Below are 72089 nucleotides of genomic sequence, written 5' to 3'. Positions count from 1 at the left end.
CACTACCATGGCTGTTTAGGTGAAATGGAATGTAATATAAAATTTGAGTAGATGTTTGACCCTTATGTCTTAAGCTTAAAAGGATCACTCTGTGTACTCTCCTGAGAATAAACCTGGAACAGCTTTGGTGAAGATGGTTCAGACCAGGGTGGTGGTGGTAGAAGTGATATGAAGTGGTTAGATTTGAAATACATTTCTCTCATGCCCCATAGTAAAGCCTTTAAACTCATCTGTCAATTCTGTATTAAATTATATCCAGAGTGTGTTTTTTTTTTCTTTCTTTCTTTTTTTCATTTTCTCCCACCTTCTTCATCAAGGATCATGTTTAGCCTGTGCCTCCTACATGGCTCTAGTCCTTCCCACACACCCTTCACTGCCGTCACCATGTAAAAATTACAATGATTCCTTAACATGCAAGTTGGTTATGGCTTCTTTCCAAAATTTCCAGGAGCTTTCCACTATATTTAGAATAAAAGCTGAAATACATAAAATACTCAAGAAAAACATATTTAGGCTTAACCATAATACCTCCTTTGTCTCTTTGTTTCTCTCCCAATTGTTTCAACTTTATTCTTCTCTAGGACGGAGGAGCCTGGTAGGCTGTAGTCCATGGGGTCGCTATGAGTCAGACATGACTGAGCAACTTCACTTTCACTTTTCACTTTCACACATTGGAGAAGGAAATGGCAACCCACTTCAGTGTTCTTACCTGGAGAATCCCAGGGATGGGGGAGCCTGGTGGGCTGCCGTCTATGGGGTCACATAGAGTCGGACACGACTGAAGTGACTTAGCAGCAGCAGCCCACTCTAGGATATGCATACTCACTAATCCTTCTGCTTAGGTATGTCATCCATAGATGTCTGTATGGCCAAATTCTTCCCATGTTCCCCTTTATTTTTGTTCCGATATCATCTTTTCAGAGATTTTAAAAATAATTTAAAAGAAAGGAAGAAAGGGAGAAGGAAGGAAGCAGGAAGAGGGGGAGAAAGAAAAGAGGGAGAAGGAGAAAAAGAGAGGAAGGAAAAAAGGGAAGAAGGAAAAACAAAAGAATAAAAGGCACACTTCTTTATTAAGGGAATTTGAACTAAATTACTACAAACTTTATGAAAAGTGAGATTTACTGAAATGTTGTCTACATATTAAAAGCAAGATTTACTGCTGAAGTCTTCTAGATGTCAGGTAAGTGTATTCTCCTCGGTTCTGTCTCATCACAAAAAACATTTGGAGTGACGGACATTAAAGCCCTCAGCACATCACAGATCTTGGGTCTTGGACAGACCGTGTTATAGCTCTTAGACAAATCAGTGTTACAGCTCCGTGTTACAGCTCTACTTTATAGAATCCATCCTCGTGGCATGAGGGCATGCCGACCTAAAGTCACAAAGAGAAGAGAGTGGGGAAGCATGCCAGCACGCAGGAGAGAGAGAGAGAACCCTTTGGCTCCTCTTTTTATAAGATTTTTTTCCTCCATTTGGGCCTGCCCTATGTAAATTGGGCTAGCCAGGAGTGCTGTTTTTTCTACCTGAGGCCCTCACTCCGGTCCTTGGATCTTCCTTTGTTTTCTATTTTCACGGGCTTTTCCCTTTCTTGTCTTTTAGCCACCGCCATTCTGGACTCCTGTGTTCTATTCTAACTACCTAACATAGATATTAATGGATATGTGCATCATAATAATATGTGGTATTTATAAATGACTCAGTGTCTTCGGAGACCTCCATGCAGTTATGAGTAACTCATTTCCCTGAGTCAACACCTAATATTTTTGTTCTTTGGATTATAAAATTTAATAGCACCTTAATTAATTAAAAATGCACAAGTATAACAATATACAAGCTATTAAAGAATAAAAACCACTACAATATTGTAAAGTAATTAGCCTCCAGTTAAAATAAATAAATTTAAAAAATTTAAAAAAGACACCCAGTCCTTCAAAAAATAAAATAAAATAGCTATACTTTGATTTATTGCCACAAACAGAAATAAACTTTCTTCTAAAATATAATTTTCCTATTTTAAATTGTATTACTTTCATTAGAAGACAAGTAAAAATATATTTTTCACATACTTACTGCAGGATCAATATAATAGAATGATTAGTGCTGAATTCAGTAATTTTAAAATATAAAGAGAAAAGTAAAGCAAGTATTCAAACAGCACTGCAAGTTCAGATACTCTAATGCAACTTTGAAACAATTCCAAAGCATCCAGTATTTCCTGTTCTTTCTGTAAACTCACAGAGGTGAGATTCCATTTATTCTGCCTTACAAGGATATAAATTCCTTGAGGTCTTCTTTATTATAGTTCCATAATTCTTCTTTAGAAAGAGACAGGGTCTGCATTGCTTCTTTTATAAAGATCATTGGAGAATCAATAAGTAACATTCTAAATTCATTCTTTGCATCATCAGGCTCCCTTTCTCTTCTCTTGTCCTGACAGACTTTGCTGTACAACACCACCTGAGGTTGTCACTAAACCTTCATCGTCGGGTTTCCCTAGCAATGCAAGACATTTTTCTTTCTCTCACTGTCTATATGTGAATTAAGAAAAAAATTCAATTTGTAATAATCTTTAAAAACACAAGAAAGCATTCAGTCAGATATATGAAGTCTGCAATGAAAGTGGTGAGTTACAAATGCAATAAGAAATAATTAAATTGCAGAGGAATATTTTGCTTACGGATTTACAGAAAGTTCCAGATGGTGGCTTTCTGTATTTATCTTCAGATTAGTTAAATAAAGGCCAAGTCTTACGTCAAACTGCACATGGCTTTAATGAGTTTACCCTTATACTGCTATAGTATAGAGCTTTTAGTGCTCCAGTTTGGAAGCCACATATAGAAACCTTATTTGATTAGGTTTCTGAGAAACAAAGTGATACAACCTAGGCATGTGCAGACATTAACGGTAATCAGAAGCATCCCAGGGTGGCAAGCTTCCTTTGTTAATCGTTGAAGATCAAGTGTAAGTTGTATTTGAGTCCACCTAGACATTACTATCCTATTACAAGATAACAAAACTGCTTAGCTAAATAGAACCAGAAAGATGTTTAATAGTCATTAAAGTTTTTCCTTAAACCAACTATTTTCACCTGTTATCTACAAAATCTTTTTGTAAAATCTACTTTGTCGTATGCTTAAGGATATTCATTCTATATAAGTACAGAAAAAATAAATAGCTTTGTATTCTTTAAATCTGAAAACAGTGTAATTCTCATTTCCTCTGAGGAATGGAATCTGGGGAATTGCCAGAGAGTCTTTAAAGTGCTTATGATTTCTTGAATTTTTAAAAGATTTCTCTCATTGTCTACCAGAGTTCATTGTACTGTAAAATGTCAATTGCAAAATAAATTGTATAGTTTTCAGACCTTGTTTACTATGTTAATCATAAATCTTGAAATACTTAAAAACCACTGTTTAGTAAGTGCTTTTTATTCTCATGTTAACACTGTCTAGTTTTCCTTCCTTGATAATCCTCTAGAGATTTTCTTTTTTATGCTGTTATTAATTAAACTTTCCATAAAGGATCAGATATTTATTTTTAAAAAGAAAATGCAAAAACATATCAAATATCAAAAAATCTTACTTTATCAATACTCTACTGATCACATTTTATTATTTAACTGATTTGAGGTTCAATAGCCACTCCAATACTCTTGCCTAGAAAATCGCATGGACAGAGGAGCCTGGTGGGCTGCAGTACATGGGGTCGCTACTAGTCAGACGTGACTGAACGACTTCACTTTCACTTTCCACTTTCATACCTTGGAGAAGGAAATGGCAACCCATTCCAGTGTTCTTCCCTGGAGAATCCCAGGGACAACGGAGCCTGGTCGGCTGCCCTCTATGGGGTCGCACAGAGTCAGACACGACTGAAGCGACTTAGCAGCAGCAGCAGCAGCAGCAGCAGCAGCAGGAATCATGAGCACTAATAAACATAAGAATTTAGTTAACTTAAAATGTTTATTTAATACTTGAAACATTCAAGAAATCATATATTTTGAACGATTAATAATGACAGTTTATGATATTAAAATAGCATCACTGTTTCTTAAAAAAAGTCTGAATTTTATTTTCAAATTAATAGAATTAAAAATATTGTCACAGGGATGCATATAAGTATCGTCTATTATTCTGCCTAAAATTGACTATATGTTGAATTTCATCAAATATCAGTTCCGTTCAGTTCAGTCACTCAGTCATGTCCGACTCTTTGAGACTCCATGAATCGCAGCACGCCAGTCCTCCCTGTCCATCACCAACTCCCGGAGTTCACTCAAACTCATGTCCATCGAATCGGTGATGCCATCCAGACAGTTCATTCTCTGTCGTCCCCTTCTCCTCCTGCTCCCAATCCCTCCTAGCATGAGAATCTTTTCCAGCGAGTCTTCACATGAGGTGGTCAAAGTATTGGAGTTTCAGGTTAGCATCAGTCCTTCCAATGTACACCCAGGATTGATCTCCTTTAGAATGGACTGGTTGGATCTCCTTGCAGTACAAGGGACTCTCAAGAGTCTTCTCCAACACCACAGTTCAAAAGCATCAAATCTTCGGTGCTCAGCTTTCTTCACAGTCCAACTCTCACATCCATATATGACCACTGGAAAAACCATAGCCTTGACTAGACGGACCTTGGTTGGCAAAGTAATGTCTCTGCTTTTTAATGTACTATCTAGGTTGGTCATAACTTTCCTTCCAAGGAGTAAGTGTCTTTTTATTTTATGGCTGCAATCACCATCTGCAGTGATTTTGGAGCCCCCAAAAATAAGGTCTGACACGGTTTCCACAGTTTCCCCGTCTATTTCCCATGAAGTGATGGGACTAGATGGCATGATCTTAGTTTTCTGAATGTTGAGCTTTAAGCCAACTTTTTCACTCTCCTATCTCACTTTCATCAAGAGGTCTTTTAGTTCCTCTTCACTTTCTGCCATAAGGGTGATGTCATCTGCATATCTGAGGTTATTGATATTTCTCCCGGCAATCTTGATTCCATCTTGTGCTTCTTGCAGCCCAGCATTCCTCATGATGTACTCTGCATATACTTTAAATAAGCAGGGTGACAATATACAGCCTTGACGCACTCCTTTTCCTATTTGGAACCAGTCTGTTGTTCCATGTCCAGTTCGAATTGTTGCTGCCTGACCTGCATATAGGTTTCTCAAGAGGCAGGTCAGGTGGTCAAGTATTCCCATCTCTTTCATAAAATATTCATGATGCTAAATACTTATATATGCATATAAATCTTATAATTCAGTGCTATTCTATGTTATTATCTCTAACAGATATTATTTAACATTAAATATTCAGGTAATGATATTATCACTTTATATTATTAATAAGATTCAGGTAATAAAATATTGTTAGTGGATTAAGTATGTTTTTGTTTTCAAGAACAAAAAATTGGCTGTTAATAATACAGATTTTTGGAAATTATTAACAGATTATTCCAGTCTTTATCTTTCTGGGATGTGAATTTACAGTTATAATTCTAATTGGTTTAAAATACACCTTACCAAAGAACATTCAAACAACACACAATTGCACAAATTTCACACACTAGCAAAGTAATGCTCAAAATTCTCCAAGACAGGCTTCAACAGCATGTGAACCATGAACTTCTAGATATTCAAGATGGATTTAGAAAAGGCAGAGGAACCAGAGATTAAATTGTCAACATCCGTCGGATCATCGAAAAAGCAAGAGAGTTCCAGAAAAAAGTCTATTTCTGTTTATTGACTACGTCAGAGCCTTTGACTGTGACTCACAACAAACTGTGGAAAATTCTTAGGGAGATGGTAATACCGGAGCACCTTAACTGCCTCCTAAGAAATCTGTATGCAGGTCAAGAAGCAACAGTGAGAACTGGACATGAAACAAGAGACTGGTTCCAAATTGGGAAAGGAGTACATCAAGGCTGTATATTCTCACCCTGTTTAATTAACTTATATGCAGAGTACACCATGTGAAATGCTGGACTAGATGAAACACAAGCTGGAATCAAGGTTTCAGGGAGAAATATCAATAACTTCAGATACGCAGATGACACTACCCTTATGGCAGAAAGTGAAGAGGAATTCAAAAGCCTCTTGATGAAAGTGAAAGAAGAGAGTGAAAAAGTTGGCTTAAAGGTCAACATTCATAAAACTAAGATCATGGCATCTGGTCCCATCACTTCATGGGAAATAGATGGGGAAACAGTGGAAACAGTGTCAGACTTTATTTTGGGGGGCTCCAAAATCGCTGCAGATGATGATTGCAGCCATGAAATTAAAAGACACTTACTCCTTGGAAGGAAAGTTATGACCAACCTTGATAGTATATTAAAAAGCAGAGACACTACTTTGCCAACCAAGGTCCGTCTAGTCCAGGCTATGGTTTTTCCAGTGGTCATGTATGGATGTGAGAGTTGGACTGTGAAGAAAGCTGAGCACCGAAGATTTGATGCTTTTGAACTGTGGTGTTGGAGAAGACTCTTGAGAGTCCCTTGGACTGCAAGGAGATCCCACCAGTCCACTCTAAAGGAGATCAATCTTGGGTGTTCATTGGAAGGACTGATGCTAAAGCTGAAACTCCAATACTTTGGCTACCTCATGTGACATTTGACTCGCTGGAAAAGACTCTGATGCTGGGAGGGATTGGGGGTGGGAGGAGAAGGGGACGACAGAGAATGAGCTGTCTGGATGGCATCACCGATTCGATGGACATGAGTTTGAGTGACCTCCGGGAGTTGGTGTTGGACAGGGAGGCCTGGGGTGCTGTGATTCATGGGGTCGCAAGGAGTTGGACATGACTGAGCGATGGAACTGAACTGAACTGAACTGAATGAAAGTGAAAAAGAATAGTGAAAAATTTGGCTTAATACTCAACATTTAGAAACCTAAGATCATGGCATCTGGTCCCATCACTTCATGGCAAATAGGTGGGGAAACAATGGAAACAGTGAGAGATTTTATTTTTGTGGGGCTCCAAAGCAGATTATGACTGCAGCCATGAAATTAAAAACATTTCTTCCACTTGCTCCTTGGAAGAAATGTTATGACCAACCTAGACAGCATATTAAAAAGCAGAGACGTTACTTTGCTAAGAATGGTCCACATATTAAACCCTATGATTTTCCCAGTAGTCATGTGTGATTGTGAGAGTTAGACTCTAAAGAAAGCTGAGCACCAAAAATTTGATGTTTTTGAACTGAGGTGTTGGAGAAGACTCTTGAGAGTCCCGTGGACTGCAAGGAAATCCAACCAGTCCATCCTAAAGGAAATCAGTCCTGAATGTTCTTTGGAAGGACTGATGTTGAAGCTGAAACTCCAGTATTTTCACCACCTGATGTGAAGAAATGACTCATTTGAAAAGATCCTGATGCTGGGAAAGATGGAAGGCAGGAGAAGGGGAAGGGAGAGTATGAAATGATTTGATGGCATCACCAACTCGATGCACGTGAGTTTGAGCAAGCCCTGGGAGTTGATGATGGACAGGGAAGCCTGGTGTGCTGCAGTCCATGGGGTCACCAAGAGTCGGTCTCAGCTGAGCAAATGAACTGAGCTAAACTAGAAACTAAAGAGATCACTTTATGTCTGCTTAGAAATGAAAAAGTCACAATCTTGATATAATTTTCAGTGAAGCTATAATTATTAATAATAAATTTTACTCAGTGTTTAAGATCTCAAACACTCAAATGAGGAAACTTCTATGTTGTAGCAGCAAAAACAAACAAACAACCAAATAACAAAAGCGAAAATTTGTAAGATTTTGTGCATTATAGCCAACTGGATAATAATGTTTGTGAGGCCAAGTTCAGTTCAGTTCAGTTCAGTTGCTCAGTCATGTCTGACTCTTTGTGACCCCATGAATCACAGCATGCCAGGCCTCCCTGTCCATCACCAACTCCTGGAGTTCACTCAAACTCATGTCCATTGAGTCGGTAATGCCATCCAGCAATCTCATTCTCTGTCATCCCCGTCTCCTCCCACCCCCAATCCCTCCTAGCATGAGAATCTTTTCCAGTGCGTCAACTCGGTGCATGAGGTGGTCAAAGTATTGGAGTTTCAGTTTAGCATCAGTCCTTCCAATGTACACCCAGGATTGATCTCGTTTAGAATGGACTGGTTGGATCTCCTTGCAGTACAAGGGACTCTCAAGAGTCTTCTCCAACACCACGGTTCAAAAGCATCAATTCTTCAGCGCTCAGCTTTCTTCACAGTCCAACTCTCACATCCATACATGACCACTGGAAAAACCATAGCCTTGACTAGATGGACATTGTTTGGCAAAATAATGTCTCTGCTTTTTAATATGCCAAGGAACAACCGTAACTCCCCTGTTATCAGTGAAAACTCAAAACTTAACACCAAAACTGTCATTTGGAGGGATTTAAGAAACATTGAGTTATCATGTTAAAAGAAAAAAAAACTGTATTGAGAAACTCGGTTCCAATTTCGACTTCTACTGCTGTCTTAAAACAATAGTAAGTTTATCTTAAGACATTGAATATAGTTCCCTATACTATTCAGTTATGACTCTGTGGTATATTCAATTTATATATATGATAGTTTGCATCTGATATTCCCAAACTCACAATCCTTCCCTCCCCTGCCTCCCCTATCCCCTCCCTCAGCAACCCCAAGTCAGCTGTCTCTGTCTGTGAGTCTGTTTCTACTTCATAGATAAGTTCATTTATGTCATGATTTTGATTCCACATCTAAATGATTTTATATGTCACTTGCCTTTCTCTTTATGGCTTATTTCACTTAGAATCTAAGAATGATATTCTGTGGTGCATCTATGTTGCTGCAAATGACATTATTTCATTCTTTTATATATTTCAATTTTAAAAAGTACTGAGTTAATTAGGCAAAGAAAAAAGAGAGAGAAAAAATAAATACATCAACAAAGGTAGGGAAACATTCCTGGGGGAGAGTCCCATAGAAGTATTGAGCATGTTAGGCCTCAGTCATTTCAGGCTTACATTTTCACCTTATGTGACCCACGTCCTTAGATTTCTGTCAGGTTCTTGATCTAAAATTCAGCATGCAAAGTGTTCATTGCTCTCCATGTGTCGTCTAAGTTGGTGGGAAGCTAATCACTTAATAATTTCAATAAAGAGCATGTACACTTCTTGGAGTATATGGGATTTTCATTGGTGTCCATAAATCCTTGGAAAAGGCAATTTAATCAAATTTAAATCTTTTGGCTACTTTCTTTCCCAACTGATAAAAGTACATGTGCTATTTAAATTATATCTCTATATAATGAGATTCAAAAATTGTAAATAATAAAATATCATTTCACAAAAAATTTGTGTTCCCAAAGGAATTTCTTAAAACGTAATAAAAACATTTGTGAAGGTTCTTCTTGAAAATAATGCTGAAGAAACAATCCTTATCTTTGAATAAACAAAAGAAAAAGGGATTATTTAATTACGACTCAGGCGATAATATTGGGTTTGGCTTAAAGAAACCTTAGATGGCATCATCATCTCGAAGATTTGAACATCTTCTTTGTGTTCCCACAAAACTGATTTGAATTCATACCATGGTGGGTCCCATTTTCTAGGTCACACTCATTCTAACCAAGTACATTTTCTGATATGAAGGATTAGAGAGGTACTTACTAAATTTGTGATAAAGAATCACATTGTGTCTATCTTTTCACTTTACACTTAATCTATTCTGGAAAGTTGTCCAGAAATCAAATATAATTGAAGATTAAATTATAGATTTGTGTCATCTTCCTATTTAACAAAAGAAATAGAATGGCATCATCATATAACACACATACTCTTCCTGTGAAAAAGAAATGTAAACCTGAATTACGATCATAACTGTACTTATTTAATTTAGAATGCAAAAAAAGGAAATATTAATTTACCGTGTAGTTGAGCATGTTCTCTGAAGTCAGACACAACTGGATGGAAACTCTTACTTCATCACTCATTAGCTTTGCAATTTTAAACAAATTACTTTTCGCCTTCCTGGCTTCTTTTCCGCTTCCTTCTCAAGGATCCCAGTTTCTACTCCACTCAGTCTTTCTCCAGGTGCGATCACTTTGACCTTATGAAATTAAAGCTGGATCAGACAGTCTAGGAAGGCATCTTTAAAGTGACCCCATAGCTCCATACTAACCTAGAACATGATACATTTATACTAACTGGTAAGAAGGCAATTCCTTTGGTTTTCCCCAAACCTTGGGTAGAACATCATTTACACTTTCCACGTATCAATAATGTACTTTACTCATGATAATGCCAGTTCACAATTTTATATCATCACATTTATCAGCTCTCAAAGAACTTTCTTTCATTACTTTCAAAGTAATAATTTGAGATCCCTAGCATTATAAGTTAAATATAATGTATTCAATAAATGGATCATTTTCATATTTTTAAATATGAATAGCAACTCAATTTTTATTTGGAGAAAATAAATAGATATGAAATCAATACATTTTGCTTTTTCAAAGTGTTGAATAGGGTATATTTGTAGTGTAAATTTAATATTACTATAACTTCTTTAAATGTTAGTAGAGAGTATTAAATAGTATTAAAACAATTATTAATAGTATTAAAACAATTTATGAAATGTTTCATTCAAACTTTAGGATATAAATTTTGATGTCATCTCATATAATTTAATTTGGTCAAAATCTCCACAAGTAAATAATAAAATAATATAATAATAATTATATATATAAATATTTACATATGGGCTTTCCTAGTGGCTCAGATGGTAAAGAATATGCCTACAATTCAGGAGGAGACCCAGATTCAATTCCTGGGTTGGGAAGACCCCTTGGAGAAGCAAATGGTTACCCAGTCTAGTATACTTGCTTGGAGAATTCCATGGACAGAGGAGCCTGAGGAACTACAGTCCATGGAATCACAGAGGCAGACACGACTGAGCAACTAACACTTTAACATATGTATGCATATATATATGTGTGTGTGTATGCATGTATATCTTGATCAGTATATAGCTGGCTGCACTATAGCTGGCTGGAGCTGTATGGGACAAGTAATGAGGGAGCTCTGAGTCTTCAAGCAGTATGAATGCAGGATTTCTCCTTCTGTGAGGCATCTCAAGATTTTCTCTTAAGGCCTTTAAATAATTGTGTGTGACCCATCAACATTAGGCAGGGATAAAGCACTTTATTCAGAATCCATGGATTTAAATGTAGTCACACCTAAAATATGTCTTCCAACAAAAGAGACCCAAGTATAAAGAACAGACTTTTGGACTCTTTGGGAGAAGGCCAAGGAGGGATCATTTGCAAGAATAGCATTGAAACATGTTTATTACCATATGTGAAATTGATGACCAGTCCAAGTTTGATGCATGAAACAGGTCACTCAAATCTGGTGAAATGGGACAACATGGAGGGATGGGATGGAGAGGGAGGTGGGAGGGGTGTTTGGAATGAGGAGACACATGTACGCTCATGGCTGATTCATGTCAATGTATGGCAAAAACCACCACAATATTGTAAACTAATTAGCCTCCAATTAAAATAAATAAATTAAAAATAAATAAATAAGAAAAGAAAACTAAAAGTCTCTATAATGTCGTCTACCAGAAAAATAAATAAATAAAATAACCAACATGCAGATTGGTGTTTGCCTCAAAACAGGATACCATGATTTAGCCAAATTAACACAAAACTAAAATACACACATATGCATATATGTATGTAGAAGTACCCATTGCCTCCTGAGTGATAAGCTAATTTGTCTGTTTGGTATTATAAAAAATAATACATTTGATCATGTCAAATCAGCATAAATATTATGTAAGTAAGCTCAAATTAATATATCTTTTCGGCTTATCAGTTATACCTCATTTTGAAACTGATAGAAATTTAATATAAGATTTAACTAGCTCTGCTGTTGCTACTAAGTCACTTCAGTCGTGTCCGACTCTGTGTGACCCCATAGACGGAAGCCCACCAGGCCTCCCCATCCCTGGGATTCTCCAGGCAAGAACACTGGAGTGGGTTGCCATTTCCTTCTCCAATGCGTGAAAGTGAAGTCGCTCAGTTGTGTCCAACCCTTAGCGACCCCATGGACTGCAGCCTACCAGGCTCCTCCATCCATGGGATGTTTTAGGCAAGAGTACTGGAGTGGCTTGCCATTGCCTTCTCCGTTAACTAGCTCTAGCAAACTCAAATAAAATTAATAGGAAAAGATCGTTTAACTTTTGGGAAGAAATCAAGGAGACAAGATAGAGATATAATTCCTATAGAACAACAGGGAATCAATGAAAACAAGGTGGGGAGAAAACTGCTTCTAACCTTCTCAGGACCTGTGCATGGAGAGCATCATTTCTGAGACACTGGTCACTACTCTAGAGGGCATGACATGTTGAGTGTATCTTATTGGCCATAGTTTGATGTTTAGACTCTCAATACGCCTGTATAGATTTAAACTGGATCCAGAGAAGTATGTTTAAAACTAAAGGAATACACCTAAAGACATTATGAACTATTTCTAAACTGTGATGAAATTACAAAGCTTTCTACTAAAATGTTTTGACTCATTTATTTACTTATTAAGCAAACTGTTGTGAGCATGTGTGTTCCTTAAACTGTTATAGGTTCTAAGAAAACAGGAATTAGTTTGACAAGAAAGGTTTCTAATCTTGTTAACATTTATTTGTGAAGTTCAGTTCAGTTCAGTTCAGTCGCTCATTCATGTCCGACTCTGTGCAACCCCGCAGAAAAATCGACATACAAATCCATTCTATATTTATAACAGCAATAAATTCTATAAAAATCATTCCAATCTAGTGAGGAGCCATTGCCTGAGTAGGTACTTTAGAGTGAGTAGTGGAAAGGTGCCTGAAAAGTTGACATTTAAGCTTAGATCTTAATAAAAGTGAGGTTTTGGTCACCAAATAGAAGAAGACAGAATGTCATAATCAACTGTAGCACAGCCTGTATCAGAGAAATCAGTTCTGGGGACATTTTAAGAGAAAGCAGGAATCATAGCCTTCTCTAAACCTTGGCAGGCGATCTGCAGGTACTAGAATGGGTAAGAGAAAGTTATGAGATATTCTTTTAAGATAGATGAAGTGCATTATTGATCAGTCTTCTGAAAATTATCAGTCTGACACTTGTGAGGGGAATGGATTCTAGAGAGATGGGCAAAATGAAGAAGGATGATAGAAGAGTCAAAAAAAAAAAAAAGAAGAATGAAAATTACCTAGTGGATTCTTCTGTTTTTTATCATTATTCATGTGACTTTATTTATTCTTAATGTTTGACTATTTCCCTTGTGGAATTCATTTCGGTGTAAGAAGTAAAATAGACATCCATCTTATTACTGTGGACATGGTTAGCCTCTTGATTTAGTGTCGTTTATTAAATAATGGAAGGATGATTTAAAACATTTGTAGATCCATAATCAATGGATGAAATGAAATTATTCAATACTGAGAAAAATGAGTTTAAAAGTACACACAAGGACTCCTCTCATGAATACATATCGCAGGGTAATTCTTGCAAAGATCCATGCAAGGAAGCTGTATATGACAACAGAGAGCTGGAAGCAAACTGTGTGTCCATCCTTATAATAATGGATGAAAAACGTAGTAAGTCACACTACGAAATGCCACATAGCATAACAAACAGTAAACCAGATATGTGGCATGAATCGGTCCCTAAACAAGGTTGGATTGGACAACTAGGACAGAGGTGGGATTTCTAAAACCCTAATGGAATTGAAACACTCAGAAACTGAGCCATATTTTTCACAAGGATATGTCTAAGCTTAAGAGCATATATCAAGCATGTTATAGATGATTTCCTCTGAGAGAAAGACAATGGAACAGGGATTAAGAAAGTAGGGACAAAATAAAATATGAAACAGACCTTGGGATGAGCAGAATTTCTTAACTTTAAGGATACATGCGAGGTGCATTCTAATATCAGACATCACAAATGTGGGAAGTGTGACCTAGATCTGATGACATATGAAAAACATTACAGTCTAACATAGGATTCAGTTCAGTTCAGTTCAGTTCAGTCGCTCAGTCGTGTCCGACTCTCCGCGACCCCATGAATCACAGCACGCCAGGCCTCCCTGTCCATCACCAACTCCCGGAGTACACTCAAACTCATGTCCACAGAGTTGGTGATGCCATCCAGCCATCTCATTCTCCGTCGTCCCCTTCTCCTCCCGCCCCCAACCTTTCCCAGCATCAGAGTCTTTTCCAGTGAGTCAACTCGTCTCATGAGGTGGCCAAAGTATTGGAGTTTCAGCTTTAGCATCAGTCCCTCCAATGAACATCCAGGATTGGTCTCCTTTAGAATGGACTGGTTGGATCTCCTTGCAGTATAAGGGACTCTCAAGAGTCTTCTCCAACACCACAGTTCAAAAGCATCGATTCTTCGGCGATCAGCTTTCTTCACAAGTCCAACTCTCACATATATACATGACCACAGGAAAAACCATTGCCTTGACTAGACGGACCTTGGTCGGCAAAGTAATGTCTCTGCTTTTTAATATACTATCAAGGTTGGTCATAACTTTCCTTCCAAGGAGCAAGCGTCTTTTAATTTCATGGCTGCAATCAGCATCTGCAGTGATTTTGGAGCCCAAAAAAACAAAGTCTGACACTGTTTCCACTGTTTTTCCATCTATTTCCCATGAAGTGATGGGACCAGATGCCATGATCTTTGTTTTCTGAATGTTGAGCTTCAAGCCAACCTTTTCACTCTCCTCTTTCACTTTCATCAAGAGGCTTTTGAGTTCCTCTTCACTTTCTGCCATAAGGGTAGTGTCATCTGCATATCTGAGGTTATTGATATTTCTCCCAGCAATCTTGATTCCAGCTTGTGCTTCTTCCAGCCCAGCGTTCCTCATGATGTACTCTGCATATAAGTTAAATAAGCAAGGTGACAATATACAACCTTGACGCACTCCTTTTCCTATTTGGAACCAGTCTGTTGTTCCATGACCGGTTCTAACTGTTGCTTCCTGACCTGCATACAGGTTTCTCAAGAGGCAGGTCAGTTTGTCTGGGATTCCCATCTCTTTCAGAATGTTCCACAGTTTATTGTGATCCACACAGTCAAAGGCTTTGGCATAGTCAATGAAGCAGAAATAGATGTTTTTCTGAAACTCTCTTGCTTTCTCCATGATCCAGCGGATGTTGGCAATTTGATCTCTGGTGCCTCTGCCTTTTCTAAAACCTGCTTGAACATCTGGGAGTTCACGGTTTACATACTGCTGAAGCCTGGCTTGGAGAATTTTGAGCATGACTTTACTAGCATGTGAGATGAGTGCAATTGTGCGGTAGTTTGAGCATTCTTTGGCATTGCCTTTCTTTGGGATTGGAATGAAGACTGACCTCTTCCAGTCCTGTGGCCACTGCTGAGTTTTCCAAATCTGCTGGCATATTGAGTGCAGCACTTTCACAGCATCATCTTTCAAGACTTGAAATAGCTCAACTGGAATTCCATCACCTCCACTAGCTTTGTTCGTAGTGATGCTTTCTAAGGCCCACTTGACTTCACATTCCAAGATGTCTGGCTCTAGGTCAGTGATCACATTATCGTGACTATCTTGGTCGTGACGATCTTTTTTGTACAGTTCTTCTGTGTATTCCTGCCACCTCTTCTTAATATCTTCTGCTTCTGTTAGGTCCATACCATTTCTGTCCTTTATCGAGCCCATCTTTGCATGAAAAGTTCCCTTGGAATCTCTAATTTTCTTGAAGAGGTCTCTTGTTTTTCCTATTCTGTTGTTTTCCTCTATTTCTTTGCATTGATCACTGAGGAAGGCTTTCTTATCTCTCCTTGCTATTCTTTGGAACTCTGCATTCAGATGCTTATATCCTAACATAGGATAAGAAAGGGCATTTCATGCAATACATCTGCAAGATTTAATATATGTCTTAATATTTAAATATGTTTTAAAAGTTGAACTGTGATGAGATATTTAACACATATGTGGCCATGGTCTCCCATTTAACCTTAGGATGATCCTTTTTTAACTGATGTTCCTGTTTTACCTTGGACCTGTTATTTTGTTGACACATCCATAGTCTCCTCCTGGTCTCTACCACGAAAATCTTTTCTCTTCCACATCACTGGCACAGCCTTAGTACTAATTCTTATGCCCCATATTAAGACTGTTGGTTTTCTTAATTGGTTTCATTGGATTTGGTCTTGTCAGCAGCTACAAAATTGAATGATTTTTCCAAAACGCAAATGTGATTAACTCCCTTTTTGATGTTTATTCATTGCCTCAAGAATAAAATTCAAACTCAGCTTGCATAGCACATGACCATCCTTGCATGATCTTTGATTCCCATCCTTTCCCTGAATCTCACCGTGTTCTTCCCAGGCCTCCCTTCTCCAGATATTCTCATTGCTTATGATTTTTCTCACGTTAGTGAAGAATGCCAGCATTTCAGTCATGTCTGACTCTTCGTGACCCCATGGACTATAAAGCCCATGGAATTCTCCAGGCTAGAATACTGGAGTGGGTAGCCTATCCCTTCTACAGGGGATCTTCCTGAACCAGGAATCGAACCGAGGACTCCTATATTGCAGGCGGATTCTTTACCTACTGAGCTATCAGGGAAGCCCTTCTTTCACAGTGAAGAATGCCATAATTTACCCTTCTGGCCCATCAGTGACTATAACTTAATCAGTTAAAAGCGCTCAGTGCCTTAGGATGAATAAGTGATGCAGACCAGGTTATTTATCACCTATTCTATGCACTCACCCATGTCAGATAATCTATGTGTATGAAATTAGGGTCTTACTCCTTCTCATCTCTTTGCTTCTCTTTTTTATTTTACTGTGAATTTCTTCAAAGCAAGATTTGCATCTGGTTTTTTCTTGCAATCAACAAGTACCTAGTAAGATGCATAATATAAAGCAGAATTCAAAAATCTATTTATTCAGTAAAGGGAATTTAAAGTTATCTTCAATTAAGAATAAAATGGATTTTCAAAATAAAAAAGCAAATGACTTGCATAACACCAACACACAACTTTGAAGAATTTTGGAAATGATAAATTACTAGAGGAGTGAAACTTTGCAAAGGTCAACTTCATCGTGAGCATAAATAAGCATCCAAGAAACCACATTAACCATATTCAAAACAATAACAATAAAAATATAAACATGATGAGTAAATGTGCAAGTAGAATATAATGAACTAAAATTATTTTTACCTAGCCTAAATCAAGTGTTACTGTTGACATTAATTTAAAGGCAAGAAAGTTTGAAGAAACATACAAGAAGGAAGCAAATTTAACTAATGAATTAGCATTTATAAGACCCATGATTGATCAAAAGTGAGCTCTCAGGAGGTGATTTTGTTTAAACTACTTGACTAGTTTGAAGAAATATACATTATACTGTTATCTTAAAATAACTTAGAAAGTTGAATACAAATAACATATATATGGAGCTTCCCTGGTGGCTCCAGTGGTGAAGAATCTGCCTGCAATGTGGAAGATGCAGATTTGATTCCTGGGTCAGGAAGATCCTATGGAGTAAATAATGGAAATCCGCTCCAGTATTCTTGCCTGAAAAATTCCATGGACGGAGGATTCTGGTAGGTTACAGTCCATGGATCCACAAAGAGTCGGACACGACTGAGCTATATATATATATATATATATATATATATATATATATATATATATATATATATTATATCTATATATAAATAATTCTTTTTTCCAAGCTCTTAGGAAGACAGCAATTCTTTATAAATAACTAAGATGCCACTTGCACCTCTGACAAATGAGTATTATCTAGATATACTATTTGAAATACTAGAGTCCTTCACCAAGATAATGATCTATACACCATCTTTTGTCTCAGGGACACACAAATCATATTACTGTGCTGGTATAAGAGGCTCATCTGATGGAAAAACTATTTTAGCATCTCTTTTAAAAAAGTGTAAGTTTTGTAGGTTACTTATTGTCTTGTGTATTAATTGTAGTAGTATCGGTGTCTTTGAAATGTTGCATGTTGGCTTGATTTATAGGTGCTAAAAACATATTCTTTAAAAAAATTTTTTTTGGTGCTCTGTGAAAATGTGTTCTTTTGCCTTAAAACCTTTGGCAAGGGATACAAATTTTTAGGGCTTGAACATACTGTCAGGTTGTAACTAAGGCAGATGAGATGGTATGACGATTTCCTGTCTTCATTGATGAATGTGTGGTGCTGGTTTCACTGCCTAATTCTATCACTTCACAAACCAGGCTCTTCTGCCATTTAGGTTATTATTATTATTTTAATTCTAACTGCCTAAGGATTAAACATCTGGTAAGAACTTAGAAATAAAGAAAAAACAAAACTATTGTAGGTAAGGGTTGTTTTTAATTGGGTGGAAAAAATGCTTATGTCCGAGAAAAATAAATTGCATAGTAGTATTTTTTTTCTTTGTAGGCTTGTAAGCATTTACTTAATTTTTTTACAGTGAGTCTCATAAGATTAGAAAATCAAATTGCTGAATGACCGATATCTGATCTACTGAAAACTGCATTTGTAAACAGTCTAGAAGATCAGACCCTCCAAGTCACTCAAGCCTGACAATCACATATGCATTGTGAAGCATGCTTGCAGGGGAAACTTACTGTAAAAGCTACCTTTTGTGAAACTGTGCTTAATGTGAATTCCACTTTAGCCTAGGAAAGATAATTTAGAAAATGTCTTTTAAAAAGTATATGATGAAGCAACTATTTATAATGATGAATACATTTTGAACATTGATTTAATAATTTTAATTGTTAGAAATTATTAATCATAGCTTTAAAACTAAGAGAAAAAAAATATATTTTTATCCAAACTGAATTCAGTGACATATATAAATGACACATGTTATATATACATATACCACGTACATATATATGGTGTATATATATATATACACACATATATGGTTTATTTTAGAACTAAAGACACATACTATTCATCTGATCTTAATTTTAAAGGAGGAAAGAATATAGAATAAATAGCAATTTTATATTCTAAACATTGCGAGAGATACATATTTTTTCTTGAGAAACATTTCAAATTCTCAATACAATTTTATTTTAAGCAATATATATAAATTTTATTATAACTTAAAAGTAAAAATAATTTTTGAATTGCTTTATGAAAATTATCATTTTATTATTTTTATAATATACAAGATTCATGGACCATTCTACTCTTGCCAGTGGGATAAAATGTCCTATACTTTTATGTATTTTATAAATACTAATAATTGAAATTTTAAGAAAATATATTCTTAGTTATCCATATGTTTTCCATTAATTTTTATTCATTTATCTAATTTTTCAGAAAGAGAGAAAATGATTTGAAATAATATCAGCAGCTAAGAAAATCAAGACGTTTGCTAAAATGTATTATACAAAATGCATACATGAGCAAAGAGATTACTTTCAAAATAGATTATAAAATCAGATTAAAATTATTTACTTTGAGAATTTTCTAATAGGCATATAACATATTTATGTAATATATAGAATATATTAAATTCTACTTTGTATTCCGCTTTTTTTACTAACCAAATATGGTAATAATAATAAAAGGTACTCAGATAAATTATATAGGATTAAAAAGATGATGCTGTGAAAGTGTTGCACTCAATATGCCAGCAAACATGGAAAACTCAGCAGTGGCCACAGGACTAGAAAAGGTCAGTCTTCATTCCAATCCCAAAGAAAGGCAATGCCAAAGAATGCTCAAACTACTGCACAATTGCACTCATCTTACACGCTAGTAAAGTCATGCTCAAACTTCTCCAAGCCAGGCTTCAGCAATATGTGAACCGTGAACTTCCAGATGTTCAAGCAGGTTTTACAAAAGGCAGAGGAACCAGAGATCAAATTGTCAACATCCACTGGATCATGGAAAAAGCAAGAGTTCCAGAAAAATATCTCTTTCTGCTTCATTGACTATGCCAAAGGCTTTGACTGTGTGGGTCACAATAAACTGTGGAACATTCTGAAAGACATGGGAATAACAGACCACCTGACCTGCCTCTTGAGAAACCTGTATGCAGGTCAGGAAGCAACAGCTAGAACTGGACATGAACAACAGACTGGTTCCAAATAGAAAAAGGAATACGTTAAGGTTGTACATTGTCACCCTGCTTATTTAACTTATATGCAGAGTACGTCATGAGGAACGCTGGGCTGGAAGAAGCACAAGCTGGAATCAAGATTGTCGGGAGAAATATCAATAACCTCAGATATGTAGATGACACCACGCTTATGGCAGCAAGTGAAGAGGAACTCAAAGGCCTCTTGATGAAAGTGAAAGAGGAGAGTGAAAAGGTTGGCTTGAAGCTCAACATTCAGAAAACTAAGATCATGGCATCTGGTCCCATCACTTCATAGGAAATAGATGGGGAAACAGTAGAAACAGTGTCAGACTTTATTTTTTGGGGGCTCCAAAATCACTGCAGATGCTGATTCCAGCCAGGAAATTAAAAGACGCTTACTTCTTGGAAGGAAAGTAATGACCAACCTAGATAGCACATTAAAAAGCAGAGACATTACTTTGCCAACCAAGGTCCATCCAGTCAAGGCTCTGGTTTTTCCCGTGGTCATGTATGGATGTGAGAGTTGGACTGTGAAGAAAGCTGATCACCGAATAATTGATGCTTTTGAACTGTGATGCTGGAGAAGACTCTTGAGAGTCCCTTGGACTGCAAGGAAATCCAACCAGTCCATTCTAAGGGAGATCAGTCCTGGGTATTCATTGGAAGGACTGATGCTAAAGCTGAAACTGCAATACTTTGGCCACCTCATGTGACAAGTTGACTCACTGGAAAAGACTCTGATGCTAGGAGGGATTGGGGGTGGGAGGAGACGGGGGCGACAAAGAATGAGATGGCTTGATGGCATCACCGACTCGACGGAGGTGAGTTTGAGTGAACTCCGGGAGTTGGTGATGGACAGGGAGGCCTGGCATGCTGTGATTCATGGGTTCACAAAATGTCAGACACGACTAAGTGACTGAAATGAACTGAACTGATTTTTCTTTCTACCAGTATACATCTTTTAATCAATCTCAAAAAATTCACTTTAAAGTGTTTCATGAGATCATGGATGTTGGCCAGGGAACCAAAATCAGAAATTTTGTAAACCTGGGGCAGATTCATGTCAATGTATGGCAAAACCAATACATAATGTAAAGTAATTAGTCTCCAAGAAAATAAATAAATTTTAGAAAAATAAAAGTTTATGAAGCTTGTACAAAAAAGAAATTTTGAATAATACAATAGAATTTTTAACTTTCATTCAATGTTCACTGATGGAGACAGAAGGAACATTTGTTTTATAAGACTGTTGATTTGGAAAGAAATCTGTGAGGTCATCTTTTAATTTTTTCTTTTCTTTTTTTTTTTTCTGACCAAAATAGGATAGATCATTCCCTTGCACTATAATCACCATGTGTTGTAAAATAAGTCCCTTGTGAGACTAATCCCAATTGAAAGCTAGGACTTTATGAAGATCTAGAATATTTTATGCCAAATTTAAGAATACAATGTCAGAATTATAGTTAAACTGCCAGTTTGAAACATTTTGTGCAAATACAGTGCTCTGTGTGTGAGAGAATTCACAGATATAGAGTCAAAATGCTAATACATATCTAAATAATTATGTTTGTCTAGCCCCATACCTGACTCTGTTTTCCTTTGTCAATAAATAGTCTTTCATAAAAAATCAATATAAAATCAGTTTCCTTATAGAGTTTTATCATTTGTGAACATTTGTCCTTATAAAATCAATTTTCTAATAAAGTTTTATCACCTATGCAGATATGATTTTATACAATGGATCTAATTCTTGTTGTTGCTTATTTTAAATACATCCAAGATGGACAGATCATGGTGGATATGTCTTACAGAATGTGTTCCACTAAAAAAGGGAATGGCAAACCACTTCAGCATTCTTACCTTGAGAACCCCATGAACAGTATGAAAAGGCAAAAGTATAGGACACTGAAAGATGAACTCCCAAGGTTAGTATATGACCAAAATACTACTGGAGATCAGTAGAGATTTAACTCCAGAAAGAATGAAGAGATGGAGCCAAAGCAAAAACAACACCCAGTTGTGGATACGACTGATGATGGAATCAAAGTCTGATGCTATAAAGAACAATATTGTATAGGAACCTGGAATGTTAGGTCCGTGAATCAAGGCAAATTGGAAGTGGTCAAACAGGAGATGGCAAGAGTGAACGTCAACATTCTAGGAATCAGCAAACAAAGACGGAGTGGGTGAATTTAATTCAGATGACCATTATATCTACTACTGTGGGCAGGAATCCCTTAGAAGATATGGAGTAGCCATCATGGTCAACAAGAGTCTGAAATGCAGTCCAGTTCAGTCGCTCAGTCGTGTCCGACTCTCCGAGACACCATGAATCACAGCACGCCAGGCCTCCCTGTCCATCAGTACTTGCATGCGATCTCAAAAACGACAGAATGATCTCTGCTCATTTCCAAGGCAAATCATGCAATATCACAGTAATCAAAGTCTGTCTCGACCAGTAACGTTGAAGAAGCTGAAGTTGAATGGTTCTATGAAGACCTAGAAGACCTTTTAGAACTAACGCCCAAAAAAGATGTCCTTTTCTTTATAGGAGACTGGAATGCAAAAGTAGGAAGTCAAGAAACACCTGAAGTAACAGGCAAATTTGGCCTTGGAGTACAGCATGAACCAGGGCAAAAGCTAACAGAGTTTTGCCAAGAGACACCACCCTTATGGCAGAAAGTGAAGAAGAACTGAAGAGCCTCTTGATGAAAGTCAAAGAGGAGAGTGAACAAGTTGGCTTAAAGCTCAACATTCAGAAAGCTAACATCGAGGCATCTGGCCCCATCACTTCATGGCAAATAGATGGGGAAACAGCGGAAACAGTGGCACACTTTACTTTGGGGGGCTCTGAAATCACTGCAGATGGTGATTGCAGCCATGAAATTAAAAGATGCTTACTCCCTGGAAGGAAATTTATGACCAACCTAGATAGCATATTAAAAAGCAGAGACATTACTTTGCCAACCAAGGTCCATCTAGTCAAGGCTATGATTTTTCCAGTGGTCATGTATGGATGAGAAAGTTGGACTATAAAGAAAGCTGAGTGCCAAAAAATTGATGCTTTTGAACTGGGGTGTTGGAGAAAAGTCTTGAGAGTGCCCTGGACTGCAAGGAGACCCAACCTGTCCATCCTAAAGGAGATCAATCCTGGATGTTCATTGGAAGGACTGATGTTGAAGCTGAAGCTCCAATACTTTGGCCACCTGATGTGGAGAGCTGACCTATTTGAAAAGACCCTAATGTTGGGAGGGATTGGTGACAGGAGGAGATGGGGATGGCAGAGAATGAGATGGTTGGATGGCATCAATGACTTGATGAACATGGGTCTGGGTGGACTCCAGGAGTTGGTGATGGACAGGGAGGCCTGGTGTGCTGTGGTTCATGGGTACACATAGAGTCAGACACGACTGAGTAACTGAACTGAACTGAACTGAAATATGATTATTACTCAACTTTCTCACTGTCACCTTCCTGTTTTTACACTGAAAAGTTTATTATCTCAATACATGAAGAAAAATGTAATGAATATATTGAATTTGTGGTATATCCAACAAATGAAGTAATATTTCTTAGAATCTTTAAATTGAAGTCAGTTTATGAAGTGATAGAAAACAAAATAATAACAAGAGAACTGTATTTAAAAATACAGAATTGTGGTCTAACACCATTCCTTATTAGCTATATATCTTCTGAGATTAACAAGAAATATAAATTATAGTTTGGACTGCAAGGAGATCCAACCAGTCCATTCTAAAGGAGATCAATCCTGGGTGTTCATTGGAAGGACTGATGCTAAAGCTGAAACTCCAATACTTTGTCCACCTCATGCGAAGAGTTGACTCACTGGAAAAGACTCTGATGCTGGGAAAGATTGCGGGCAGAAGGAGAAGGGGACGACAGAGAATGAGATGGCTGGATGGCATCACCGACTTGATGGACATGAGTTTGAGTGAACTCTGGGATTTGGTGATGGACAGGGAGGCCTGGCGTGCTGTGATTCATGGGGTCGCAGAGTCGGACATGACTGAGAGACTGAACTGAACTGAACTTTAAAATTATTTGTCACAATATCACACCAAACAAAATGATTACTGCCATGAGTTTTATCTTCTAATTTTCCAGTTTATACTTAACATTGCTATGAAGATGACATTTAAAAATACTATGGAAAACAGTGTGGAGATTCCTTAAAAAACTGGAAATAGAACTGCCATATGACCTAGTAATCACACTCCTGGGCATACACACCGAGGAAACCAGAATTGAAAGAGACACATGTACTCCAATGTTCATCGCAGCACTGTTTATAATAGCCAGGACATGGAAGCAACCTAGATGTCCATATGCAGAACAATGGATAAGAAAGCTGTGGTACATATACACAATGGAGTGTTACTCAGCAATTAAAAAGAATACATTTGAATCAGTTCTAATGAAGTGAATGAAACTGGTGTCTATTATAGAGAGTGAAGTAAGCCAGAAAGAAAAACACCAATAGAGTCTCAGTTTAATTCAGTTCAGTTCAGTCTCTCAGTCGTGTCCGACTCTCCGTGACCCCATGAATCACAGCACGCCAGGCCTCCCTGTCCATCACCAACTCCCGGAGTTCACTCAAACTCATATCCACAGAGTTGATGATGCCATCCAGCTATCTCATTCTTTGTCGTTCCCTTCTCCTCCCGCCCACAACCTTTCCCAGCATCAGAGTCTTTTCCAGTGAGTCAGCTCATTGCATGAGGTGGCCAAAGTACTGCAATTTCAGCTTTAGCATCAGTCCTTCCAATGAACACCCAGGATTGATCTCCTTTAGAATGGACTGGTTGGATCTCCTTTCAGTCCAAGGGACTCTTAAGAGTCTTCTCCAGCACCACAGTTCAAAAGTATCAATTCTTCGGCGATCAGCTTTCTTCACAGTCCAACTCTCACATCCATACATGACTACGGGAAAAACCATAGCCTTGACTAGACAGACAGTATAGTAACGCACATATACGGAATTTAGAAAGATGGTAACGATAACCCTATACACAAGACAGCAAACGAGACACAGATGTATAGAACAGTCTTTTGGACCCTGTGGGAGAGGGCAAGGGTGGGATGATTTGGGATAATGTCATTGACACATGTGTATTATCATATGTGAAAGGAATTGACACTCCAGGTTCGATGCATGATACAGGATGCTCGGGGCTGGTGTACTGGGATGAACCAGAACGATGGGATGGGGAAGGAGGTGGGAAGGGGTTTCAAGATGGGGAACATATGTACACCTGGGGCAGATTTATGTCAATGTATGGCAAAACCAATACAATAATGTAAAGTAATTAGCCTCCAATTAAAATAAATAAATTTTTTAAAAAAGAAAAATACACACATAACTTTTTCAATGAAAACTCCTCAGTGTTGCCCCATCATCCAAGGAGCAGAACATACACTTATTTCTAAGCAGTTCGCCCACTGTTTTGTCTTTGCATGCTTGCATGTATGTCAGGGGGATTCCCTATAGCTAGGGGGCTTCCCTATAGCTCAGATGTTAAGGAATCTGCCTGCAATGCAGGAGACACTGGTTCGATTCCTGAATCAGGAAGAATCCCTGTAGAAGGGCATTGCAACCCACTCCATTATTCTTGCCTGGAGAATCCCATGGACAGAGGAGCCTGGCGGGCTATAGTCCATGGGCTTGCAAAGAGTCGGACACGACTGAGTGACTAACACTACACTACTGCTACTATGTATGCTAAATCATTTCAGTCGTGCCCCAGTTCTTTGTGACCTTATGAACCCTAGCCCGCCGGGTCCCTCTGTTCGTGAATACTGGACTGGGCTGCCATGCCACACCAATCTTCCCAACTGAGGGACTGAACTTCTGTCTCCTGTGACTCCTGAACTGCAGGCAGATTCTTTATCACTGAGCCATCAAGGAAGCTCCCTTTACCTTTGAAGAGGACGTTTATTCCAGCAACACTCCAGTATCACTGAAGAAAAGTAACTTCCCTCTAAAGTGTAGATTTTTATCATATTATTTTGTCTGCTGTTTCAATTCCTTTTAACCTTTCAGATTTCACCTTTAATTCTCCCTCAATCTGAAATCTTCTCAGACTTCACCAGGGAGTTTAAGGAATTTTCCTGTCATATAATTATAGTGAATTTTAGTCATTAGAGCAAATTTTATACTTCATTATCATTTTTATCATGTAACTATCTCTTTCTGTGATTAAAAATACGTTGAGAGTAGGGTATGCTTATTTTCTTCTTTATATTCCCAAACTGACATAGGAGGACAAAATATAGATAAATGATTAATGTCTAAAAGCTTTACATATTTTTTTTAAATTTCATAGCAACCAACAACTTATCTAACTTTTAGTTAACATCTTTCTGTACAAGTTCATCAAACTGCAGAAGTTTAAGAAACCAGTCAATAGTGGAACTGAGAATCCAAGTCAGATAGGCTGACTTCAGAGTATAAACTCAATGGTATTTAGAATTAAAGTTTCCTCAACCTCAACCCTGCTGACAACTCAAGGGCAATCTTCTCAATCTAGAAATTAAGAGTATATAGGGATAGGAATACTGTAGTTTGTCTAAGTAAAAATATTTATCTCTTTTTTTATTATTTTTTATTTAAATGCATATTTATTTAATTCAAGACATAAATGATTTACCTATTCAAATAAAAACTGAAACTCATACTGGGGAAAACAAAAGATAAGAGGAATAATCTGAGAGATATATAAGCAATTTACTGAGGTCTGCTGCTGCTAAGTCGCATCAGTCGTGTACCACTCTGTGCGACCCTATAGACTGCAGCCCACCAGGCTCCCCTGGAGGTCTAAATAGCACACAAAAACCCATCCATAAAACTTGATGAGTCTGGAGATAAGTACAGAGATGAAACTATCAAGCAATCAATGTCATAAACATATCACCCATGAAAGACTCCTCCAGCCTCTTTTCTAAATTTTTTTTTTGGTGATAAGAACACAGCATCCTTGGCGAATTTCTAATTAGACAGTATAGGGTTGTTTACTCTAGGTGCTTTGATGTACAATAGATCTCTAGCAATTTTTCTTCCTGCATGACTAAAACTTTCTACCTTTGGATCAATACCTCCTCATTTTCTCTTGTACCCAAGCCCCTGGCAATGAAATTCTAGCCTCTGCTTCTCTGAAAACATTTATCTTTAAAAAAGAAAAATACCTGAATAGGTAGGTTTCTTTGAACAATAACCAGACATTAAATTTGTATCATAACTTCAAAAGAAAAGATAAATTGTAAGAGCCAAACAATACTGTAGTTAGATTTCATAAGTATTTACTAAATTTAAAAATGCTTAACTTCCAATGTATGCAAATCGAATGTTTTATTTTCCATGCTTTTTAGATCATCCTTTTCATTATAGAATAATGTTGGAATCTTTGTGTTGATCTTAGATATTGCCTTCTTTCTTTAACCTCCCTGTGGTGTTCCACGTTGGTCCATGGCAAGAGCATCCATGTAAGAACATTCTTGAAAGCAATAAACACTAAAGCAATTAAAACAAAGACAAAATTGTAGGACAATTGGTATTAACAAGCATTACACTGGGTAAGCTGGGCTAAGTGGTCACCTTGTGCAGTTTCTCATGAGTAGTGACTGCATATGCATGAATCCTCTCAAATCTCATTGCATTTATTTAGTGTCCCATTTTCAAAGTGAAATCTAAACTTCAAATGCTGAAAAGCAAGTTTTTACAGCTCCTATTATTCTTTCCTAATTTTTTCTCATCATCTTTGTACTTAAAAATCCACATTTTTTTCCAATCTTAATACTTCTCTAATAGTAATTATCACAGTTGTGACTTCAGATTTTACTACAATTTTTATAGAACGTCATTTTACAAATCAAAATGGCACTAGGAAAAACTCCCCTCAAAAGCCATATCATCTCTTTTCTTTAGCACTGTGTAAATCATAACTGCTACAGTTGTGTTTTTTTGAACTATGGCTCAAGTCTTCAGTTCAGTTCAGTCGCTCAGTCGTGTCCGACTCTTTGTGACCCCATGAATCACAGTACGCCAGGCCTCCGTGTCCATCACCAACTCCCGGAGTTCACTCAAACTCTTAAGAGAGATGAAAAGGAAGAAGGAGAAGGGGAAGAAGGAGAAAGAAGGAAGAAGATGTAGAGTCAAAGGAGGAGGAGGGGAAGGAGAAGAAGGAGAACCAGAAAGGGGCTAATTTTTGAGGTATATGCCTCAAACAAAATTTCAATTCCAACATATTTTCCTTAATTTCACAGCATTAAAGGGTTATATTAAACCTCAAACTTACACAAGCATATATCCATCATAGAAATGTAATTAAGGAAAAAAAGGAAAGCAGTGTTGAAGAAGGAAAGAGTTAAGAAAAGGATGGAGGAAGTAAGCATAATTTCTGAATTATTACTGTTGGAAAATGAGGTCAAACACTGTATAGTCTTCTCTTCTATGGTGTTCCTCATAGGGAATAAATAATTTGGCAAAGCGATCTATTCTGCTAATATGTACAATTGCTCTTGGTCTCCATAGCAATTATTTAATAGATTGCTGAGAATCTAATTATCTTAGGAGTCAAGAATCAGATAAAAGGAGGGAAAACTTACCTTTACCAGTATGATTATTGCATGTAAAATACTAAAAAGTAAAATATACAACTCTTCCCTATGGTTGAAAATTAGTTTGGATTGTATAGCTTTTAAACACTTACCACCATGCAAAGAATTGAAAATAGTTTTCCCACTTATTTTTTAAAAGCTTGTAGCAGTTTGTCAATTTATTTTAAAGCAAGGTTTTGTGTATTACCAGAACAGGATGTTTCTACATGATTATACTTATTCTAGGTTTTGTTACCAATGAATAATCAAATGTTTTTAGTTCTTTTGTAGTTCTGTATGGAATAAAATTCCTATGGGTAATGAAATTTCTATGAGTAATTGAAATGAATGCATTTGTTTGTACATTTCTCATTATATTGACATCTCACAACAATATGACAAAAAAGTATGATGTGACCGGTGATAGAAGAAAGGTCTGATGCTGTAAAGAGCAATATTGCATAGGAACCTGGAATGTTAGATACATGAATCAAGGCAAATTGGAAGTGGTCAAATAGGAGATGGCAAGAGTGAATCTAGACATTCTAGGAATCAGTGAACTAAAATGGACTGGAATGGGTAAATTTAACTCAGATGACAATTATATCTACTACTGTAGGCAGGAATCCCTTAGAAGAAATGGAGTAGCCATCATGGTCAAAAAAAGAGTCCAAAATGCAGTACTTGGATGAAATCTCAAAAAAGACAGAATGACCTCTGTTCATTTCCAAGGCAAACCATTCAATATTAGAGTAATCCAAGCCTATGCTTCAACCAGTAATGCTGAAGAAGCCAAAGTTGAATGGTTCTATGAAGACCTAGAAGACCTTTTAGAACTAACACCCACAAAAGATGTCCTTCTCATTATAGGGGACTGGAATGCAAAAGTAGGAAGTCAAGAAACACCTGGAGTAACAGGCAAATTTGGCCTTGGAGCACGGAATGAAGCAGGGCAAAGGCTAACAGAGTTTTGCCAAGAGAACACACTTGTCATACCAAACATCCTGTTCCAACAACACAAGAGAAGACTCTACACATGGACATCACCAGATGGTCAACACCGAAATCAAATTGATTATATTCTTTGCATCCAAGGATGGAGAAGTTCTATACAGTCATCAAAAACAAGACCAGGAGCTGACTGTGGCTCAGACCACGAACTCCTTATTGCCAAATTCAGACTTAAATTGAAGAAAGTAGGAGAAACCACTAGACCATTCAGATATGACCTAAATCAAATCCCTTATGATAATACAGTGGAAGTGGGAAATAGATTTATGGGATTAGATCTTATAGACAAAAATGTCTGATGAACTATGGACAGAGGTTCATGACATTGTACAGGACACAGGGATCAAGACCATCCCCACGGAAAAGAAATGCAAAAAAGCAAAATGCCTATCTGAGGAGGACTTACAAATAGCTGTGAAAAGAAGAGATGTGAAAAGCAAAGGAGAAAATGAAATATATAAACATCTGAATGCAGAGTTCCAAAGAATAGCAAGGAGAGATAAGAAAGCCTTCCTCAATAATCAGCGCAAAGAAATAAAGGAAAACAACAGAATAGGAAAGAGTAGAGATCTCTTCAAGAAAATTAGAGATACAAAGGGAAATTTTCAGGCAAAGATGGGCTCGATAAAGGACAGAAATGGTATGGACATAACATAAGCAGAAGATATTAAGAAGAGGTGGCAAGAATATACAGAAGAAATGTACAAAAAGATCTTCACCACCAAGATGATCACAATGGTGTGATGACTCACCTAGAGCCAGACATCTTGGAATGTGAAGTCATGTGGGCCTTAGAAAGCACCACTACGAACAAAGCTAGTGGAGGTGATAGAATTCCATTTGAGCTATTTCAAATCCTGAAATATGATGCTGTGAAAGTGCTGCACTCAATATGCCAGCAAATTTGGAAAGCTCAGTAGTGGCCACAAAACTGGAAAAGGTCAGTTTTCATTCCAATCCCAAAGAAAGGCAATACCAAAGAATAGTCAAACTACTGCACAATTGCACTCATCTCACACGCTAGTAAAGTAATGCTCAAAATTCTCCAAGCCAGGCTTCAGCAATATGTGTACTGTGAACTTCCAGATGTACAAGCTGGTTTTAAAAAGGCAGAGGAACCAAAGGTCAAATTGTGAACATCTGCTGGATCATCATGAAAGCAAGAGAGTTCCAGAGAAATATCTATTTCTGCTTTATCTATTTCTGCTTTATCTATTTCCTTTAATTGTGTAGATCACAATAAATTGTTGAAAATTCTGAGAGATGGGAATACCAAACCACCAGACTTGCTCTTGAGAAACCTATACGCAGGTCAGAAAGCAACAGCTAGAACTAGATATGGAACAACAGACTGGTTCCAAATAGGAAAAGGAGTCCATCAAGGTTGTATATTGTCACCCTGCTTATTTAACTTATATGCAGAGTAAATCATGAGGAACGCTGGGCTGGAAGAAGCACAAGCTGGAATCAAGGTTGCTCAGAGAAATATCAATAACCTCAGATATGCAGATGACACTACCCTTATGGCAGAAAGTGAAGAGGAACTAGAAAGCCTCTTGATGAAAGTGAAAGAGGAGAGTGAAAAGGTTGGCTTGAAGCTCAACATTTAGAAAACTAAGATCATGGCATCTGGTCCCATCACTTCATGACAAATAGATGGGTAACACTGGAAACAGTGTCAGACTTTATATTTTTGGGCTCCAAAATCACTGCAGATGGTGATTGCAGCCATGAAATTAAGACGCCTACTCCTTGGAAGGAAAGTTATGACCAACCTTGATAGCATAATAAAAAGCAGAGACATTACGTTGCCAACAAAGGTCTGTCTAGTCAAGGCTATGGTTTTTCCCGTGGTCATGTATGGATGTGAGAGTTGGACTGTGAAGAAAGCTGATCGCGGAAGAATTGATGCTTTTGAACTGTGGTGTTGGAGAAGACTCTTGAGAGTCCCTTGTACTGAAAGGAGATCCAACCAGTCCATTTTAAAGTAGACTATTCCTGGGTGTTCATTGGAATGACTGATGATGAAACTGAAACTCCGATACTTTGGCCAGCTTATGGGAAGAGTTGACTCACTGGAAAAATCTCTGATGCTGGGAGGGATTGGGGGCAGGAGGAGAAGGTGACGACAGAGGATGAGATTGCTGTGTGGCATCACAGACTCGATGGACATGACTTTGAATAAACCCCGGGAATTGGTGATGGACAGGGAGGCCTGGCATGCTGCTATTCACATGGGTCACAAATATTCGGACAAGACTGAGTTACTGAAATGAACTGAACTGAAATTCACTTCCAACTAAGATAAAGTTTGGATAGGTTCTTTGCTTAACCAAGTGAGTGTTTCTAATATACACTGAATAATTTTATGATTAAAAAAATTTTTTCCGTATTCATTAATTTTAAAAATTGATTTTCTGAGGAAAGATTATTAGCAGTTTATGTAAAGTTGGAAACAGAAGGAAAGTGAAGTCATTCAGTCGTGTCTGATTCTTTGTGGCTCCATGGATTGTAGCCCACCAAGCTCCTCCATCCATGGATTTTTCCAAGCAAGAGTACTGGAGTGGGTTGCCATTTCCTTCTCCAGGGGATCTTCCTTACCGAGGGATCAAACCCGGGTCTTCCGCATTGCGGGCAGACACTTTACTGTCTGAGCCATCAGGGATGCCCCCCGGAAACAGAAGGAAGCGTCCAGGTCCAGGAGGGCGGGGTTTGATGCACCCCAGGTCACCATGACCACCAAGCCCCAGGACCGGGGGGCAGCCTTGGCTGCTGAGCCTGCTATGTAGATTGTTATTCTATCTGCTCGTCCAAGGCAGATGTCAAAGGAAAGCCCGGGGAGGCTCATTGCATAGGGCAGCACTGGAACCGAATATGTGTCATCACATTGCAGGGTCTCATCCAGTTCTTCAACATGGATAAAGAGTGAAAAACATTTCTTACCAAATCTGTACAAACTTCAGAACAAAGTCTGGGAAATTTAAGCCAGAGGCACAGTTTCTAACAGAACTGGCACCTCTTTGTGAGATTCACTGCTCAGATGAAGAAGAATATACCATACATAGCTGTGTTAGAGTTGGTGGAAGTAAGGGAAAACATTCTCCATAAACCATCTATTCTTCAAGAGAAGCCATCCAATGAAGGCTACTTTTCAATTGTGTTGCCCAAAGTTGAAGACAGTAAAAGCGTAACAGAAGGGTTACTGACACAAAAGCAGTATGAGGTCATCAAATCCACAGCATCTACCTCATAAGGGGTGAGGACTGAGATGGAGTAAAAGGCCTCCTGATCCTAACCTGGCCTAACAGTCAGTGCACTAAGGGAGGACAAGCATAGCTGAAGCAGTCTTCACACCTGGCATCTGCAAGGAGACCTGCTCTTAACACCTGACCTAGTTTTCCTTCCTTGTCTGACATGACAAGCCTTAATTCCATTTTGTCTTCAACCTCCAAAATCTGCCTGTCCATTTACTCACTCTATTCTTCTCTTGCTTTCCTCTGACAACTGGCAAATGAGATATGTTTTACTGATTACGAATGAAAAAAAAAATGCATGTTGAGGAAAATTTGAAAAGACAGAAAAGTAATTTACCCATCATCCCACTAGTAATTTACACACTAGTAGATAAGTTCAGTTCATTCTCTCAGTCGTGGCCGACTCTCCACGACCGCATGAATCACAGCATGCCAGGCCTCCCGGTCCATCACCAACTCCCGGAGTTCACTCAAACTCATGTCCACAGAGTCGGTGATGCCATCCAGCCATCTCATTCTCTGTCATCCCCTTCTCCTCCCTCCCCCAACCTTTCCCAGCATCAGAGTCTTTTCCAGTGAGTCATCTCGTCACATGAGGTGGCCAAAGTATTGCAGTTTCAGCTTTAGCATCAGTCCTTCCAATGAACACCCAGGATTGATCTCCTTTAGAATGGACTGGTTGGATCTCCTTGCAGTCCAAGGAACTCTCAAGAGTCTTCTCCAACACCACAGTTCAAAAGCATTTACCCACTAGTAAATACTACTTTTTGAACAAAGCAACAACAAAAATCTGAAAACAGGATGAAATAATAAAACACATGTTATCACTAAAATATATATACATGCTTATATGTATACATATACATAATATGCATATTATATGCATATATATCAAAGCAAACCAAAGTAAAAATAGGATGATTATTTTCCTACTTTTAAATTTAACTTAATTTTCTTAGAAAAACTTTACATTTATACATTTAGATTTTCCCCAGAAACAGGTTTCTTTAGGGCTGGGAAAGTAACTAATACATGAATTGATTGATTAACTTATCTATTAATTAATTTTTTAAAGATTCAAACTTATGGAGTCTTTAACCTTGATACTTACCTAAGTTACTAACATTTTCCCATTGTGATTAATTTCAGCACGTGCTGGACATTTTCAAATGAACTGTTAGTTTTATACATCCAGAAATATTATCTTGAGTTTTCTGTTCCTTGCCTACATAACCTTGCAAATTTTTTAGGAAGTTACTTTTTAAAATTGTACAGTAGTTTTTTAAAATAGTCTCAGTGCTACTGCTCATGAATTATTCAGGTGAAAATTTTATGATTTAAAGATGTGCAAATTTAAAGCTGAATATTTCTTGGCTTCAAAAACATAAGAACAAATTTCATATAGTTAATGCATCATTTATCACTCATCTATGTTACTTGCCTAAGTATAAACATGTGACTAAAAAGTAAATTGTCCCCTTTATTTCAATAAAATAAGTATACTTCTAATACTTTAAATGTAAAGTAATATATCATTGGATTCTATCAAAATGTTTAAGCTCTTTATGACATTAATAAAAGATCTCTCCCAATTTTCAATTTTATCACCAATCCTATCAATTCCAGTTTTTCAACTGTTTCAAATTGGTCTCTCATGTTTATCAGTGTCAACATCCTACTTCAGAGATTCATCTTTTATTTAATCTGCTAAAATAACCTCTAAATTAGCCCTGTATACACACGACTGAGCGACTTCACTTTCACTTTTTACTTGCACACATTGGAGAAGGAAATGGCAACCCACTCCAGTGTTCTTGCCTGGAGAATCCCAGGGACGGGGGAGCCTGGTGGGCTGCCGTCTATGGGGTCACACAGAGTCGGACACGACTGAAGTGACTTAGCAGCAGCAGCAGCATGTATATACCACACTGCCACAACTTTCCTATTAAAGAATGTTGGATATTACACTTTCATTCTTTAAAAATGCTGTGTTACCTAGGATAAGTTAAAATGATTTGAATGACACTTAGAGAGCTTATAATGTAGATTTGTCTATTTTAATAATTACTAGTTTCTTTAACAAACACATGTATTCTTAGCAAACACATCTATTTTTGCTTCATTGACTATGCCAAAGCCTTTGACTGTGTGGATCATAATAAACTGTGGAACATTCTGAAAGACATGGGAATACCAGATCACCTGACCTGCCTCTTGAGAAACCTGTATGCAGGTCAGGAAGCAACAGTCAGAACTGGTCATGGAACAACAGACTGGTTCCAAATAGGAAAAGGAGTACGTCAAGGTTGTATATTGTCACCCTGCTTATTTAACTTATATGCAGAGTACATCACGAGGAACGCTGTGCTGGAAGAAGCACAAGCTGGAATCAAGATTGCTGGGAGAAATATCAATAAGCTCAGATATGCAGATGACACCACCCTTATGGCAGAAAGTGAAGAGAAACTAAAAAAGCCTCTTGATGAAAGTGAAAGAGGAGAGTGAAAAGATTGGCTTGAAGCTCAACATCCAGAAAACAAAGATCATGGCATCTGGTCCCATCACTTCATGGGAAATAGATGGAGAAACAGTGGAAACAGTGTCAGACTTTATTTTTTGGGGCTCCAAAATCACTGCAGATGGTGATTGCAGCCGTGAATTTAAAAGACGCTTACTCCTTGGAAGGAAAGTTATGACCAACCTACACAGCATGTTAAAAAGCAGAGACATTACTTTGCCAACCAAGGTCTGTCTAGTCAAGGCAATGGTTTTCCCCTTGGTCATGTATGGATGTGAGAGTTGGACTGTGAAGAAAGCTGATCGCCGAAGAATTGATGCTTTTGAATTGTGGTGCTGGAGAAGACTCTTGAGAGTCCCTTGTACTGCAAGGAGATCCAACCAGTCCATTGTAGAGGAGATCAATCCTGGGTGTTCATTGGAAGGACAGATGCTAAAGCTGAAACTGCAATACTTTGGCCACCTCATGCGACGAGTTGACTCACTGGACAAGACTCTGATGGTAGGAGGGATTGGGGGTGGGAGGAGACGGGGACGACAGAGAATGAGATGGCTGGATGGCATCACCAACTCTGTGGACATGAGTTTGAGTGAACTCCGGGAGTTGGTGATGGACAGGGAGGCCTGGCGTGCTGTGATTCATGGGGTCGCAAAGAGTCGGACACGACTGAGCGACTGCTGAACTGAACTGAACTGTATTCTCTTATCCTCCCTTTTGTTTGTGTGTGTGTGTGTGTTTGTGTGTGTACAAGCATAAACATACATGCAGAACACCTATCTATACAATCATGTAACCTCACTGACTCCATTACATACACTTCCTTACTGTTTGATCACAGCACCATTAGAATTACAGAGATGATAACTACTATTCAATATAGAGTATTGTGAAAAATTGTTACTTTTCTTGGAGGAGGATCTAATATAAATCTTTTTCTGTCACAGGTTGAATTCAAGAGGCAGAAGTGGATGATGGTACCAATTAAAGGACTGTTGTAATCAACACTTGTAGAAGGTCAGGGCAAGAAATCAAGTTGACTATATAGAGTAGATGAGCTCTGATAGCATTTGAATAATGACCCCTTAAAATGTCAGATTTGTTACTAGAGCAGAGAACAGGATATTTCCTATGTCTACATTCACCTGTCATTAGATTCAGGCTGCTGGAAGGAAAAGCAGCAGTCTTTGTCAAGGCAACAGTCTTCAGTTGCAATAATTCCTAAAGTTCAATAACAGCTGAGAACTACCTGTTGGGGCACTACTAGCAGCTTAGGGAATAAACTCTTCCGTACTTAAGTGCTTCTGTGCTGTGCTAAGTCGTGTCCAGCTCTTTGTGACTCCATGGACTGTAGCCGACCAGGATGTTAAGGACATCTTGATTAGAAAGCATGGGGAACTGATTTCCATGCTGCCTATTATGCTGTGAACAATAGTCTTTATTTCTGGCTCAGGAGTCCCATGTCTAATGCCAGCACATTGTTTATGTCTAGGGAATCAACTTGGATAAAGGATTGAAGCCTGCAATGGAAATTAAGCCATGCAATAGCATAAATATCATAACATAAAACATCTGTTCCCTTATTAAATTTCCCTTTTTCATTCATGTTTGGCATAGACCTTTTACAGTTGACTTAATTTGAATACATTTTTCTTCAAAAACGGTTCTTCTTATGTGGAGAGAATAAAGTTAACGTATTTGACTTTGAAATAATATATTGTTAGATTCAAATAATAATGACTTTGTCTTAATTGTCAGTAATATTAAATGTTGTACAACAAAACGATGATAAAAAGAATAAAATATGGATCAACTTATAATTGGATAATCATTTATTATTAGGTTATATAATAAGACCGAAATAGATTTAGAATGAGCCAGTTTCTGTTACTGCTGTTAGTAGACATTTATATTCTTTTGTATACTTATAGATGAGTAAAATGATGATGCTTTTGATGAATTTAAAAACCAATATTTTTATATTTGAATTGATGGTTTTTGAGATTGAAAAGAATCAGAGTATGATCATTAAGATCGTATTCAATGCTATTCTTGGAACTTTCAAATCTGCTTCATAGAGTGACCGATCTGTAAGTAACTGTACTTAGTTGTTTAGAGATGAAGGTTGTATTGATTATCAAATATGATCTGCAGGATTGGGATAATTCAGTAAAGATATATGACCCACATTTTTAAACAAAATCTAGATTTAAAATATGATTTTAATGTCAATGAATGTAGTTTTACTTAATAATATTTACTTTTTTTAGTGAATATTGGGGAATTCAAGCAATACATGTACAGTTGACCTTTGAACAGTGCAGATGTTAAGGATGTGAAAACTTCATGCAGTTGAAAATCCAAGTATAACTTTTAATCAGGTTTAGGTAACTGCAGTTCCCTGTATCTTCTGTTCCACACCTCTGACTTCAACCAACTATGAATCACGTAGTACTGTAGTATATTTCCTATTGGAAAACTCTGGGTATAATTGGACTTGCACAGTTCAAATTCATCTTGTTCAAGAGTCCACTGTAAATGCAAACTTTCTTATAAAGCAACAACATTTGAGTTTTTGTATGCATATATTTCACCTGGGATTTCTATGTAAAATATGGATTTCTGGGATCCATTCAACATGATTCTGATTTAGTATGTCTGGAGATGTCCTTAGAAGCCAGAGTTTTGATTCTGATAAAAGTGTACGGACAATGTATACTGTAAAAACTGGGATTAAATACAAAATTTAATCATGTTCACAAATAATTCATGTGCATTTCAGCATCCAATTTCTTTTGCTACTCTCCAGTTCTTTTCAAATTGGAAAGAGAGAATCTACTAAAGATATTTTTAAAACCAAGAATGATTTTTTTCTTTCATGCCTATATTTTCCCCATTTGGATTAATCCAATCCAAAATTTTTCCGACAAACAAGGAGGGGATTTGGGTTAAGAAAAGTATGCATCCTTAAAAAATTAATATCCATGAGCTACTTATAGTGACCTCTGATTCTTACCTTCTACCACATCAAAATCTGGTGCAGCCTCTAGGTTGGTTTAGGAAATTTTAAGCCATATGACTTCAAAATACTTGTGAGGTAATGAAAAGTAATTTAGAATGAGCACACAATTGTTGTTCTGAAATGTTTTTGTAATGTCTTGCTCCATATCAGCTGACCCCAACTAGTTAAATAAACTAAACCTCGCATCATCCTATATCTCTTACCAATAGTGGGATTTTGAATCTAGTTTGATGTGGGTAGTGGTGGGTTTCAGTTTTAAGGACAAAGTAAGAACTGACCCTCTGTTGATACCCTGGAACAGAACAAAGAAGTAAATGACTTGTTCAAGGCAGTCAGTAATATAGATAAGAAAATAAAACACGTGTATTCTCTATTTTAAAACTTATACTGTTAACTTGAACACCATTGCTCAGATAAACCAATTGCTCATTTATTTGATTCTCCATTATTTTCATATACTGTACTGTATAATATTTCATTATTAAAAGAGCACTGTGAAATAAGACAACTTATCCTCACACGATAGATCACAGTATTGAAAAATAATGACTTCATGTTGCTGCAACTGGAACTAGAATTTTGGTTGCCTAATGCTGAGTCTATGAATTTTTTAATTTTATTTCAATTTTTGATTTATATTAAAATAGACTTTCACCTGATTCAAATAGGTGCACAGTAAGATATTTCAAGTTAACAGAGACTGGCTTTTTAACCTAAACTTTGTGTCTAACAGCTCACACCATAATCTCAAAGTTATAAACACATGTACACCTGGGGTGGATTCATGTCAATGTACGGCAAAACAAATACAATAATGTAATTAGCCTCCAATTAAAATAAATAAATTAAAACATAATCAGTGATTGGAGATTGTCTTAATCCTAATTTTGTCACATCAAGGAAATGTTTTTGTGGTTAAAGAGCAACAACAACAAAAGAAAACGTACTTTGAAATCTATCCTGTTAACAAAATTTTAAGTGTACCATACGGTATTGCTAGCTATATGTGTATTGTTGGAGAGCAGGTCTCTAGAAAATTTATCATCTTGCATGACTGAAATTCCAAACCTGTTGCACAACTCCCCATTTCCCCTCCCCTACTGGAGAAATATCAATAACCTCAGATATGCAGATGACACTACCCTTATGGCAGAAAGTGAAGAGGAACTAAAAAGCCTCTTGATGAAAGTGAAAGAGGAGAGTGAAAAGATTGGCTTGAAGCTCAACATTCAGAAAACAAAGATCATGGCATCTGGTCCCATCACTTCATGGGAAATAGATGGGGAAACAGTGGAAACAGTGTCAGACTTTATTTTTTGGGACTCCAAAATCACTGCGGATGCTGATTGCAGCCATGAAATTAAAAGACGCTTGCTCCTTGGAAGAAAAGTTATGACCAACCTAGATAGTATATTAAAGAGCAGAGACATTACTTTGCCAACAAAGGTCCGTCTAGTCAAGGCTATGGTTTTTCCAGTGGTCATGTATGGATGTGAGAGTTGGACTGTGAAGAAAGCTGATTGCCGAAGAATTGATGCTTTTGAACTGTGGTGTTGGAGAAGACTCTTGAGAGTCCCTTATACTGCAAGGAGATCCAACCAGTCCATTCTAAAGGAGATCAATCCTGTTTTTCATTGGAAGGACTGATGCTAAAGCTGAAACTCCAATACTTTGGCCACCTCATGCGACGAGTTGACTCACTGGAAAAGACTCTGATGCTGGGAAAGGTTGGGGGCGGGAGGAGACGGGGACGACAGAGAATGAGACGGCTGGATGGCATCACCGACTCTGTGGACGTGAATTTGAGTGAACTCTTGGAGTTTTTGATGGACAGGGACGCCTGGCGTGCTGTGATTCATGGGGTCGCGGAGAGTCGGACATGTCTGAGCGGCTGAACTGACTGACTGACTGACCCCTGGCAAACACCATTCTATAGACTACACAACTACATTGATGACACATTAGTGAGATCATGGGGAAAAAGTAGAAATTGTGACAGACTTAATTTTCTTGACAGACAGACAGATTTTCAACACCCAAAATCATTGTGGGCGTTGACTGCACCCAAATAAAGGGGTCGCAGAAATGTTGGACATGACTAAGTGACTACAAACAAAGCAACAAAGGAAATATAGGTGAATTTTTATGTTGATTTTTTGTTATCCTGTCACTTGGCTGAATTTTCTTTTTAGTTCTAACTTTGTGTGTGTGTGTGTGTGTGTGTGTGTGTGTGTGTGTGTGCGTGCGTGTGCAGAATCTTTAGGGATTTTTTTTTTTTTTTCTAATATCTGGGAGTTTATTAACCAATGGGGCATAGTGAACAGAAAACTATTTTACATTTTTCAGGAAGAAAAACACTAAATCTGAAAAAACATCACCTGCTGAATTTGGACACAACACCTCTAATCAATTAAGATAAACATTTTTACAGTCCAGGTCTTCATTTTTGCATCCCTCAGGTCATGAATTCATAAGATACGGGCTCCAACAGTTCGGGCTTCTTCCACTGGTCCTCACAAAGTGTGCTTTTGGTTGGAGCAGCCTGGTGCTTAAGCTGAACACAAGTCCCTTTCTCTTTGGCTTCATTCTTTTTCTGATTGTTTCCTTTCCAATGTTTCTGGGAGTTATCTCAGCTCTTAGAGTGCTTAATAAGCCTGATATGCACATTAAATCTCTTGGGAAGAATCTTGCCCTTAACTGGCTTGTTTATAATGATGCCAACAGCATGCTGGGTAACATTGTAGATTCTCCAGTATTGCCATAGTGAATCTGTGGGGCATTCCTTTTTGAACAGATTCCCTTGGTATCTAAAGTATCACCCTTCTTGTAGATTTGCATGTTTGTGACCAAAGGAAAAATTCCTTGTCCTCTAAAATCCCTAGAGAACATGGAGCAGTTGCCCCTCCTCTTTTCCTTTGTGTTTATCATTTTGGCGAAATACTGGAAGATAGCGGTTCTAGACTAAAGGTAAGAGCTTTCTTTGTTTAAGATTATGTCATCTATGAGCAGGGATAATCACCTCCTTTCTGATTATGCATCAGTTCAGTTTCAATTCAGTCGCTCAGTCGTGTCCGACTCTCCGCGACCCCATGAATCACAGCACGCCAGGCCTCCCTGTCCATCACCAACTCCCGGAGTACACTCAAACTCATGTCCACAGAGTCGGTGATGCCATCCAGCCATCTCATTCTCGGTCGTCCCCTTCTCCTCCCGCCCCCAACCTTTCCCAGCACCAGAGTCTTTTCCAGTGAGTCACCTCGTCGCATGAGGTGGCCAAAGTATCGCAGTTTCAGCTTTAGCATCAGTCCTTCCAATGAACACCCAGGATTGATCTCCTTTAGAATGGACTGGTTGGATCTCCTTGCAGTATAAGGGACTCTCAAGAGTCTTCTCCAACACCACAGTTCAAAAGCATTGATTCTTCGGCGATCAGCTTTCTTCACAGTCCAACTCTCACATCCATACATGACCAAGGGAAAAACCATTGCCTTGACTAGACAGACCTTGGTTGGCAAGGTAATGTCTCTGCTTTTTAATATACTATCAAGGTTGGTCATAACTTTCCTTTCAAGGAGCAAGCGTCTTTTAATTTCCTGGCTGCAATCAGCATCTGCAGTGATTTTGGAGCCCCCCAAAATAAAATCTGACACTGTTTCCACTGTTTTTCCATCTATTTCCCATGAAGTGATGGGACCAGATGCCATGATCTTTGTTTTCTGAATGTTGAACTTCAAGCCAATCTTTTCACTCTCCTCTTTCACTTTCATCAAGAGGCTTTTGAGTTCCTCTTCACTTTCTGCCATAAGGGTGGTGTCATCTTATATCTGAGGTATCCACGCAAGAGACGCCGGCCCCAGTGGCGCAGACGCGAGAGATGCCGGCCCGGCGCAAAGAACCACGCAAAGAGGCGCGGGCGTGAGGAGCTACCCCACACCTGAGGCCAGAGCCGGCAGCCGAGAGTAGCTACCCCACGTCCAACAGGCGGTGGCTGCGCGGGCGCAGGAGGGCCGAGAGGAGCTACTCCGCATTCAAGGTCGGGAGGGGCGGCCTTGAAGAGATACCCTTCGTCCAAGGTAAGGTACAGCGGATGCACTTTGCTGGAGCGGCTGTGAAGAGCTTTTCCACGACCAAGGTAAGAGAAACCCAAATAAGACGGTAGGTATTGCGAGGGGACATCAGAGGGCAGACAAACTGAAATCATAATCACAGGAAACTAGCCGATCTGATCACATGGACCACAGCCGAATGTGGTCCACTGGAGAAGGGAATGGCAAACCACTTCAGTATACTTGCCTTGAGAACCCCATGAACAGTATCAAAGGGCAAAATGATAGGATACTGAATGAGGAATTCCCCAGGTCGATAGGTGCCCAGTATGCTACTGGAGCTCAGTGGAGAAATAACTCTAGAAGGAATAAAGGGATGGAGCAAAAGCAAAACCAATACCCAGTTGTGGATGTGACCAGTGATAGAAGCCAGGTCTGGTGCTATAAAGAGCAGTATTGCATAGGAACCTGGAATGTTAGGTCCATGAATCAAGGCAAATTGGAAGTGGTCAAACAGGAGATGGCAAAAGTGAACGTCGACATTCTAGGAATCAGTGAATTAAAATGGACTGGAATGGGTGAATTTAACTCGGATGACCATTATATCTACTACTGTGGGCAGGAATCCCTTAGAAGAAGTGGAGTAGCCATCATGGTAAACAAAAGAGTCCGAAATGCAGTACTTGGATGCAATCTTAAAAACGACAGAATGATTTCTGTTCGTTTCCAAGGCAAACCATTCAATATTACAGTAATCCAGGCCTATGCCCCAACCTGTAATGCTGAAGAAGCCAAAGTTAATCGGTTCTATGAAGACCTACAAGACCTTTTAGAACTAACACCCAAAAATGATGTCCTTTTCATTATAGGGGACTGGAATGCTAAGTAGAAAGTCAAGAAACACCTGGAGTAACAGGCAAAATTGGCCTTGGAGTATGGAATGAAACAGGGCAAAGGCTAATAGAGTTTTGTCAAGAGAATGCACTGGTCATAGCAAACACCCTCTTCCAACAACACAAGAGAAGACTCTACACATGGACATTACCAGATGGTCAACACCAAAATCAGACTGATTATATTCTTTGCAACCAAAGATGGAGAAGCTGATTATGCATATTTGATTTCTTTATCCTGTCTGATTCATTTAACTAAGACATCTTGGAATACACTTGTCAAAGACCATGTATCCTTGTCTTCGTCCCAATCTTACTTTTGATTTTTCCCCATCGATCATGATGTTAGAATTAGACCTTTAAATGGACTTTATAGTTTTAATATAATTACGCTTCTATTATTAGTGAGTTGAGTGTATTTTAAATAAAAATTACTGAATGCTGTCAAATGTATCTTGTGATGTTTATTCTTCCCTGTGTTCACATAGTATACCTTATTGACTGATTTTTTTGTAGGTTGAATGGTTTTTCTCTCATGAATAAGTCCCACTTGGAAATTATGTGTGATATATATACAAATCTATTTTTATAAGTTTCTATTCTCATTATAGTCCATTACAGAGTACTGAGTAGAGTTCTCTGTTCTATACAGCAGATTCTTATTAGTTATGTATTTCTTGTGTAGTAGTGTTTGTATGTCAATCCCAATTTCCCAATTTATCCTGATGCTTGATATTTTCAATGTGCTATTGGATTTGGTTTGCTGGTGCTTTGTTGAGGGGTTTTGCATCTATATTTATCAGGTCTTCAGCTTTTTTTCCTTTTTTTGCAATATTTTTTGTCAGGCTTTCCTATGACAAAACTACTGACCTCATAATGAGTTTGGAAGTGTCTTTTGTTCTTAAATTATTTTGAAGAGTTTGAGAAGGGTTTCTATAAATTCTTGTGTATACAATTGGTAGATTTCTCCAGTGAAGCCATCTGATACTGAGTTTTTCTCTGTTAGGATGTTTTCAATTACTGGTTCAACTACATCAGTAGTTATTGGTCTGTTTAGATTTTTGATTTGTTCATAATTTAGTTTTAGTAGGATATATGTTTCTAGGAATGTATCCATTTCTTCTAGGTTATCTACTTTGTTGGTGTATAATTTTGCATAATAACACCATGCTTGCTTTTTTCATTTCTTTGGCTTCATTTATAGTGTATCCTGTCTCATTTCTGATTCTGAGGCTTCAATCTTTTTCCGCCTAGCTAGTCTAAATAAGGGTTTGTCAATTTTGTTTATCTTTCCAAACAACCAACTCTTTATTTTAAATGATTTTATTTTTCTATTCTCTATTATTTGTACTTACATTTTATTTATACTCTAATTTTTATTGTTACCTTGCTTCTATTTAGTTTATCTTAACTGAGTCTGTTGTGCTACTTGAATCTGTATGTCCATTTCATTACCCAGTCTGAGAAGTTTTCAGCCATTACCTCAAATAAGATTTTTGTTCCATTTTTCGCTCATTTTTCCTACTGAAACTTCCATAATGTTTATTTTAGTATTCTTTATTATCTCTTATAAACCAATTAGACTTTCTTATTTTTTTTTTTTTTACTTCATCACATTTTTTTTTTCTTTTTGCTTCTGTAATTGAATTACTTAAAATGACTTGTTTTTGAGTTCATAGATTCTTTCTTGTACTTGATCAAATCTGCTGTTAAACCCCTCTAGTAAATTTTTAATTCAAGTATTGCATTCTTCAGTTCTAAATTTATTTGTTCTTTCTAACTTTTTGGTGGTATTCTCATTTTGTATGTTCACCATTATCTTGAGGTCATTAAACATCTTTCTTCTAAGTATTTTGGACTGTTTGTCAGGTAACATATACCTTCATTCCTTTGGTGTCAGTTTCTGGGGATTTATTTTGTTCCTTTTTTGGGGCACATTATTCTGTTTTGTATAGTGTATGTGAATTGTTATTTTGTGTTAGAATTCATGCATTTTGGGAAGTGGTTATCTCTCCCAGTCTTTATAAACTAGCTTCATAGGCAGAAGATCTTCACCAGACTGGAAAATCTGGAAGTTCTTCAAATCTTTTCTGAGAATTATTTTTCTCTGAATTTCTGTGTGTAAACTTCCAATTAGAGAGATTTTCCCAGTTTACTTTTCCAGGATCCTGTAATATCTCACTCCTCGGCCTGTCTGTCTGCATTACTGCAGGCTTTCTATACCGGCCACAAACACTGGCTTCTGTTGTTGTTCTCAGTGGTATTTAGAGCTCACAGGCCTGTGAGTGCTCTAAGTTGGGTGGACTCTGCACTGAGCCAAAGAGAGGGGCAGTGGAAAGAGAGAGTCGTGCTTGTTCAAGCCAATATCTCTGCCTTTCATTCTCCTTCCTGATGCCTTCCTGTAGGACCTAGGTTTATACAGGATAGAAACTTGTGTGTCACACAGCCTCTCAAAGAGTCAGAATGTTCCAGTCTCTTCTTTCCCTCTACAGGGACAGTCTGAGTTGGCAGTTTCCTATTGATGTGGCTTGTGAGACATGCAGAAGGGCTTGGCAAGTATGTGCCGCATATTTAAGCACTTGCTTTGATGAAGCTGGCTTCATGCTCACCTGTGGTACTGCAGCCTCTTGATTCACTTCTGGTCTTACAATGGGAACTTGTCTATGTATTACTGAATTTGTATATCAGTGGGTAAAGAAAGTGTAGGGCTTCCTATTTCACCATTTTGCTGATATCATCTCCTAATGAGAGACAATATTTTGCTGGATTTTTATTTTGATTTATTTTTGTGTCAAGAAATCTTTCAGAAATTTTTTCAACAATATGATATATAAAGTATCATGTTTGGTATTATTTTTCCGTTCATATGTAAGTTATTTAATACATTTTTAGTACATTAATCTTCAAAAAATTTTATCCAATAAAATATTACAACTTTCCAAGGTGAGCTTAATAGAGAAAAAACTAAAAATTCACAGATATAATCTGTTTTCAAAAGGTAAACTATATTCTCATGTTAAAAAACAATGGTAATGAATAAAAATTACAAAAAATGTAATTTTAATGATAAAATTATCATTTCATTCATGATTGAAACTAAAATGAAATTGATTTGAACTTAATGATCATATTGCCATCTGGCAATTGCAATTTGGTAATCTCTAAAGTTGCCATAAGATGTTGGAGGCAGAAAAACAGATAGTAGTTGCATACAATTCAATATAAAGTGACAGAGACTCTTAAATTCTAAGTACACTATTACTACAATAAAGACTATTCCAAGATGTGATTATCAGACAAATTGATTTTTAATAATATGTGACGATATGTTTACTAAGGTTCTATATCTGTGCTTCAAAAGATGAATTGTTCTAGTGTGTTTTAGTTAAAAGGAATATAGGTACCCATCACATGTAATGTGCTTTCTTCTCTGTGGAACAGCTGTGATTTTGACTAAGGAAACAAGGATAGAAATCCACTTGCTCTTTTTCATGCTAAATTAATATTGCTTCTAAATGTGAAATAATCATGAAAAAATATTCTTGTGTTTAGAATAAATCAGGGATTGAAAATGGCTTATTTTGGAAAAGAAAACAAATTATTTCTTGAGATAAGTAACAAGCTTCTTTTCATGAAATGCACATCTGGTCATATGATTGCTATTGGTTTACAATTATCATTCATTGTTGATCAAATTTCTCAATACCTTGCCTATCCTTCAAAAGAATTTCAATAATTAAAATCTTAGAAACTATCAGCCTAACAATCCACTGACTCCATGAAGCTCACAGGCATCCATGTCTGTCATGTTCCTGGGATACTGCAGAAGCAAACACAAGACAGTTTAAATGTGACATTTCAATGAAGGAGTTATTTATAGAATAATGATGAGGGTAAGGAAACATATACAGGATGATGAAACACCCAATAATTAGCAACAAGGAAAAACCCTACCACCTAAAAGAGGCAAGGGGAACCAAATTCTGGATACATACAAAAGAAGCCAAACAGCAGAAGTTCTGTAGTTCCATAATTTATTTTAATGAAAGAACACTTACATCTCTCAGGAAAGATCCAGAAAAGAGCAATTAGTTGAACAATGAGTACCATTCTGATAGGGTAACAGGAAGGAAGGCCAAGGATCTCCAAACAGAGGAAATAGCCTGCAAGTGTCAGACATTCTTCTCTCGCTTAAGTGGCAGGAGGAAACAAACTAGTGATATATTTTTTTTTTCCTTCTCTATACAAAATTAACAGCAAACTGGTTCCAAATTGGAAAAGGAGTACGTCAAGGCTGTATATTGTCACCCTGATTATTTAACTTCTATGCAGAGTACATCATGAGGAACGCTGGTCTGGAAGAAGCACAAGCTGGAATCAAGATTGCTGGGAGAAATATCAATAACCTCAGATATGCGGACGACACCACCCTTGTGGCAGAAAGTGAAGAGGAACTCAAAAGCCTCTTGATGAAAGTGAAAGAGGAGAGTGAAAAGGTTGGCTTGAATCTCAACATTCAGCAAACAAAGATCATCTCATCTGGTCCCATCACTTCATGGAAAATATATGGGGAAACAGTGGAAACAGTGTCAGACTTTTTTTTTTTTTTTTTGGCTCCAAAATCACTGTGGATGTTGATTGCAGCCATGAAATTAAAAAACGCTTACTCCTTGGAAGGAAAGTTATGACCAACCTAGATAGCATATTAAAAAGCAGAGACATTACTTTGCCAACCAAGGTCAGTCTAGTCAAGGCTATGGTTTTTCCAGTGGTCATGTATGGATGTGAGAGTTGGACTGTGAAGAAAGCTGATCACTGAAGAATTGATGCTTTTGAACTGTGGTGCTGGAGAAGACTCCTGAGAGTCCCTTGGACTGCAAGGAGATCCAACCAGTCCATTCTAAAGGAGATCAATCCTGGGTGTTCATTGGAAGGACTAATGCTAAAGCTGAAACTCCAATACTTTGGCCACCTCATGTGACAAGTTGACTCACTGGAAAAGACTCTGATGCTGGGAAGGATTGGGGGCGGGAGGAGAAGGGGAAGACAGAGAATGAGATGGCTGGATGGCATCACCGACTCTGTGGACATGAATTTGAGTGAACTCCGGGAGTTGGTGATGGACATGGAGGCCTGGCGTTCTGTGATTCATGGGGTCGCAAAGAGTCAGTCATGACTGAGAGACTGAACTGAACTAAACTGATAGAAAATTAAAAGGAAGTTTCTCTTAAAATACTGTGTTGCCCTAATGACACCTGGTTTTACCTGAAGTTAATTATGCTGAAACCTTTAGCTAACCAATGCATTTTTCTTATGGAAATGTTAGTCTTAAGATATGTTAATGTACTATGCATTTATCCCAGACTCTGTCTTCAAGTCTGTTCCGCCAAATGGCTCAGAAACTACTTGACAAACCAGTATGTTATACTCAGATATTGTTCCCCTAATCTATGTAAACGAAACTATTTATATGGTAATCTGTCCTTCTACATCAATTTATGGCTCGGTATGAATCATCTGGTGTCAAGATTATCCTAAAATGCGTCTTATGAGTGAGGGGCCTCGTGCCATTCTGAGTTTAAAGACATTCCTTTACTTCATTAACAGACTGTTAGTGACTATACAACATCCAGCTGAAGACTAGCAGGGGGGTACTCTTTCCGCCCCCTTCTGATGCCTATGTCAGAAGCTTTCTCTATCCCCTTTATACTTTAATAAAACTTTATTACACAAAAACTCTGAGCGATCAAGCCTTGTCTCTGGTCCTGGCTTGAATTATTCTCTGGAGGCCAAGAATCCTGGTGTCTTTGTGTCATTCTGCAACAACCTTTCAATTTTATCAGAAGGCATAGAAAATAGAGGTTAGAGAGAAATGGTCCTTAGATAGTAAGAAATACAATCCAAGGAAAGACAGAAGACCCTTGTGAGCTAATCTTATGGAATAAGTTCTACTTTCTCAATTGAAAGGGTAAGACATGTTTGAGAACGGTGATGATGAGGATGGAGGGGGCATCACTGTGACAACAACTGATTTATTAAGAATCACTGTATGCTAAATTCTATTAATATTATCATAAGTGCAAGTGCTAGGCTTTATTATCATCATGCATGTATATGTGCTAAGTTGATTCAGTCGTGTCTGAGTCTCTGAGATAATACAGACTGTAGCCCACCAGGCTCCTCTGCCCATGGGATTCTCCAGGCAAGAATATTGGAGTGGGTTGTCATGCCCTCTTTCAGAGGATCTTCCAAACCCAGGGATCAAGCATGCATATCTTAGTTTCCTGCATTGGTAGGAGGGTTCTTTACCCCTAGTTCCCCCTGGGAAGCCCAGAGTACCTATAGTGCAGAACAACTGGGAAGTAATATCTGCCCAGACTGGGCTTCCAAGGTGGCACTACGGGTAAAGAACACATCTGCCATTGCAAAAGGCATAAGAGATGTAGTTTGATCTCAGGGTCTGGAAGATTCCTTGGAGTAGGTCATGGCAACATGCTCCAGTATTTTTGCCTGGAGAATCACATGGAAAGAGGAGCCTGATGGGCTATATTCCATACAGTTGCAAAGAGTCAGATACGAATGAAGCAGCATAGCATGCATGAATGTCTGCCTTAGCTAGGCTTTTACTTTAGGGATTATCCCAAGGTCAGAATCAAATGGAAGTCCAGAGGAAGTAGGTAACTCAGGAATTTTTATCGATCTCTGCCTTCCAGACAAGAGTCCTGATTTGAGAAAGCTCTCCTTGGTGCAATATCCAGAATCATTGACTGGGTGTGGGGTCAGGTCATGATAGTCTTCAAGGGCACATTGGGTGGTAGTAAGTGATCTTATCAGTTGGTAGTTGCTAAATCATAAAAAGACACACTATTCAAGTGAGTTGTCCCAGGAGGAGAGGAGAATACAAGTAAGAAGCCAGTGAACACACAAACCAGGTAAATCTGACAAAAGGTGTTTTGAAGCAGAAGGTAGGAAGCATAATTTAAGTAACTTCTGGGCCAACACACCAGAGACCATTTTCTTTACTCTGAGTGTCAGCACTTGGGGTGAGGAAAACAAAGGGTTCAATTAAAGTTAGAAACCCTCCTACAAGTATTGTAAAATTCTTGCAAATATTTTTTTATTCCTTTGTATCTCAATCTTAATTTTTACAATTGATCATTTTTCTGGTATCTCAGACAGTAAATAATCTGCCTGCAATGCAGGAGATGGGTTCAACTCCTGGGTCAGAAAGATCCCCCTTGAGAATAAATGGGAACCCATCCCAGGATTCTTGCCTGGAAAATCTCATGGAAAGAGGAGCCTGGCAGGCTACAGTCCATGGGGTCACAAAGACCTGGACATAACTGAGTGACTAACACTTTCACTTAATGGTCAATTAATTTCTATGTTGTTAATGAAGGTCCAATTTGGTTCTAATACTCAGTAACCACTGCTACTCAACCAAGGTAATTCTGAAGTATGAATGTTTGCCATTCTTAAGTTCTCAAAACCAATGCTAGTGTGAATCTTGACTCTAAGTAATTAAATAACTATCTTCATGTTTTTTCTGTAGAACAGATTGTCCTGAATTCAATAATTCTGTCCATGAAATTCTCTAGGCAAGAATACTGGAGTGGGTTGCCATTTCATTCTCCAGGGAGTCTTCCTGACCCAATGATAGAACCTAGGTCTCCCACATTTTAGGCAGATTTTTTTTTACCATCTGAGCCCCTAGGGAAGCCAATAATTAATACACTCGGTCTCAAAGCTCTTCCATGTCACCTTTCTCCAATATGATGTCTCTAGTACTGAATGAGGTTTCAGATCTGGTTGAAAGCTTTCCCACATTTATTACATTTATATTCTTATAATTATTATATTATATGAAAGGTTACATGAAGATAGTTATTTAATTACTTAGAGTCAAGATTCACACTAGCATTGGTTTTGAGAACTTAAGAATGGCAAACATTCATACTTCAGAATTACCTTGGTTGAGTAGCAGTGGTTACTGAGTATTTTACAAAAGAGAATTCTGAGGAGAGAGTTTAACCCCTATCCACAGGTCACTCATGTGGCAAAACCATAGTCACCCCACAAATAACCAACAAGGAAGGTTCCTAACAACTTCATTTTGATGCACAGTTTTCAAATAACTACAGCACTGAAGGAAAGAACGACTTGACTGGAAATGAAGCAAGTTTGTCTCAGCATATTAAGGACTCATTGAATAATAATAATCATGCATTTAGTTTGGCACTGATATCCTGTCCCTGAATTGTGACCTAAATCAAAGTGGCCTGTGTGTAGGCAGAGAAGCTGCCAAGAAGAGATTAGAGTGACCAGTGAGGGATGGTTATTGACATCTTGAAGGACAAAGCAATCTCTGACAATTTTTTTTTCCCTCTGATCCTGAGCTGTAGCTAATATTTTTGAAGGGCCAAAGAGGACAGAAAACCTATTACAGAAAGGAAAATTTCTCTCTTTGTAAGCTCTATGGTAAAGAGAGCTTAAAGTCTTTAAACGTTTTTAAGTATTTATTTAGTTAAGTTCTATGCTTCTGAGAAAGAGCCTAAGTTTCTAATCAAATTCATTTTGACATGGTTATATCAGCCACACCATAGGAATTCACAAATGAGTCCACAATTCTTTCATCTACAGTGTGGGGACAGACATTTCAAGAACATCCCTTTACCTGTTGTTGGTGAAAAATTAAAACTTTCCTCACTAAATGAGGACTCTTTCTATTATCACAAATAATGATATTCCAATTAATAATGAAAGCATATTCCATTTAATAATGATAGTATATATAAACATGTATATGCTAATATAAACATCATATACTTAAGCTTTTTTATAATTTACAGTTCTTAGTTGTGTATATATTATGTTAACAAGCTGTATACAGCAGCTGTGTGCAGTAAATTGAAGACTTTTTTAAAAATGTATTTATTTTAATTGGGGACTAATTACTTTACATTATTGTATTGGTTTTGCCATACATTGACATGAATCTGCCCCGGGTGTACATGTGTTCCCCATCTTGAACCCCCCTCCCACCTCCCTCCCCATCCCGTCCCTCTGGTTCATCCCAGTACACCAGCCTCGTGCATCCTGTCTCATGCATTGAACCTGGACTTTTTTTCTATATATAAAGTTGTTTTACAATGAAAGTAATCTCCCGCCCCTTTAAAGAAACTAATCATTCCTTTGAAAGCTTAAAATAACATTTCTTCTAACTCACACTGTGGTTTATTGGCAACCTGCTAAACAAAGTAACTTATCAATAAAGGATTTTATTAACAAGCTAGTAAAAATGAAGTACCATCGGTTTGCCAATGTCATTAGCATTTAAAGGCTAATAAGACTTCGAGAGGTAATCCTACAGGTTACATGGGAAAAGAACGAGACTAGTATGTCTTTATGAAGCTGCTGCGGATACATGATTTGAAGTGTTTTCAGTTTCTAATCTCTACAAAGCATTGGTATAGAAATTGGTAAAAGGGCACCTAATGCATGGCTTTTTAACCCTTACAGTCTGTTGCAATTATTCTGCTATTATAACATTAAAACAGCCGTAGATGATACATAAACAAATGGCTTGGTTGTGATTCAGCAAAATTCTATTTATAAAAACAAATGGCCAGCTGGATTTGCTCCATGAATTGTATTTTTCCAAACCCTGAAATAAAATATTAAGTTATTGCCTACTTAATGTGATGATGTTCAGTTCAGTTCAGTTCAATCACTCAGTCGTGTCCTACTCTCCGCGACCCCATGAATCACAGCACGCCAGGCCTCCCTGTCCATCACCAACTCCCGGAGTTCACTCAAACTCATGTCTACAGAGTCGGTGATGTCATCCAGCCATCTCATTCTCTGTCATCCCCTTCTCCTCCCGCCCCCAACCCTTCCCAGCATCAGAGTATTTTCCAGTGAGTCAACTCGTGGCATGAGGTGGCCAAAGTATTGCAGCTTCAACTTTAGCATCAATGCTTCCAATGAACACCCAGGATCGATCTCCCTTAGAATGGACTGGTTGGATTTCCTTGCAGTCCAAGGGACTCTCAAGAGTCTTCTCCAAAACCACAGTTCAAAAGCATCGATTTTTCGGCGATCTTACTCAGCCATAAAAAGAAATGCATTTGAGTCAGTTCTAATGAAATGGATGAACCTAGAACCTATTACACAGAGTGAAGTAAGTCAAAGAGAGAAAGATAAATACAGTATTCTAACGCATATATACGGAATCTAGAAAAATGGTACTGAAGAATGTATTTGCAGGGCAGCAATAGAGAAACAGACATAGAGAATAGACTTATGGCCTTGGAGAAATGGCAGGATATGGTGAGATGTATGGAAAGAGTAATATGGAAACTTACATTACCATATGTAAAATAGATAGCCATTGGGAAATTGTTCTATCTCAGGAAACTCAAACAGGGGTTCTGTATCAACCTAGAGGGGTGCAATGGGGAGAGAGATGGGAAGGAGGTTCAAAAGGGAGGGGATATATATATAGCTATGGCTGATTCATGTTGAGGTTTGACAGAAAACAAGAGAATTCTGTAAAGCAATTATCTTTCAATAAAAAATAAATTTAAAAATATGATTGGATATTTAAACCAGATGAAAGAAAAGGTACCAAAAGAATAGGAAAATAATTTCGTAATTCTAATTCTCACTGTCCCAAAGCATGGCAGGCCTTCTGGGCCTGTCCCTTGTGCAGTTGTACTGGGCCCATTGCTTAGAAATACCCACTCTTAAATTCAAGCTCATCTGGTATTATTAAAATCTTGAAAATAATTTGAACAAGAGGTCCTGCATTTTCATTTTGCACTAACTCCTTCAAATTACATAGCCAGCCCTGTCTCCAGGCACAGGAGAAGCCTGTTTGTGTGGTTAGTCAATTCAAAAACAATTCTCAAAATTCAGGAACAGTTTCCATTCTCCAGAGTTGACTCCCCAATGTCTTTTTATTCTAAGTAACTTGAATATTACTTAATCATTTAATTCATTAATAATCTAAACAAACACAAAGGAAATACATTTTCATTGCACAGAAATGGAACAGAGCACACAGAATGATAAATTGGTAACAAAGTTTGTAAGAAATATCCTTGTTCACATTACATTAGAAATGGAATGTTTGGTAGTTGACAGTGAAATATATGCTGTAGCATATAAGATCAAAGAAGCACATGAGATCAAGGAAGGGAATATTTTCAGTTTTCATTATGGTCTTATTTCTCTAGCAGCTCATATGTTTATAAAAATTTCCAGGAACACTACACATATATTAGCAGCAAATTCTTCAAAAACCTCATGATAAGCTTTAAAAATGTTGATGACAATCCAAGTTCACAGCCTTAATCATTGATATTATCAAGGTCAGAGACAATGTGCAGCACATTGTGTTACATTTCAACAGCTCACTTTCTGGTATTCAATTATATTTTTCTCACAGAGTACTCACTATTTGAATGTTACATAGTTTGATTTCAGAAAACTTGTATAAAAGTACTAAACTTCACTTCTGCACAAAACCTTCACTGCTGAAAATAAAGTTTGCCTTAGTTTTTACATTAATTAATTCATTTTAATTGGATGTTAATTACTTTACCACATTGTGATGGCTTTTCCCATACATCAATATGAATCAGCTATAGACATTCACATGTCCCCTCCCTCCTGAACCCATTTCCTACCTCGCTGTCTCATATAAATCACAGCAAGATCCTCTAAAACCCACCTGCTAAAGTAATGGAAATAAAAACAAAAATAAACAAGTGGGACCTAATTAAATTTGAAAGATTTTGCACAATGAAAGAAACAATAAAGAAGGTGAAAACTGCCCTCAGAATGGGAGAAAATAATAGCAAACAAAACAACTGACAGAGTATTAATCTCCAAAATATGCTTTGTTTTTTATCATAAAAACATAAAAGAAACTTTACTATTAGTCACATACACGTGTATTTATTGTATGTGACATACACTGCATATGACAGAGCAAGACAAAATTATCTACACGAATATCTTCCTTCTTTAAAAGACAAAGCTAAAGGAATATCTTCAAGTTATTCAGCAGATCAATGACTGTGTCAGCATAATTAGAAGGTCAAGAGAGATTTAAACTGGTTACAGAAGCAATAGGACATAGATAGAGCAAGAGTGAAAGGAAATGCACCACATGGGCTGGGAAAGAAGAGAAGAAACATTTATGTGGCTGGGAATATTTTGTTCTTGATCCATCTTGACAAGGATATTTTAATTTGGACGTATTTAAATATGTGGAAGTATCCTAAAAAACCTCGAATAGCCAAAGCAATCTTGAGAAAGAAGAATGGAACTGAAGAAATCAACCTGCCGGACTTCAGGCTCTATTACAAAGCCACAGTCATCAAGACACTATGGTACTGGCATAAACACAGAAATATAGATCAATGGAACGAAAGAGAAAGCCCAGTGATAAATCTATGCACCTATGGACACCTAATCTTTGACAAAGGAGGCAAGAATATTCAATGGAGAAAAGACAATCTCTTTAACAAATGGTGCTGGGCAAACAGGTCAACCACTTGTAAAAGAATGAAACTAGAACACTCCCTAAACACATAAACAAAAATAAACTCAAAATGGATTAAAGATCTCAATGTAAGACCAGAAACTATAAAAATCCTAGAGGAGAACATAGGCAAAAAACTCTCCGACATAAATCACAGCAGGATTCTCCATTATCCACTTCCCAGAATATTGGAAATAAAAGCAAAAATAAACAAATGGCACCTAATTAAAATTAAATCTTCTATAGCAAAGGAAAGTATAAGCAAGGTGAAAAGACAGCTTTAAGAATGGGAGAAAATAATAGTAAATGAAGCAACTGACAAAGGATTAATCTCAAAAATATACAAGCAGCTCCTGCAGCTCAATTCCAGAAAAATAAACGACCCAATCAAAAAAAGGCCGAAGAACTAAACAGACATTTCTCCAAAGAAGACATACAGATGGCTAGCAAACACATGAAAAGAAGCTCAACATCACTCATAATCAGAGAAATACAAATCAAAACCACAATGAGGTACCATTTCATGCCAGTCAGAATGGCTGCTATCCAAAAGTCTAAATGCTGGAGAGGGTGTGGAGAAAGGGAACCCTCTTACACTGTTGATGGGAATTCAAACTAGTACAAACACTATGGAGAACAGTGTGGAGATTCCTTAAAAAACTGGAAATAGAACTGCCATACGACCCAGCAATCGCCCTCCTGGGCATGCACACTGAGGAAAGCAGAATTGAAAGAGACACATGTACTCCAACGTTCATCGCAGCACTGTTTGTAATATCCAGGACATGGAAGCAACCTAGATGTCCATCTGTAGACGAATGGATAAGAAAGCTGTGTTAAATATACACAATGGATTATTACTCAACCATTAAAAAGAATCGATTTGAATCAGTTCTAATGAGGTGGATGAAACTGGAGCCTATTATCCAGAGTGAAGTAAGCCAGAAAGGAAAACGCCAATACCATATACTAACGCATATATATGGGATTTAGAAAGATGGTAACAATAACCCTGTATACGAGACAGCAAAAGAGACACAAATGTATAGAACAGTCTTTGGGACTCTGTGGGAGAGGGTGAGGGTGGGATGATTTGGCAGAATGGCATTGAAACATGTATATGTGAAATGGATCGCCAGTCCAGGTTCAACGCATGATACAGGATGCTCAGGGCTGGTGCACTGGGATGACCCAGAAGGATGGGATGGGGAGGGAGGTGTGAGGGGGGTTCAGGAAGGGTAACTCATGTACACCCGGGGCAGATTCATGTCAATGTATGGCAAAACCAACCAATATAATATTGTAAAATAATTAGCCTCCCAAAAAATAAATAAATAAATTAATTAATTAATTTAAAAATAATAATAAATAAAGTAATTAGCCTCCAAATAAAATTGAAAAAATTAAAATATTGGATTCTGATTGCTAGAATTTTGTTAAGGATTTTTTCATCTATGTTCATCAGTGATATTGGCCTGTAGTTCTCTTTTCTTGTGGCATCTTTGTCAGGTTTTGGTATTAGGGTGATGGTGGCCTCATAGGATGAGTTTGGAAGTTTACCTTTCTCTGTAGTTTTCTGGGAAGGTGGGAGGGAGGTTCAAGATGGGGAATACATGTACAACTGGGGCAGATTCATGTCAATGTATGGCAAAACCAATACAATAATGCAAAGTAATTAGCCTCCAATTAGAATAAATTTAAAAAGAAAAAAGAAATATTGATACTTTAATAAATAAATAAAATTAAAAAATAAAATAAAAATTGAAAATAATAAAGTGAAAAAAAAAAAGACAAGTAAATAAATAAATAATTTCTTTAAAAAATAAATAAATAGCCACAGTGCTATACCTCATACTTAGTTGTTCAGTTCTCAGTAATCCAATAATGAGAAACGAATGTTTGGTAAAAGGAAGGAGAGGATATGTGTGTGTGAATATATATATATATATATATATTTGTTTTCTGTTTTTTTTTTTCTTTTTCCTGATCTCTGGTAGGTCAGTGGCATAGAGTGAGACCCCGGCCCTGTAGTCAGCAGAACACACATGAAGGAGGAAGAGAAATGGGACGTTCTGGGGGTGGGGCCTTAGGATTTCAGGGGAGACAGTCCAGGGCTGGGTGGCCATTTTCTTGAAAGGCCAGGGGTGCTCATTAGAGGAAGGAAGGCAGAGATATGCAGCCATAGGGCCTTTTCTTTGGAGAGGTAGCAGAGGGTGTCCTAAGGGCTATATAAATTGTGGTGGGTTGTGAGGAGAGGCTGGAGCCTGGGTCAGGCACACCAGGTCAAGGGCAGGTTTGGGAAAGATATGTTTATTGAGGAAGGTGCCAATCCTGGGGAGAAGGAGGACTCATATCCCAAAGAACAAATTCCCCACCACCAATCATGGAGCAAAAACTTTCAGAGGGGACTTTCAGTCTGTACAGGAAGTGGGGAAGTCTACGCACAGAATGCATGGTCAGCTCCAACAATCATTAGCATCATCTTGATTGTTTTAAGCACAGCTAATTTTTAATTCCAGAATCAGTTTCTTTCCATTTCCTTAGGCTAGTTTTTTTTTTAAATTGTACAAGATAAAGAAGCTTGCTGTTGCTAAGTCACTTCAGTCGTGTCCGACTCTGTGTGACCCCATAGACGGAAGCCCATCAGGCTCCCCTGTCCCTGGGATTCTCCAAGCAAGAACACTGGAGTGGGTTGCCATTTCCTTCTCCAATGTGTGAAAGTGAAAAGTGAAAGTGAAGTCGCTCAGTCGTGTCTGACCCTTAGCGACCCCATGGACTGCAGCCTACCAGGCTCCTCCATCCATGGGATTTTCTAGGCAAGAGTACTGGAGTGGCTTGCCTTCTCCGATAAAGAAGCTTATGTTATGCCTACAGTCTGGTCATCAGGGTAAATTCTTCCACCTGGTGAGAGTCCCAGTATTGGCAAAATTGTTCAAAGGACATGGATCAGAATATGATCTATGGCTTTTGAGCAGAAAGTAAAGGAGCCTTTGTTGACATTTTTCCTTTCTTTTTTTCATTTTCTATTGTCTCTGATTAAATGTACTCTCTCCTGAAGTTTTTCTATAGACAGAAGGATCACAGAGGACCTGGGACATGGCAGGTGTTTGTCCTGGGAAGGTTCCATAGCATTCTGCTCCATTACAAAGCAAGTCACTTCCGAGTACCGCCCTGTGCCTCTCAGTGCTGCAGTCCTGAAGCATTTCTTTGAGAGATGTATTTTTGTGAGGAACAGTTTAATTTCTTTTTTTTTTTTTTTCTTTCTCTTATTGAACATTTCTTGACTCAATTCAATGGATAATAGTTGTAAGAACAGAACTGTGTGGCCTTTCTAATGGACTCTCATCTGGTACAGAGATGCTACTATAAGTTTTTGAAACCTAGTACCATGTAGCTCACAATCTTTACCATGCTTGGTAGAATTTATGATATCTATAAGTTGAGAGGAAAACTGGAGTAAATCTAGAGCAGCAAATCTAAAACTAGTAAGCCACTATCTCAAAGTTTGGGGGAATTTTTTTTTCACAAGAGTAAATAAGATAACAGTCTATTTATTAACCATTTGGGGGAAAAAAAAAAAAAAAAAACTTTGGGTTTTTCAAAAATAATATCCAAGTCCAAGAGCTGTATTTTCTTCTCATGAAGTATGTCACATATAAAATCTTATTTATTCCAAGATATAAAAGTACCCAATTATTGGAGCTCTGATTTGCTTGTAACTGTTACAGAACATAAAGGAAAACAGCATGCAAGCAACAGGCACGTGCTTACAACCACATACCATCAACTCATTGGCTATTTCTAGATGAATTCATTTTTATGCTACTATTTTTCATGAACTTTTGCATTTTAAGGAAATAGTTTTGAGAACTGGTAAGTAATGAATAAGATAAAGTCAAATGATTGTCCAGTCAATTCACGACTAACTCGTAAATATTTTAGTGGAATGCTTAAAACAAAACACAAATATTTCTAATGATCGTGTGACTTTTTATACCAATGATATTTATGTTTTTGCATGTGTAAGGAATTGTCATATGTCCCCCCGGCAGTAAATGAAGATGAGAAATCTTGGATCGTAGTGACTATATTGACCTCAAGGGTGATGAAGAAGATACAGATGCATCTTTGCTCTTGGTAGTTACCTTCTTTATCTTTCCTTATAGAAGGCACGAAGGGGGTGAAACTGGGGGTTCTTTGATTTTATGTAAACGATAAAGGTACCAGTATCTGGCTATTCCCTAGAACTCTGTTTAGAATAAAGAGAGGAGGATGTTTTGAACATTCAACACTCTTTCCCTACCTAAAAATTTCTGACTGTATTTTCGTGTCTCTGGTATATTACTCCTGAGCATAAACTGATTCTGGATAGGAAGGACAATTCACCAAAGCAAGTCAGCAACTGGAAAACTCATACAGTTAAGTCATATGTAAAAGTCTGCCTGCCCCAAGATCAGTTTAAAGATTAGGGACTTAGAAATGCTATGGGATCTGAACTAATTAAATGGACCCATGAGATTAATTTCCTTGGCAGCACTGTTATCCTAAGGGAGATCTGAAAGTGAAAATGAAAGTCACTCAGTCCCGTCCAACTCTGCGACCCCATGGACTATACAGACCATGGAATTCTCCAGGCTGGAATACTGGAGGGGGTAGCCTTTCCCTTCTCCAGGGAATCTTCCCAACCCAGGGGTTGAACACAGGTCTCCAGCATTGCATGTGGTTTCTTTACCAACTGAGCCACAAAGGAAGCCCAAGAATACTGGAGTGTGTAGCCTATTCCTTCTCCAGCAGATCTTCCTGGACCAGGAATTGAACTGGGGTCTCCTGCATTGCAGGTAGATTCTTTACCAACTGAGCTAAGAGGGAAGATCTGAAGCAGAGTGTAAATCAGAGCTGAGGTGTGGATAATTGTTTCATGACAACTGTGTTGTTAATTTATACTTCTAGAGTCACACTTCTTATCCCCCCTCCCCCACATACAAGTAGTGCCCAAACTGAATGGATTTGACCTATTTTTTTTTTTTTTTTCTTTCCCCTACTCTGCTCTGTGTAACAGGAGTGCTAATCTTCTATTTCCCAGGCAACCCTATAATCTGCTTCTGGAGAGTTTGGACATTGGAAGGTCAGAGAGCAAATGAAAGAAATTGAGAATAGAGATTATCCCCCTATACCTTCTTTGCATTGAGCTGGGCCCAGCATCTCTGTCTTCTGTGGCTTCTGCCCTTTCAGGACATGTTCCTGTGTTTGTAAGTAAAGACAGGTTCTGTCTGTTAACACTGGTCCCTGGTTTGGGTTAAACTTTCTCTTAATTTTTTCCCTCATAATTGGGATCAGAAACTGTTTCCTTGTGTTTCAGTTTCAGTTTCTCTACAATCTATGCAACTAAATTAAAAGACTTGTGGCTGAAAATACTTGAAGTGGTTTCTACTGTTTTAGTAGTTCTGAATAATTTGAAATGAAGTGACTCATTAGAAGTGCAGTCTCGTGATTCACTTAACTAGGCTCAGGTTAATATATGTAACATATCTCATCTGAGTCCTGTCTCTCTTAAAGATCTAGATGATATTGTTTCAAAGCTTTACTGAACTTCTAAGGGAAAGTCCAGTTTTCTCTCTGGGATATCTTTAAATTTTGGAGGTTCTGTTTGTGCAATGACCTCTAGTTCAAAGCTTCATCTCTTACTAAATTATGTAAGCTGATTAACTCTCTCTCCAAAAACAGGATGTGTCTATGTTTGTACTAACTACTAACAAATGGATCAGCCCTTTCTGTTGACTATATACATATTAAAAATGTCAAACTAGTCAAAAGCTGATATGCACAAACCATCAACTGTATTATACTTTTTCAGGAAATGCTCTCTTCTCCCCTCTCACTCCCATTTTCCCCTCAAGTTTCATTATATATACTTTTCCCCAAAATGCCTCAGTGCATGTCTAATTGGTTTCCCTATATTTCCCCAAGCAATATAATTTAGAAAGTAAAAAATAAAACTGCTTTTTCGTCCACAACGCAATCTTGGTCTCCAATGAGAAAAAAAGCAATAATAATAATAACTTTGTAGTATCTACACACTTTAGTAAGGAGTTTTTCTTATGAAAGAAATGTTCTCTTCCATTTCATATAAATAATTTTTTTAGATTATCTTTTATTTTATTTTGAATTAATTTGTCTATTTTAATTGGAGGCTAATTACTTTACAATATTCAGATGGCTTTTGCCATACATTGACATGAATCAGCCTTGGGTGTATCTGTGTCCCACATCCTAAATCCCCTCCCTCTTCCCTCCTCCCTCCCCATCCCATCCCTCAGGTTGTCCCAGTGCACCAGCTTCAAGTACCCTGTTTCATGCACTGAACTTGGACTGGTAATCTATTTCACATATGGTAAAATAAATGTTTCAAAGCTATTCCCTTAAATCATCCCACCCTCGCCTTCTCTTTTTGCAACAATTTTTCATTTACTTTTTTGGAAACATTCTAGTTTCTCTCCAGTTTAAAGCACACATTTTTACAAGTATTTTAATTATGATTATGTTTTGCTTTTGCCTCTGGATTCTCTGTATGTGAAGAAAATAAGTTTTCTGTTTTGCCTAATTCTTTTCAAATAAGATGGTTGCTAGGTATTTAGTGTAAAACTATATATATATATATATATATTTAATTTCCATATGTTTTAAATTGAATGTATTGCTGCATAATAAGTTATCCCAAATTACAGTGGTTTATGCAATGATATTTATTATTTTATATCTTCTGTGGGTCAGAAATCTAGGTCCAGCTTAGCTGAATCTCCTGTCTAAGGGTCTTTCACAAGAGTACAATGATCTCAAGGCTCTGTAGGCATTTGCATCAAGTTGACATGCATGGTAATGAGCAGAATTCAGTTCCTTATTGGCTTTGGATTGAGGCATGAGGTCTTCCTGTTAATAGCCATAGGCTGCAATCAATCACGGAGAAGGCAATGGCAAGCCGCTCCAGTACTCTTGCCTAGAAAATCCCATGGATGGAGGAGCCAGGTAGGCTGCAGTCCGTGGGGTCGCTATGGGTTGGACACGACTGAGCGATTTCACTTTCACTTTCACACATTGGAGAAGGAAATGGCAACCCACCCCAGTGTTCTTGCCTGGAGAATCCCAGGTTCAGGGGAGCCTGGTGGGCTTCCGTCTATGGGGTCACACAGAGTCGGACATGTCTGAAATGACTTAGCAGCAGCAGCAGCAGCAATCAATGAAGTCCTTTACAACTGGGTTTCCATAGAGGGCGGTTCTCAACTCCCTAGTTTTCTAGAGTGAGCAAGTGAGAAGAGCCAGAGACAGTACCAACAAACCAGAGAAATACCAACATGTCATCCATATCTTAGTCTAGGAGGTTATATGCCATCACTTTTCCTGTACCCTGTGCATCAGAGATCCAGCCACATCTATCCCTGTTTCAGAGGAGAGTGAAGAGTGAGTGCCAGGGAGCTGGAATTATCAGGAGCCATTCCCGAGACTGCTTGCATGACTGTCCTACTACAGTACCTGTAGGAAGGAACAGGAAATTATAAAATAGCATGATGACACTGTATCAGAATGAAATATAGGAAGTCAAGGTGTTAGAGAGGTGGGTAACTTCCTGCTTATGCACAAAATCAGAGAGGAAGGCTTCAGGGAATGCTTCAGTTCACATTGGATACACTTTTGTACTTCCCATTATCTCACAGGTCAACACATTTTTAAGGTAATATATTTCATGTGAATAGGGAATGTCTAGGTGAAGGTAAAATGAGTCATTTATATTTTATTCTTTTAGATCTCTTATTAAAGTAAAATTGTGTTTCATGGTCTCAATTCACTCTTCAAATGATATGAACAACAGACCTCGGAGAAGTCAGTGTGGTGAGAGAGACTGGATGCAAGGTGCAGGTGAATGTCCAACTGAATGCTAACAGAGCCTGGATTTCAGCCACCTTTACTGGGAAGAAGGGTAAAAACACACTAGTTAAAACGCTCTAGTTATCTTCTTCGGGTTATTGTACCAATCATTTAGATCTGATCAAGAAGTACATTTGGGATTAGAGAGGGGAAATAGTGAGTTGTATTTTTGAAAGTTTAAGTTTGAAGTACCTATAAGACATACAGATGGAAAGAAATAAAATTAAACACAGGCTTGAATCCCAGGAAACGTGATATAGAAAAATAATGGAAGTTAGCATCATATATATATATATATATATATATATATATATGGTATGCATGTGTATATATATATATATATATATATATATATATATATATATACACACACACACACATACGGAAACACTATTTCATAAGCATTATCTCCATAGAAAATTAAGTTAACATTTTTATAAAGTAATGCAATCTTTCTTACAAGCCTACATTTTCTGGCAGTAGTATTAACAAAGCTAACATATTTTTTTCCATTCTGCATTTTTTTTTTCTTCAGATGAAATAATTTGAACAGGTCCTTTTGTAAAAGCATACAAGACCTTTTCCTGGAAATGATCGGCTGCTTCAATTTTTATCCTGTCTGGATTGGCTCTCTCCAATGCAATTCATAATTGCTAGTTCTAAAATATTGCTGAATTCTCACTGGGCTTTTGCCATTATATATTTTAATATTAATAGATATTTTATTTCATATAAAAGAATGTTCATATTTAAATTTGTTGGGAATTATATTGTACTGTTTTCAAAGAATCTTTATTTTCACAGCATCACTGAACTGATTTCCTTGAGCTTCAGCTCTCTGAAGCAAACTAAATGATAAAGGTAAAGTCCTAAGGTATTAATGACTAATCATGAAGTCAGTGACACTTCCATTTAGGTATTATATCCACATTTTGAAAGGACTATTTTAGAGACATTGTTGTTATTCAGATGTTAAATCCTGTTTGACTCTTTGTGACCCAACGGACTGCAGCACACCTGGCTTCTCTGTCCTTCACCATCTCCCAATGTTTGCTCCAACTTATTTCAATTGAGTTGGTGATGCTATCTAACCACCTCATCCTCTGTTGCCCACGTCTCTTCCTGCCCTCAAAGTCTCCCAGTATCAGGGTCTTTTCCAATGAATCTACTTCATATCAGGTGGCCAAAGTTTTGGAGCTTCTCTATCAGTCCTTGCAACCCTAACTCTAACCCTAATTTTTCTATGGTTGATTTTATGGTTGAATATTCAAGGTTGATTTCCTTTAGGATTGACTGGTTTGAATTCCTTGCAGTCCAAGGGATTCTCAAGAATCTTCTCCAGCACCACAGTTTGAAAGTATCAATTCTTGAGCCCTCAGTCCTTTTTATGGTCCAACTCTCACTTCTGGACATGACTACCAGAAAAACCATAGCTTTGACTAGACAGAACTTTGTTGGGAAAGTTATGTTTCTGCTTTTTAATATGCTGCCTAGGTTTGTCATAACTTTTCACTCAAGGAGCAACCATCTTTTCATTTTGTGGTTGCAGTCACTGTCCATGGTGATTTTTCAGCCCAAGAAAATAAGACTTGCCACTGTTTCCACTTTCCCTTCCTTTATTTGCCATGAAGTAATAGGACCAGATGCCATGATCTTAGTTTTTTGAATGTTGAGTTTTAAGCCAACTTTTCCACTCTCTTCCTTCACCCTCTTCAAGAAGCCCTTTGATTACTCTTTGCTTTCTGCCATTAGGGTAGAATTATCTTCATATCTGAGGTCATTAATATTTCTTCTTGAGTCTAGGCAATCTTGATTCTAGCCTGTGATTCACTGAACCCTGCATTTCACATGATTTACTCTGCACATTAATTAAATAAGCAGGGTGACAATATATAGCCTTGATGTATTCCTTTCCCAACGTTGAACCAATCTGTTGTTCAGCGTTTGGTTCTAACTGTTGCTTCTTGACCCAAAAATAAGTTTCTCAGGAAGCCATTAAGAGGTCTGGTAGTCCCATCTCTTTAAGAATTTTCCACACTTTGTTGCGACCCACACATTCACAGGCTCTATGGTAGTCAATGGAGCAGGTGTTTTTCTGGATTCTCCAGGCCATAACACTGGAGTGGGTAGCCATTCCCTTCTCCAGAAGATCTTCCCAACCCAGGAATTGAACCCTGGTCTCCTGTATTGTAGGAGAATTCTTTACCAATTGAGGTACAGGGGAAGTCCTAGATTGCTAGAATGGATGCTCTATCCCTTCTTCAGTAGATCTTCCTGACCCAGGAATTGAACTGGGGTGTCCTGCGTTGCAGGCCGGTTCTTCACCAACTGAACTATCAGGGAAGCCCAAGAAAGAATGAAAGACAAATGTAAAAGATCGCAGACTACTCTTAGTGTGTCTCATGGAGCTGTCTTCCCTCTATGCCTAGATTTACCTGGACCATTAGCAAACTTTGTTTCCCCAAAATAAAACATTCTCCCCAAAAACCTTTAAAAGTGGACTTTAACAAAAAAATTCAGATTCAAGAGCAGATGGACAAGAATTTTTCATTCATATTTGCTTGTCAAACATAATGACAGTAAAGCAACACAGACTACTGTGTAACCATCCTGTACTATTTCTAACCCACTAAAGACATGGCAATGCATTTCAGTAAAAGGATTAAACTGCAATAAAATAAATATTTGGCTGCTCTGCTAGTAAATGCATTTATTAAAGCATTAAATAACTTTGGTGTCTTTAAACCTAGTAATGTGTATATGACAGTCCAGATCCAACTGTTTATACCTCCCCACCTTATTCCCTAGTAACTGTTTTAAATAGCATAACAGTGGAAATCAACTTTACTCCAATAATTTTTTTTTAAATTAAAGAAACAAATAAACCTAGATTTCAGTTTGTGAGGTTGAGAATCTATTGTGAAGCGTATAACCTTGTACATTTCAAGTATCAGAGAAAGCATCTGTGCTGAGTGGGAGAGCCATATTTGGGCATCATATACATAAATATATTCAGCTTATGGATGTATAACAAAGGATTGTGTTTTCTGTGTATAATATTATGGTTATATATATATGTACACACACAAAGACATTCAGTGAATATTTCCTCTCTATTGTATCTGCCTTCATTCAGATTAATTTAATTAACTATATAAACATTTACAAAAAACACAGAAAATATAAACAAGCTGATTCCTTGTAGATGGATGCATTTCCATACATTTACTGCAATTTGTAAACAGTTCTTGAGTTAATACTATGGACTGCAGAGCGCCAGGTTTCCCTGTCCATCACCAACTCCCAGAACGTACTCAGACTCATGTCCATCGAGTCAGTTTTGCCATCTAACCATCTTATCCTGTGTTAGCCCCTTCTCCTTCTGCCCTCAATCTTTCCCAGCACCAGGATCTTTTCCAATGAGTCAGGTTTTTTGCATCAGGTTGCCAAAATATTGGAGCTTTCGCTTCAGCATCAGTCATACCAATGAATATTCAAGACTGATTTCCTTCAGGATTGACTGGTTTGATATCCTTGAGGTCCAATAGACTCCCCAAAGTCTTCTCCAACACCACAGTTCAAAAGCATCAATTCTTCAGCGTTCAACTTTCTTTAAAATCCAACTCTCACATCCACATATAACGACTAGAAAAACCATAGCTTTGACTAGATGGATCTTTGTCAGCAAAGTAATGTCTCTGCTTTTTAATATGCTATCTAGTTAGGTCATAGTTTTTCTTCCGAGGAGCAAGTGCATTTTAATTTCATGGCTGTAGTCACAATCTGCAGTGATTGTGGAACCCCCCAAAATAAAATCTCTCACTGTTTCCAAAGTTTCCCCATCTATTTGCCATGAAGTGATGGGATTGGATGCCATGATCTTAGTTTTCTCAATATTGAATTTTAAGCCAACTTTTTCACTCTCCTCTTTCACTTTCATCAAGAAGTTGTTTTGTTTTTCTTTGCTTTCTGCCATAAGGGTGGTGTGATCTTCATATCTGAGGTTATTGATATTTCTCCCCAAAATCTTGATTCCAGCTTGTGTTTCATCCAGCCTAGCATTCCAGGTGATGTACTCTGCATATAAGTTAAATAACCAAGGTGTTAACATACAGCCTTGACATACACTTTCCATTTGGAATCAATCTGGTGTTTCATGTCCAGTTCTAACTGTTGCTTCTTGAACTGCTCACAGATTGTTCAGGAGACAGGTCAGGTGTTCTGGTATTCCTGTCACTTTAAGAATTTTCCACTGTTTGTTGTGATCCGCACAATCAAAGGCTTTTGTGTATTCAATAAAGCAGAAATAGACATCTTTTTGGAACTCTCTTGCTTTTTTTGATAATCCAACGGATGTTGGGAATTTGATCTCTGATTCCTCTACCTTTTGTAAATCCAGCTTGAACATCTGGAATTCACAGTTCATGTACTGTTGAAATCTGTCTTGGAGAATTTTGACCATTACTTTGCTAGTGTGTGAGATGAATGTAATTTATATTCTTTGGCATTGCCTTTCTTTGGGATTTGAATGAAAACTGAACTTTTCCAGGCCTGTGGCCATTGCTAAGTTTTCCACATTTTCTAGCATATTGAGTGCAGCACTTCTTTTAGGATTTGAAATAGCTCAACTGTAATTCCATCACCTCCTCTAGCCTTGTTCATAGTGATGCTTCCTAAGGCCCACTTGATTTCACCTTCCAGGATGTCTGACTCTAAGTGAATGATCACACCATTGTGATTATCTGGGTCATGAAAATATTTTTTGTATAGTTCTTCTGTGTATTCTTGCCACCTCTTAATATCTTCTGCTTCTGTTATGTGCATACCATTTCTGTCTTTTTGTGCCCATCTTTGCATGAAATGTTCTCTTGTTATCTTTAACTTTCTTCAAGTGATCTCTAGTCTTTCCCATTCTACTATTTTCCTCTATTTATTTGCACTGATGATGGAGGAAGGCTTTCTTATCTCTCCTTGCTCTTCTTTGGACCTCTGCATTCAAATGGGTATATCTTTTGTTTTCTCCTTTGCCTTTATCTTCTTTTTTTTTTTTTTCAAGCTGTTTGTAAGGCCTCCTCAGACAGCCATTTTGCCTTTTGAGTTTCTTTTTCCAGGGGATGGTCTTGATCACTGCCTCCTGTACAATGTCACAAAGCTCTGTCCATAGCTCATCAGGCACTCGGTCTATTATATCTAATCCCTTGAGTCTATTTGCCATTTCCACTGTTTTATCGTAAGGGATTTGATTTAGGTCAGGCCTGAATGGTCTAGTGGTTTCCCCTACTTTCTTCCAAATTCATTCTGAATTTGGCAATAAGGAGTTCATGATCTGAGCCACGGTCAGCTCCAGGTCTTGTTTTTGCTGACTGTATAGAGTTTCTCCATCTTTGGCTGCAAAGAATATAATCAATCTTATTTCAGTATTCATAATCTCGTGATGTCTATGTGTAGAGTCTTCTCTTGTGTTGTTGGAAGAGGGTGTTTACTATAACCAGTCTGTTCTCTTGTCAAACCCTGATAGCCTTTGACCTGCTTTGTTTTGTATTCCAAGGCGAAATTTACCTGTTACTCTAGATATCTCTTGACTTCTTACTTTTGCTTTCCAGTACCCTATAATGAAAAGTACATCTTTTTTGAGTGTTAGTTCTAGAAGGTCTTGTAGGTCTTCACAGAACCACGCAACTTCAGCTTCTTCAGCATTACTGGTTGGGGCATAGACTTGGATTACTGTGATGTTGAATGGTTTGCCTTGGAACCAAACAGAGTTCATTCTGTCATTCTTTAGTTTGCATCCAAGTACTACTTTTCAGACTGTTTTGTTGACTGTGATGGCTACTCCATTTCTTCGAAGGGATTCTTGCCCATAGTCGTAGACATAATGGCCATCTGAGTTAAATTTACCCGTTCAATTCCATTTTAGTTCACTGATTCCTAAAATGTCGATATTCACTCTTGCCATCTCCTGTTTGACCACTGCAATTTGCCTTGTTTCATGGACTTAACATTCCAGGTTCCTATGCAATATTGCTGTTTAAAGCGTCGGATTTTGCTTCCATCACCAGTCACATCCACAATTGGGTGCTGTTTTTGCTTTGGCTCTGTCTCTTCATTCCTTCTGGAGTTATTTCTTCACTGATCTCCCATAGCATATTATGCATCTACCAACCTGAGGAGTTCATCTTTCAGTGTCCCATATTTTTGCCTTTTCATGCTTCATGGGGTTCTCAAGGCAAGAATAATGAAGTAGCTTGCCATTCCCTTCTCTAGTCGACCACGTTTTGTCAGAACTCTCCAACATGATCCCACCATCTTGTGTGGCCCTACATGGCATGACTCATAGCTTCATTGATTTAGACAAGTCTGTGGTCCATGTGATCAGTTTGTTTAGTTTTCTATGATTGTGGTTTTCATTCTGCTTCCCCTCTAATGGATAAGCATAAGAGGCTTATGGAAGTTTCCTGATGGTAGCGACTGACTGAGGGAGAAACTGAGTCTTGTTCTGATGGGCATGTTCATGCTCAGTAAATCTTTAATCCAATATTCTATTGACTAGTGGGACTGTGTTCTCTCCCTGCTGTTTGACCTGAGGCCAAACTATGGTGGGGGAAATTGAGATAATGGTGACCTCTTTCAGAAGTTCCCTTGCATGCAATGCCAAACTTACTCGCCCCAACCCTGCAGCAGAGCACCATTGACCCATGCCTCCTGGACACTTCTGGGCAAGTCTGGTTCAGTCTCTTGTGTGGTCACTCACTGATCCTTTCACCTGGGTCTTGGTGCACACAAGGTTCTGTTTATGCCCTCCAAGAGTCTGTTTTCCCAGTCCTGTGTAAGCTCTGGCGGTTCTATAGTGGCGTTAATGGCGACCTCCTTCAAGAGGGCTTTTGCCACAACCAGGTCTGCTGCACCCAGAGCCCCTGCCCCTGTGGCAGACCACTGCTGACCCGTATCACATATATAACATATACCATATATATAACTGGTATTTTATGTATGTGCTCGTCAATTTAACATTACTTTTGTGTGTGTGTGTGTTTGTGTTTCAGTCAGTCAGTCAGTTCAGTCGCTCAGTCGTGTCCAACTCTCCTCGAAACCATGAATCACAGCACTCCAGATCTCCCTGTCCATTACCAACTCCCGGAGTTCACTCAAACTCATGTCCAGAGAGTCGGTGATGTCATCCAGCCATCTCATTTTCCGTCGTCCCCGTCTCCTCCCGCCCCCAAACTTTCCTAGCATCAGAGTCTTTTCCAATGAGTCAACTCGTTGCATGAGGTGGCCAAAGTATTGCAGCTTCAACTTTAGCATCAGTCCTTCCAATGAACACTCAGGATTGATCTCCTTTAGAATGGACTGGTTGGATCTCCTTGCAGTAGAAGGGACTCTCAAGAGTCTTCTCCAACACCACAGTTCAAAAGCATCAATTCTTCTGCCATCAGATTTCTTCACAGTCCAACTCTCACATCCATATATGACCATGGGAAAAACCATAGCCTTGACTAGATGGACCTTTGTTGGCAAAGTAATATCTCTGCTTTTTAATATACTATCAAGGTTGGTCATAAGTTCCCTTCCAAGGAGTAAGCGTCTTTTAATTTCATGGTTGCAATCACCATCTGCAGTGATTTTGGAGCCCCCAAAAATAAAGTCTGACATTGTTTCCACTATTTTCCATCTATTTCCCATGAAGTGATGGGACCAGATGTCATGATCTTTGTTTTCTGAATGTTGAGCTTCAAGCCAACCTTTTCACTCTCCTCTTTCACTTTCATCAAGAGGCTTTTTAGTTCCTCTTCACTTTCTGCCATAAGGGTGGTGTCATCTGCATATCTGAGGTTATTGATATTTCCCCCGGCAATCTTGATTCCAGCTTGTGTTTCTTCCAGCCCAGCGTTCCTCATGATGTACTCTGCATAGAAGTTAAATAAGCAAGGTGACAATATACAGCCTTGACGTACACCTTTTCCTATTTGGAACCAGTCTGTTGTTCCATGTACAGTTCTAACTGTTGCTTCCTGACCTGCATACAGGTTTCTCAAGAGGCAGGTCAGATGGTCTGGTATTCCCATCTCGTTCAGAATTTTCCACAGTTTATTGTGATCCACACAGTCAAAGGCTTTGGCATAGTCAATGAAGCAGAAATAGCTGGAACTCTCTTGCTTTCTCCATGATCCAGTGTGTGTGTTTAGCAGTATTTAATT

At 38.0% G+C, this 72089-nt stretch overlaps 1 pseudogene; it reads left to right on the top strand.

Annotated features, from left to right (window-relative positions):
- Positions 1-32423: 32423 nt before the first annotated feature.
- Positions 32424-32944, top strand: LOC129561271 (protein Abitram pseudogene; annotated as a pseudogene).
- The last annotated feature ends 39145 nt before the right edge of the window (positions 32945-72089 follow it).

This window comes from Moschus berezovskii, chromosome 10 (assembly GCF_049115385.1).
Source record: "Moschus berezovskii isolate FMDL1 chromosome 10, NW_MosBer_1.0, whole genome shotgun sequence".
NCBI lineage: Eukaryota > Metazoa > Chordata > Mammalia > Artiodactyla > Moschidae > Moschus > Moschus berezovskii.
The sequence above is the reverse complement of the archived record's forward strand: the minus strand, read 5'-3'. Positions and strand labels throughout refer to the sequence as shown.